The sequence below is a fragment of the Pyrus communis genome, chromosome 12 (genome assembly GCF_963583255.1).
Source record: "Pyrus communis chromosome 12, drPyrComm1.1, whole genome shotgun sequence".
NCBI lineage: Eukaryota > Viridiplantae > Streptophyta > Magnoliopsida > Rosales > Rosaceae > Pyrus > Pyrus communis.
The window spans coordinates 18859913-18932001 of NC_084814.1; the positions used below are offsets into that span (position 1 = coordinate 18859913).

Below are 72089 nucleotides of genomic sequence, written 5' to 3' on the forward strand. Positions count from 1 at the left end.
CATTAAATAACATTAACCAACATACAAATTATATAACATAAATAAAAAAAAAACATTTAACAACATGAAACGTAAACAATATTTTTAAAAACATTTAACAACATAAAACTTAAACGCATATGTCATGCTGACGTTACTTAGCCGTTGAATTTGAATTTAAGTTGTAATTTTTAAATAATAAATTATGTTTGGTCCTCGGTTGGAGACGGTTTTTTGTGATAGGGCTAAAACGAGCCCTCTGACCCTTTGACCCTCAGTTGGAGATGAAGACAAATATGGCAGTGTACTGTTCATTAAAATATTAATTTCTTGGAGGGCCAGAGGGCTAAAACGAGCCATCTGGCCAGCCTTTGGTTAGAGTTGGCCTAAGATTTGTGTCATTTTCTAGGCCACCTATTGGATGACACTATTTTGCGTAGGAATCCAATTTATGTGTGTATGAAAAAGTGCAGAGCACCTCTCCCTAATTTTGCTTCGTCAACGGTGGTGTATTTAGGCCGTGGGGTCAATATCATACCAACAGGATCCTCTTTGGATTTCTTTGGTGAGGATTCTGAAAATATGTTTATCGTATATTGTATGGTTAGTTTTTGTCAGGTATTGTTTATGTTTAATTTTAAATAAAAATATTTGAAATAATTTTTAACTGTATAATATATGATAAACAAATATAATTCACTGATCTCCGTAATCATCATAAAAAGAATGTGGCGAAGATCCGAATTCAATATCATATACCATATCATATCATTCGTCCTTCACGAAACAAGAGTTGACATTTTTTGAAATATTAGAAAAATACTTTCATTTCGAAAAGAAAAAAAAACTTCTCTTTGGCTTGTTAATTGACAAATGGAAGCATCATCCACGTTAGTAGTTACATCATTGTGGGGAAGCAAGAAATGATGGCCACAACGAAAAGAAAGGTCATGCAAAGAGTGAAGTAAGGAGTTGATTTTTTTTAACCTTTCAAAGACTAACCAAAATTCTATATCCGGATTGTTCTAATTGCAGCTGACTTTGCCTTACGATATATTGCCGTTGGGATAGGTGGGAATCGGAATGGTTATTTTTTAGATCAAAAGAAAAGTTACAATGAAAAATTCCTTGCGCAAGAAGAATGGTTATTTAACAATCTCATGTTTACTTCCATCTCTAAACTTTTATATTAATTTCTTCCCTTTTTTAACTTAATTTCTCATTGCGAGTGGTATTTTTGCCAAGTCTATTTTCTTTGCAAATTTAAGGATATAGTGGTCTTGTAATACAGAAAAAAAAAATCAAATTTATTTGAAAAGGAGAAGTGCTTGGCTCCTTAATGTTAAGGAGGAGTTCATCCTCAAAATACGTTGTGGCCCATTCGTAAAATTTCGTGTGTATAATCGAAACTTATCATATTATATTATATATCACTATGTAAAAATCATTTCTGCAAAAAATCAATCAAAACTAAAATTGTTTATCAATCTTTGAGGAGTTCCGATCAGAAGCACAGTTATTGTGAATGTCACGATGTATTTTAAGGAGTTTCTTCTCAATCTTTGAGCAGCCAAGTAATTATCCTTAGCAAATTCATTTTTTTTTTTTTTGGATGAAATTCTTATTTTATCCCTTAACTTAACAAAAAAGGTTAATAGAATTAACAAAAATGACTACTAGTGCAACATATGACATAATTTGAGGACAGGAGAAATATTAATAAAGTTCAAGAATTAAAACTAAACTCGTGGTATAAATCAGGAATCTTTGGTACAATTTAGCTTACATGTTATTATCTAAGGATATGGGTTTTCTTATCTTTGTGCATTTAGGTTAGTTTTTTCAGAACAATACAAGAAAAAGGTCATTGTTGATCGTGATTGGTGTAAAGCCAAAGTAGTAGCACGCCTGAGAAACCAATTATTAGTGCATGTCCTGAATAAGGACGGTCTCCCTTATCCTCTTTAATTTTGTTGTGGTAGTGATGGGGTTGACACCCTTGCACATGGTGCAGTGTCTCCAGCCTTTGTACCCCCATCACTGCTCTGTGTTTGCCTTCCCTGGTTGTTGCCTTCTTGTAGGCCTCCTTGTCCCTTTGGCTTCGGCCCTGGAATTGCCCTTTCTAGTTCTCCAAAAAAAAAAAAAAAAAAAGAAACCAATTATTGGTTTATGGTTTATTAAATTAATAGCTGAAGAAAGTGACATATGAACAAATGCATTGTCTATGATTACAAATTATTGGTGACAGGTATGGCATTGCCTGCACCTAAACCATGTGCATTTTCTATGATTACAATGTCCAAACTATAAAGAATGCGGCTTTTGGAATAGATACGGTGATAATTTTTCTTTACAATTAAGGTTATTGATAGAATATAATTAGTTTATACTGAAAATTTAACTTTAACCCCTCAAGTTCAATTTTTTTCATATAAAATCCGACATAATCTTTTTACTTAAAAAAAAAAAAACCCAGTGATTAGGATCAACCTAAGTGAATTCATTAATTACATATTACTTTACACATTTTACATTTTTTTAGATGCCTAAAATACCCATATTGCATATTTGATGTGCACAATTAATTATATACTGATTGTAAGGAGAGAGTTAATGATTTCGCAAAAAGAAAAATAAGACATTAATGTTAAAAAAATTATTGCATAATAATACCAAATATGAGAATTGTTGGCTTAATTCTATGTGTGACATCCCACATCGCCCAGGTGAGTGATCCTTAAATGTATATTCCCATCTCTACCGAGCACGAGGCCTTTTGGGAGCTCACTGGCTTCGGGTTCCCTAGGAACTCTGAAGTTAAGCGAGAAAGGGGCTAGAGCAATCCCATGATGGGTGACCCACTGGGAAGTTGCCCGTGAGTTCCCAAAAACAAAACCGTGAGGGAATGGTAAGCCCAAAGCGGACAATATCGTGCTACGGTGGTGGAGTGGGCCCGGGAAGTGATCCGCCCCGGGCGGGGATGTGACAATTTGGTATCAGAGCCTAACCCTGGTCGTGGTGTGCCGACGAGGACGTCGGGCCCCTAAGGGGGGTGGATTGTGACATCCCACATCACACAGGGGAGTGATCCTTAAATGTATATTCCCATCTCTACCGAGCACGAGGCCTTTTGGGAGCTCACTGGCTTCGGGTTCCCTAGGAACTCTGAAGTTAAGCGAGAAAGGGGCTAGAGCAATCCCATGATGGGTGACCCACTGGGAAGTTGCCCGTGAGTTCCCAAAAACAAAACCGTGAGGGAATGGTAAGCCCAAAGCGGACAATATCGTGCTACGGTGGTGGAGTGGGCCCGGAAAGTGATCCTGACACACCCCGTCCCGAAGGAGGGCATGCTGGCCGTCACGTGAGAGTGACGTAACCATTTGCACAGTTCGGAAGCTTTAAAATATACTACTTCTAAAATGAAACACCCGAAGGTGAGTCCTTATTTGGTCCATTCTGTCAGAACTCCGTTGAATTTCCTCGTAATCACCACACCTTTGCAATTCTTGAACCTGGAGGGGCGCAAAACAAAGTTGAGTGGGTCAGTAAAACAATTCTTTTCCAATTCCAAACACTTCTCAAAACTTTGTAACCCCTCTCCGTAAAACCTGTATACTTTCTCAGAAAATAAACATATATACGTATGTATAGATATGCCAGTCATGCTCAAGGGTATATCATTCATGCTCAAGAATATGCCATGTCGGAAACTCATAATGGAATGTAAGTGCTCAAGCATAATTCACATCAATAACATATAATCTGGCAGCCGGGAGTCACCTAACGTGACCTGTACGGCTGCAGATAGAGCTCCAATCTCAACTCAATATCTGAATCTGCACACGAGTCGGAACCACCTAACGTGGTCTGTACGACAGGACTGGGTGTAATATATACGCTCTAGTGCTACGATCACGTGAAGACTGTGCGAATAATCGCGGGTCACCTACGAGTCGGAACCACCTAATGTGGTCTGCACGACAAGGCTTGCACCTAACTTGGATCCAAGGCGAGCGTGTGGTGCGGGTGAACATCACGTGAAGGACTATGCCCTGGCCCTGGGCGGGAGCACTAACACCGGGGGTGCAGATTATGAGCTCTCTAAGCATCTCAAACTACTACTGAATACAAACATAAATACCACTTACCTGGCACTTACCTGTGCGTCCACAGCACCAAAAACACATATATAAATGTATGCCACTACCAATGCATGTGATGATAGTATTTCAATCGTATCCCAAACGTATTTCATACGTATATCAAATGTATTTGAAATGTAGCTTACCTGGGCCTCCTCAGCACCATGCAACAGTATGCATAATTATGGTAATGCATATATTAAAATATGATGCATATATGACAGGATATTTAATTCGTATTTCTTTTAAAATACGTCAAGCATACGTATATATATATACTGAAAAATAACTGCCCACTCACTGATCACATCGACGTCTCGTAGGTCCCTGAACCTCCCCTAGCTTGGTTACATTCTTCCTCTGTATAATTTTCACCTATACAAAAAGTAACCAAATTGACGTTATTTAACGCACATACACCAAACATTCGTCCATAACTTTCTCATACGTTGCTCAATTTGGGTGTATGAATATACCACGGTGATCTACACGACGTCACGAACGCGTGACAATTTTCAGAACTCAATTTGGAGCTCTCACGCGCCCCCACGCGCACTGTTCACGCGCTGCCCACGCGCGCGTCTTCTTCCTCGCGTCGCCGGACTGGTTTCGCCGGCGGTGGGTGTTTTGCCGGAATTTCTGGGTAAACTTCAAAGTGTCATAACTTCTTCATTTCTTAACCATTTTCGACGTACTATATATCAAAATGAAGGTATTGACGAGACGAACACATCCATACCTGCCTTGACCTCTAACTCGCCGTGGATTCGCCGGAAAAAGCCCCGAAAGCTCCGGCCAAACTTTGAACTTGTCGTTCTCCGTGTTCCTATGTCCATTTTTCACATAATTTATACCAAAATGAAGCCCTAATCATAATCTACCACGTTGGACTAGTTTTAGGGCCTAAAAACAACGGAATCAAACTTTTCCAAAAATACGAAAATTCGGCCGGACTTACAGTTCGTGATCCCGACGTCCAAATCCTTCAAACGAAGCACTCCGAGCTTCCTTAGGACCTCACCAAGCTTCCTACAAGCTTCAAAATCCCAAAAAACATCAATCTTTACATGTGCATGAACAGTGCACACGCACAGTGAAATTGAAATTCATGTTTTCCGAAGTGAAACTCACCTGAAATTGGTACCATCGTGTTCGTGTGGTCTTCAGGAGTACAATGGTGGTCTTAGATCCTTCGTTGGTATAGTTTTAGGGTGGTTTTGTGGGTGGTCCGTGTGAGTTCGAAGGAGAGAGAGAGAACGGAGAGTGAATGAGAGATTTGTGAGGGAGGAGAGAGAGAGAGACAAGATGCAGAAATGGGGGAGAGATTTGAGGGAGGTGGGATCCTACCCAATCCCCAAATCATCAAGTTACAACATATTTTACGCCTCTTAGTCCCGTTTAAGGGCATTTTCATAACTTCACGTCCTCGGAATTAAAATTCCGGGACGGGTTGTGACAACCTTCCCTCCTTATAGAATTTCGTCCCCGAAATTCCAACAACCAACTTAATCATCTAAACTCATACAATAGCTTCGGATAAATCTCTTTCATCCGATTCTCCCACGTAATTTCTTCCACTGACTGCTTTCTTCACAAATTCTTTACCAATTACACTGTCTTAATTCTCAATACATTCTTTTTCCAATCCAAAGTCGTCCTTGGTTCCTCAACCAGTCTAATCCAGATTAATTCTCAATAGTTGCACCGGAACTCTATGTGACGAATCTGCCACCTAGTGACAACGCATCGAAATATAATACATTATGCACCTTAGCCAATTCTGAAGACATCACCACTTGTATGCAACTTCATCGATTCCTTTAGTGGTCAAAAACGGTCTGATGTGTTTAAGACTTATTTTGTCTCCTTTCCAAATCTCACTATTTCTTTTCGTGATGAAATTTCTAAAAATGTTGAATCATGAAACACATCATGCTCTTACAATAACTCTGGAAGTAATTCAAGCAACTTCACTTACTCTTCGATGATCACATAAAGTCCGATGTACTTAGGACTTAATTTGCTTTCCTTTCCAAGCCGAATCATACTTTTCTAAAGTGAAAACTTCAAAATTATAAGATCATCTACGTTAAACACTCGATTAGTGACATGTTGAACTATTAATCTCTTTTGCCATTCCTGGCTACTCTCAGGTTAAACTTAATCACCTGAATAATTTGAGAAGACTTATCCATAGTTTCAAGCCTACCAAAACTCTTTCGTGATCGAATCTTCTCTATCCAGAAGCATTTCTTCCACAAATCAGCCAAAAATCGACACATTTCATGGTCCTTATGGCGTTACATCGGAAACTGTGCAACCAACATACTTAAGAAACTCAGCAGTTCCGTAACCCAAATCTCTTCTCCATAAAACATATAAGTACTGTTGCACTGTGGTTGTTACTCAACACTGGAGTAAATGTACTAACTTGGTACATTGATCAACTAACACTTCAAGTTCAATCATAACCATCCTATTCTCGAACTCAGCAATCTTTCTTTTTCCCTTCTTTCTTTGCCTTGGTTAATTCTTAATTTTCTTCGTTAACCATTTGAGTCTTGAGTACGACCTTACTAAAAAGACTTAACTTGAAAATTAGCAATTACAACTTCTTCTCAATCTTCCATTCTCAACTTTACTTCAGTTGATTTCCAATCCACAAGAAGACAATCTTGGCAAGCGTGCCAGACATTAACTCTTACCACAGTCTTTTCACCAAGTGCATCAGCTAGAACAATTTTACGATCACCCTGGTCGTACAATCATGTTCGTTAAACAATTCAATCCACCTTCGCTGCCTTATATCAAAATCCTTCCAAGTAATGGATATTGGAGACTTTTTGGATTCGTAAAAATCTTGCATTCTTACCACAATAATGTCTTCATAACTTCACAACAAGAATGGTAATCATGACTTCCAAATCACTAGTAGGGTAATTCATTTCATGAGGTTCCTTTTGTCGTGAAACGTATGTAATCACCCTAACATTTGCATTAACATGCATCTAATACCATTCAAGAAATATCACTAAAAATTTATGATTACCACTATCTTCTGGGAGTACTAAAATACGTGCATGAGTGAGGAATACTTCAACTGTTGAAACCTTTACTCATAATTATCATCCCACTCAAACTTAACCTCTTTTATCGTCAATGGCAAGGCAATGACTGAAAAATCTTTCACGAACCGTCCCTGATAGCTTGTTAAGCTAGGATAACTCTGAATCCCAATCACGATTCGTGGTTGTTCTAAATTCTCAATTTCTGCTACCTTTTATGAATTCACTTGAATGCCTGAAGCTGATATAACAAATCTTAGAATGCCACTTGATTCATTTAACTTTAGCATTTGCTAAACTTAGCATACAACCAACGTTCCCTCGATCTTTGCAATACCAATTTAAGATGTTTAGCATACTTTGCTCTAGTCTTATCAATCCTTTCAATAGCAACAATAACAAATCGGTCTAGATATCATTGGAATACTTCATTCATCAAATTCATAAAGTAGTAGATGCATTCGTCACTCCAAATGGCATCACCAAACTTGAAATGACCTTAACGAATCCTAAAAGTTATCATAAGGGCATCCTCACCAATAATCTTCAACTAATAATATCCAGACCTCAAGTCAATCTTAGAAAATATACAATCACCTCGAAGCTGATCAAACAACCATCAATGTGAGGTAACGGATGACGGTTTTCAATTGTTACTCGATTCAACTGCTTATAATCAAAGCACAGCCTTAACGTCCATTTTATTTCTCACCAATAAACTGGGGTTCCCCCAACGTAATGTACTAGGTTGAATAAAAACCTTTATCAACCAATTTCCAATTCTCTTAGTTCAAAAGGCAACATTCCATAATATAAGGTTTGTACCTGGAGACAAATCAATAGTGAACTCTACATCTTTGACTGACGGCAATCCAGGTAAATTCTCAGGGAAAACGTCAGGTAAATGTTTGACTACTCCCACTTCTTCCACACTACTAGAAGTGACATCATTTAGTACCACATGATATAAATATCCTTGGCAGCCTTTTAATAATAATCTCTTTGCTCTCACAGCATAAATAACGGCCTGCCTCACTCCACTTTGCATACTTACAAAAGTAATCTCTAGTCATCCAGACCGATGGAAAATAACTGGTTTCCCGGAAATAAAGTATATACTCATATACGTAATATATCTCAAAAATGCTAGACAATATGAATGTATGTCATGCCAAGTATCATAATAGAATGCTCTAGAATAACATCGAAATCCACAATCTAATGGAACAAAAGTAGCTAGCAACAATACATACTCTACTAATACTGAGCACTCTGAATAAGTACGATACTAACATAGGATAACCTATCGGTTTACTTGCTTAACGAATCCACGAATAAATTATTAATATTACGGTCTGCAGCCCGCAATACTGATAAATCATCGTTGTCTCGATAAGTAAGCAACAACTCTCGAGGGTGTAATATTACTATTTTGCCACTCATTGGGAATACATACACACGTCTCAACCGCGTTTAAATACTACTTTCTAGGCAATAACATTAATAACGTAAAATTTCTACATTATTAACAAATAGACTCTAGCTAAGTCATTAAGAATAATTATCGTACCCCTAATCAAATCCAAATAATTCTGAGTATCTTGCAGTGATGTGTAGTTAACACATCCCTGGCTTGTTGTTGTCTCCCACAACCTCTATTAGTGTAAATACTTCTTTCATGTACACCACGGCCTAACTGACCATAATTAATAGATCCAAGAACTTGCTGGATCGGCGCCAGTTGTGGCAAAGAAGACTGCTAGGGTTTCTGTTGGCTTTGGACATAATTTGCAGTTCTATATCCCATCTATCCACTTGTAAAGCGTCCAATGCTTTCTCGCCTACATTCTCAAAGGTGTCCATTATTGTACCTACAGCACAAAGGTACATTTCCTTTACCAAAATCACCTTGTCTCTGAGATCTGAGATTACCAATACATCTATCACTTCACCTCTGATCAATGGAATTAAAACCTTTGCCAAAAGAACTAGAATTAGCTTCACTTCTTTTGAAGTTCCGAATCTTTCTATATTCTTGATATGACGAATCATTAACTTTATCGTCATCTTTTGATTCCCATTCTTTTATCATTCTTCTTTACTCTCGCTGAACATGTTCTCAGAGTCCTCAAGGCTCAACAACATCTTGTATATTCCTGGTAAGAATTACAATGGATAGTGGTCACCCAAAATACCACTGCCTTATGCCACCCAGCCTAAAACAATATAACACTTCAATCAAAATAGCAGCAATATTCGAATGGGACGAGGCAAGTCTGAGAACTTTCTATAATACTCATTGATCATCAGCTTTCCTTGTCTCACATTTGCAAATTCTTGCTTTCTACCATCATAAGATGCCAAAGGAAATAATTCTTTTCTTTAAACAAGTCCTTAAACAATTCTCAATCGGCTGTTTCCTCCGGTGACAACGAATTATACTCCTGTTTCCACCATGATACAAGTTCATAACTCAAACCAGGTAATCGCCTCAACCCTTCTGTCAAAAGGAAGATTCCTTTGACTTGCATAATCTAAAACATCTTTTCCAATTGGTTAATCCATCACTTTGCTCCCTCAGGTTCATCATTTCATAAGGTGATTCAAATTCAACTCATAACCCATCTTAAAATGTCCCTTTTTGATAATATACTGAATCACCAAAATAATAGTTTCCCCTAATAGCTAAATCAGGGAGACTAAATTCCTCTAACTACGTGGTTTGCTACGAGGCGGTGTAGTTCTGACAGAATTCACTAGAACTTCTCAAGATGTCCAAGATTGAAACTAGGCTCTGATACCAACTGACACACCCCGTCCCGAAGGAGGGCATGCTGGCCGTCACGTGAGAGTGACGTAACCATTTGCACAGTTCGGAAGCTTTAAAATATACTACTTCTAAAATGAAACACCCGAAGGTGAGTCCTTATTTGGTCCATTCTGTCAGAACTCCGTTGAATTTCCTCGTAATCACCACACCTTTGCAATTCTTGAACCTGGAGGGGCGCAAAACAAAGTTGAGTGGGTCAGTAAAACAATTCTTTTCCAATTCCAAACACTTCTCAAAACTTTGTAACCCCTCTCCGTAAAACCTGTATACTTTCTCAGAAAATAAACATATATACGTATGTATAGATATGCCAGTCATGCTCAAGGGTATATCATTCATGCTCAAGAATATGCCATGTCGGAAACTCATAATGGAATGTAAGTGCTCAAGCATAATTCACATCAATAACATATAATCTGGCAGCCGGGAGTCACCTAACGTGACCTGTACGGCTGCAGATAGAGCTCCAATCTCAACTCAATATCTGAATCTGCACACGAGTCGGAACCACCTAACGTGGTCTGTACGACAGGACTGGGTGTAATATATACGCTCTAGTGCTACGATCACGTGAAGACTGTGCGAATAATCGCGGGTCACCTACGAGTCGGAACCACCTAATGTGGTCTGCACGACAAGGCTTGCACCTAACTTGGATCCAAGGCGAGCGTGTGGTGCGGGTGAACATCACGTGAAGGACTATGCCCTGGCCCTGGGCGGGAGCACTAACACCGGGGGTGCAGATTATGAGCTCTCTAAGCATCTCAAACTACTACTGAATACAAACATAAATACCACTTACCTGGCACTTACCTGTGCGTCCACAGCACCAAAAACACATATATAAATGTATGCCACTACCAATGCATGTGATGATAGTATTTCAATCGTATCCCAAACGTATTTCATACGTATATCAAATGTATTTGAAATGTAGCTTACCTGGGCCTCCTCAGCACCATGCAACAGTATGCATAATTATGGTAATGCATATATTAAAATATGATGCATATATGACAGGATATTTAATTCGTATTTCTTTTAAAATACGTCAAGCATACGTATATATATATACTGAAAAATAACTGCCCACTCACTGATCACATCGACGTCTCGTAGGTCCCTGAACCTCCCCTAGCTTGGTTACATTCTTCCTCTGTATAATTTTCACCTATACAAAAAGTAACCAAATTGACGTTATTTAACGCACATACACCAAACATTCGTCCATAACTTTCTCATACGTTGCTCAATTTGGGTGTATGAATATACCACGGTGATCTACACGACGTCACGAACGCGTGACAATTTTCAGAACTCAATTTGGAGCTCTCACGCGCCCCCACGCGCACTGTTCACGCGCTGCCCACGCGCGCGTCTTCTTCCTCGCGTCGCCGGACTGGTTTCGCCGGCGGTGGGTGTTTTGCCGGAATTTCTGGGTAAACTTCAAAGTGTCATAACTTCTTCATTTCTTAACCATTTTCGACGTACTATATATCAAAATGAAGGTATTGACGAGACGAACACATCCATACCTGCCTTGACCTCTAACTCGCCGTGGATTCGCCGGAAAAAGCCCCGAAAGCTCCGGCCAAACTTTGAACTTGTCGTTCTCCGTGTTCCTATGTCCATTTTTCACATAATTTATACCAAAATGAAGCCCTAATCATAATCTACCACGTTGGACTAGTTTTAGGGCCTAAAAACAACGGAATCAAACTTTTCCAAAAATACGAAAATTCGGCCGGACTTACAGTTCGTGATCCCGACGTCCAAATCCTTCAAACGAAGCACTCCGAGCTTCCTTAGGACCTCACCAAGCTTCCTACAAGCTTCAAAATCCCAAAAAACATCAATCTTTACATGTGCATGAACAGTGCACACGCACAGTGAAATTGAAATTCATGTTTTCCGAAGTGAAACTCACCTGAAATTGGTACCATCGTGTTCGTGTGGTCTTCAGGAGTACAATGGTGGTCTTAGATCCTTCGTTGGTATAGTTTTAGGGTGGTTTTGTGGGTGGTCCGTGTGAGTTCGAAGGAGAGAGAGAGAACGGAGAGTGAATGAGAGATTTGTGAGGGAGGAGAGAGAGAGAGACAAGATGCAGAAATGGGGGAGAGATTTGAGGGAGGTGGGATCCTACCCAATCCCCAAATCATCAAGTTACAACATATTTTACGCCTCTTAGTCCCGTTTAAGGGCATTTTCATAACTTCACGTCCTCGGAATTAAAATTCCGGGACGGGTTGTGACAGATCCGCCCCGGGTCGGGATGTGACACTATGTATCTGCCATTATGAGTTCATATATATTTTTACAAAAAAAAAAAAAAAAAAAAAAACCCTAATATATGTAATAATACATAAATAAAAAAAATAAAAAAAAGTGTGTGTGTGTGTTTATATAATTAGACCCATATTAATTTACCTGCCTACTATTTGAAATGTTCATTTCCAATGATGCAAAATATTGTATACCAACAACAAAATATTGCAAAAACTTAGGAATTCGATCATGCTTTTGATTTTATCTTTTTGCCTACAAACAATCATATACATATTACTTTATATATTTTTACCAAAAAAACGTCCCTAATTGGCTATATATATAATAATACATGAAAAATAATTTACCTACCATGTATACAAAAATGTTATTTGAATCAAAATATATAATCTAGGTTTTCTCAAAAAAAAAAAAAAAAAAAAAAAAAAAAAAAATATATATATATATATATATATATATATATAATCTAGGTGTAGTATATATATATATTTTATATAATTGGAACAAGTTAATTTACCTACCTATAAATTAATTTTCAATAATTTACCTACAAAAAAATTATACCCCATGTGTAATACAATATATTTTTTTTCACTAATACATGGAGAATAATTTACCCATAACAAGAAGAAATGTAATTTGATGTATTATATTGAAAAATATTATGTCATACCTACATTTATACAACAATAAAACGTGAATAATATATGTAACAATACATGAAAAATAATTTACCTACAAATTATAGAAGTGTTATTTGATTCAAAATATATAATATGGATTTAGTATAATTTTTTTTTAATAATTGGAACAAATTAATTTACTTCCCAATTAATACAAAATATATATATCACAAAAAGGTAAATTTTTGGTATGATATGGATACAATTAATGCAATACAACAATTTATACTTTTTATTTTACTTTTTCTACAACTTTTAATTTGGAATAAATTTAGGGATTTGGGAAAGTGGCATATGTGACAATCCGTTCATAATTTTACGATTTTATAAATTTCAAAAGAGTAATTTTATGAAAATGCCCTTAGAGCAAAGATGTTGATTTTCGTTGGCCGTCCTTTCATGCCGTGTACAAACTACTATCTTAGTGTATTTTCAAAGTACTCAATTTGAGTACAAGCGGAATTCAATTTACAGCCACGATACGACGAAGATTCTATGAACTTACGAAGTTCAACAAGGATATTTTGATAAATTCATTATCCTCCATAAACACCCTTTTATTATTTTATTAATTTTTCTGTGTAAGATTTCTCCATGATGGGATCCACCCACGTGGGTCTCATATCACCCTTGTCCCCGTATCCCTTCTCTCTTTCTGATTCTTTTTTATTTTTTAATTTTTTAATTTTTGGGACCACTCTCTTGCTGCCATGTGTTTTCGCTCTAGCACTCTGAGCTCTCTGCCCTTTCCCGACTTCTCTTTCTTTTCTCTCTGCAACTACCGGCGCTGAGGCCGTCCACCCACTCACCGTATTCTTTGGCGAGCCACACCACCATCACCACACTGTCACCACTCCGGCGAGATGGCCACCGTGACTGCTACGCTCGGAGACTCTCTAACTCTCCCGACGAGCTTTCTCTCTCTCTCAGACTCCTCCCTTGCTGCAACACCGGGACCACCACCTCCGGTCTTACTCGCCATTCCGGCGAGCATCGTCACCAACGATCACCACCTAAATTAAAAAAAACAAAAAAAAAAACCCTTCCTAGTCACGATTCCAAACCAGGCAGAGTCCCTTCTTCCCCCTTCTTTCTCTGCACAGTGGCACCGCCACTGTTCAAGAATCTCTCTGGCGATTTCTCGCAATTTCCGGCGAGGGTAAGTTTCGAAAACTCTTTAAACCTTCTTCGATCACGTTCTAGAATACGATTAGGTTAAATTTGTGATGTTTTGGTGACGTTTTGCTACAGAAATTGTGCGGGGGGAAGTTCCCCAGTCTCCGATGAGGAAACCGGGCCTTTTGCAGGCTTTTTCCGGCTAGATCAGGCCACGGCAAGGGACCACAATGGTATAATTCAAATCCCTACCCTCTTAACTTCATTTTGGTAATTAAATGGTAAATTATGGTTAAGTTTTGGAGCTCTATTTTGCTGTCCAGAATCTGGCGACCCGCCGGAGAAGAAGAAGAAGAAGGAAAAAAAAAAAGAAAAAAAAGAAAAAAAAAGAAGGGCTTCAGCCAAACTCGGCCCAAATCATAAACCCAACCCTTTGGGCCTTTGTCCCAGGCCGACCCGTTTCAGACTTGGGCTCAGGATATTTTCTGGAATATTCTTGGAATATTCTCTGAAATATTCTTGGAATATTAGGTTGACCTTTTCAGAAAATTTTCAGAAACCCTCCTAAGAAAATTTTGATGTTCCGAGTTCATTTTTGACATCCATTTAGTGAAATTTCAAAGTTTTAACTTGGTTGACCATCAGGGGGTATCAGTTGACTTTTTAGGGTTCGTCGTTGATTTTCTCATTAACTTTTTACAAAATCTGTTAAGGACTCTTCTTAGCGAATTTCTACGTCTTGACTTCAAATTTGCACTTTGCTTTCCCAAATTTAATTGTTTTAATGGAGTTTTACTAATGGGTCCTAATATTGTGCTTAAATGCGATTATTATCGGTGACTTCAGCTATTCTAGTTCGAACGGGTTTGATTCGACGATATAATCTGTGAGTGGGTCTTTTTTTTTTTATACTCTGTGTGTGTGTGTGTGTGTGTGTGTGATTGATAATTTCCATTTTTGCATTTGAAAAAGAATTTCCTACGTATGCCTGGATTAGACTAAAGTTTATAAGAATTAACGAAAAGACATAATTTGTGAAATATGCTACATCATACAGGATGCACAGGTGTGCTTATAATCTTTGATGCCATAATTATATCTACGGCTATGACTGTTAGTATGTTGATTAGAACTATTGAATCACTATGGCATGCGTATATTTATGTAGTTTGCTCATCATTACGGCACCTAGATGTTGGTGCTCTCCCAGGACCAGGGAATGCTCGCCCTTATGGAGCTACTCGTGTAATGCTTCTGGTTGAGAGCCATCATGGAGCATATTCAAAGCACTTGCTGACTTTCTTCTGTCGTTGATGTTCCTACAATGATTTAAAGAGAATACTGCCTATCGACCAGATAAAAAGGGATACATCAAATAAGACAACACCAATCATATTGTGCATAAATTCTTCTTTTCAAATCAGCAACAAGAGCATCAAAAAATTAAAGTCAAGCAAATCTATTCCCAAGACAACCTAGCCAACTTCTTTACAAAGTCACTGCCGAAGTATACTTTCCAGAAACTTGTTCAAAGAATTGCTATGTGTAAGTTGTCTGATTTGAATTGTTTGTAGTTCTCATTTGGAAGTTTTGTCAAACTTAAGAGGAGTTTCCAAAAGTGTACTCACTTGGTCTTAATGTACTATTTTCCTTACGATTAGGAGTATTTTTCCATTTAGGTTCTTGCTAGCTGATGAGGTTTTAACGAGGCACTCATTCGGGGCTGGTCATACCTCTGTGTGCATTCTACATGCGTCCTAAAGGCGTTTATTTTTAACTTCATGCATATTTTTTTTTTCTCTTTAGATGATGAGTTTTTATTCTACACTGGTTTCACCATAGTAAGGTTTTGTGAGTTCTACTACTTATACATTCTTATTTGTTTTGAGCTCGCATTCGCTCGTTATGCTGACAACTTTATCAATTGTTCTTACTTTCATCACTAAAGAGTTGGCAAGACATTTTGTTTGAGCATTTACACACTCAGGGGGAGTGGGTTGATCTCCTAATTTAATTAAAAATGTGATTGTGTAAATCCTTATGGAATTCTATAGTATCTTTTAGATAGTGTCCTAACTAAGATGTATTACATAAAAGGTAAGGAATCTCCATTTCTTACTACTGTAATTAAAGACACAATGAAATGAGATAATACACACCTCAAAATTCACTAATTCTCTCTTCTCTCTTCTCTCTCTTCCCACCACACCCTCTCTTTCTCCCTCTATATTCTTTAGTTAAATAGGCCTACAACACAACCTTAATGAACTATGTCCCTTTTAAGAGAAATTCATGGACACTCTTGTATTGATTACATTATTGTGCCTTGTTTGGCGAACTGGTTAAAACATGACAAATACTAATGACATGGAAACTTGATTCATTAAAATGGACAAGTGGCCAACTTACACGGGATGGGATTTAATTCCAATCTTGTCTTAACCTGCACACCAAATTGAGTGTTTGGTATAAAAGAATCATATTGGAACGGAAAATATGGTAAAGATGTTATTTTCATTGTATGTTGAAGAAAGAAATCAAAAAATTACGATTAACTTGGAAGGAGGAGGAGATGGATTAGTAAAGAAGAAACTTTTCCATTGCTATTACAGCGGGCTAATTCGACCTCGTGACATAACTCATCCAACTACTTTAATCTTGTTATCACCAAACAATTGATTAGATTAGTGTTGTTCTCTCCAATCTAATGCACTTCACTACAATCCAATCCTAGTCACCAAGCATACCCTCTAGCATATCTCCAAGCTTAAGCCAGCTTTGAAATGATTTACATCTTGACGATCAGATGATAATTGATAGTTGAAGTTTCATTTAGGCGCATCATAAGGTGGCCCGTTTAACTCAATTTGCTCACCTCAGGCTGGGCCATGAACAGATTGCAATCGTAAATCCCAGCCCAAAACGTATTTAACCGTTAAACTGCCACCCGCTAAAACCAGCAAGCAACTACTCTGCTCCCTACGACGTCGTTTGCTCTGCGTTGTAGCGATTGCGGTCGTCTCTTGGAAGATAGGAGTCCACTGGGTTTTATCCAAAACTTTGCCTCCCTTCCTGAGACTCTACTCAGTGAACTCAAACCTCTCCCATGGCGTCCTTCGTGTCTACCTACCACCACGTCCTCTCCCCTCTCTCTTCTCAGAAGACCAACGGCCGCGACAATGTGAAGACTCAACTCTCTTCCTCCCTCTGGGGTTCGCCGATAAGCATAAGCAGCATGTTCTCCTCCAACCCCACCACCTCCCTCCAATTCCAGACCCGGCGGCGCCTCAGCGTTACCGCCATGGCTCCGCCGAAAGCCAAGCCCGGCGGGAAAGCCAAAAAGGGTATTTCAAATTCCCTATTCGTTTCGTCTCCGACGAATTTGAGTTCGTTTCGTTGATGGGTTTTCGGTTTTGCAGTGATTGGAATGATAAAGCTGGCGTTGGAGGCCGGGAAGGCGACTCCGGCTCCGCCGGTTGGGCCGGCGCTGGGTTCGAAGGGTGTAAATATCATGGCTTTTTGTAAGGATTACAATGCCAGGACGGCGGACAAGCCCGGCTATGTCATTCCAGTTGAAATCACCGTCTATGATGTTAGTCTGTGTTACGAATTTGGTATAATTGTTCAAAATATTTGGTTACTTTTTGCAAGATTGCGACTTTGTTATCATATTTTTTGATGGCAGGATAAGAGTTTTACTTTCATTTTGAAGACCCCACCTGCTTCGGTTTTGCTTCTTAAGGCTGCAGGTATGGTTGTTTTCTGTTCTATCATTGTGCCCTCTATCTGTTTGATGTGTTGCTCATGCATTGGCATTTCGTTGTACCGGAAGATATGTTACCGTGTTTATTTTGTAATTGCTGCTGCTCAATCAGTGGATAAATGCAGATGTTCTTGTGATAAGCTTTGTTTGTATTTCGTGCTCTCAAGTTGTTTCGAGAATGTTATATCTTATCAATAAACAAAAACATGAAAAATGAGGGAAAGTAGTGGAATGAAAATTGGTGTTATGTTTTCATGGCTGGCTGGCCGTATTTATTGCCAAATAGGTACTCATGTATTTGTTTTGATGTGTTAAAAGTTGGAAGCATTTTGAATTACATGAAGAAAATGAAGAAAATTTGATCAATGTGAGGAATGTGGAGTTTGCCGTTATGATTTGGCCATTGAGTTTTCAGCTGCCAATTAGTTCGGAATAGTATCTCATTCGATTAAGCCATAAACTTGAGCAGCTACCATAATTTCCAGAGTGAAGATTAGATGAAGTTAACCTATTAATTGGTTTTGATTATATCTGTCTCAGCCACTGGTTTGAGAACTATCCCTATTCTCGACTGGTTGAAATAGTTCGGCTTGTTTATTATAGTACATAAGTTCTCTGTGTAGGACGCTCATTCTTTATTTAAGAACCCACAATATCAACATAGTATTAACAATGTCCCAATATCATTGTCACCTCATCGATGTTCATCGTAGGACCAGTCACATAACAATATTGCCCTCATTAAAAGCTCTTCCTTGCCTGAATTTGGTTACCATAATGATGCAATACTTGTTTATCAATGCTGTGGATGATATATAGGAGCGGAGAAAGGTTCAAAAGACCCGAAGATGGAGAAAGTGGGAAAGGTCACCATTGATCAGCTGCGAACAATTGCGCAAGAAAAGCTGCCGGACTTGAATTGCACGACAATAGAATCCGCAATGAGAATCATAGCAGGCACTGCAGCTAATATGGGGATCGATGTCGACCCTCCTGTTCTAGAACCCAAAAAGAAGGAAGCTCTGTTGTAATTCTGCTGCCAACATTTTGTATCCTCGATTAGGCTTTGTTTCTTAAATCACATATTGTAAGATTCTACAGGGCTGATGGAAGTCAGCATGTAAAAACTCTCACCTCCAGTTTTCGTTATTGGTTATAAAATTCTAATTCTTCATCCTTTTATTCCATATTGCTGTGGTTTCTTTTCTCTTGACCTCTTTTTACCGTATTTTTGGGTCCCTCCGGGTCCATTGTAGCGGTTGTTGGAAGATAAAGCGAAAACTGACTTCTACTTCAAGCAACCTGAGATCAACTGGGAATGAGGGAATTGATATCCTTTCCTGATCTCTGTTTCTGGAGTCCAAGGTCAGGAGATCCCGGCCGTTGAAGAGAGAGATCCGAACCTTTGATTTGTGTAAGGTGGGCCATGGGTTAATGAGGGTAGGACTTAAAATGAGTGATTCAGATCCTCTGGTCCTTGGGTTGAGTTTTTACAATTCAAGCACTCTGTAACCTAGTTGATGGTAATTATCTGGTTATCAAGAAATTGAACTTGAAATTTCTTTCAACATTGAGAAGAGAAGTGTCAGGAACCATCACAGAGTGACCCGGTGGTTGGAGATGAATTCCAGGTTCGTATTCCACATGGCAAGTCCTGAATTCAATTCTTGATGCTGGTGAATTGCACAATGGTGACAAGGCAAGGTCGAATTGTCTCTGTGAGTTTTTCCAGCCCCCATAATAGTGGCCGTGACGAAGTCACCGGCTGGTCCCCTTTTTAAGAGAAAAGAAATGTCGGTGGACCTTATAAATACAAACGATATTTTACACTAAAAAGAAAAAGAGACCAAACCAAAATGTACTAAGCAGACCTTAACGACCAATCGACCTTTTGGGTATTATTCGGCTTCATTATTTGGATTTGGAATCTGGATTTATAAATTGAATAAGACTCGGTGGAATACGGGTGTTGTCCACCAGTTTGTTTTCTGCCCTGCTTCATAATGGAGTAGGATTCTCTTAATTGAATGATCACGGTTAAATCACGTTAAAATTTTATATTAATTTTTTATAAAAAGAAAAAAACAAAATATAAAATATAAAAAGAAGGAAGTAAAGAGGATGAAAAGATTAGAGAAGAGAATCCTAATCCCTTTATAATTGTCCATGCCAGGTCTGATTTTCCCTTTTTTGTGTGTGCGTTGCGTTTAATAATTGTGCCATTGACCAAACAAGAAAATTGACATTTGAAAAAATGGACTATTCATCCGCATGCTGTGGAAGATAACATTGCTGATAACCAACTCAAAGTGCTATTTCTTCATAAATTCATTTACTTTTTTTTAGGATTATACTTTAGTGCTGATTTATACACTTTATCCACACTATACTTTTCGTTTTTTAAAGTACTAATTACAGTAGAACTTTGATAATTTAATAACTGATAAATTAATAATGCGAACTCAAAGTTAAGATGTTGAAGATGTTTTTGCATTTTTTTTAGAATTTTCTGAAGGGAATTATTATTAGCATTCTAAAAATCTCATTTTACGCTCTTAAAGTGTATTTTTCTTTCTAATTATAGAAAGATTGGAGTGCAAAATGAGATTTTTGAAGTGCCAATAACAATTCCCTTTCAGAAAAGCCTATTGTTTCATAACAAAGTCGCATAAGAAGGCGTTCTGTCAGAACTAAGTTGTGTAACAAGGATGAATAATCGATGAATTTATCAAATTTTTACTTAATATGACCAAAGCGCAATGGAAATGTTGCTCATTTTTTACTAAAAGGTCACAAGTCCAAGTCGTAGAAATAACATATTTGCAAAACAAGAATAAGCTGTATACGATAAACGTTTCTCTTTTCCTCTTCACATAATTCAAATGGTTGTATTCCCACTGGTCCTGCAAAAAAACGAAAATTGACAATATTGTTAGAAGATTCACAGAAAACCTCCACAATCATCTAGTTTGGGACCAAGTTACAATTATCTTCTCTCCTCTTCTATGTTTTGCGGTGGAAACGATATGTTGGGTATCATTCGATTGAATATCTGCACAAAAAAAAGATACCATACACACGCATGTATGTGTTTCAAAAATTAAGAGAGAAAAAAAAAATGCATATGTTGCATTATGCATTTTAGTTTGTATAAAACTTGTGGTACATTTACACAAGGGTAATCGGAATAAAAAAAAGAAACTAAATTTCGATTGGAGTACTCCAATATTTACTAAATATTGGGAATTAAAAATTTTAGTAGCATCCACACAAATTTTAGAATCCTACTCTAAAATTTGGAATAATTGGATTTTCTACAATTTGGAGGGAATTGAATTCCGGGTTGTTGGAGAAGCCGGAATAGATTTTTCCTCCCCGTTGTATTTCTTAAATTTCAAGATTGTCTTCTCATTAACCTAACACCAAATTTTGTTCAATCAATAAAACACAAGTAAAAAATAATTAAATTTAAAGTTTTCTCACGAAATTAAAATAAAAGTTTTACCAAAAAAATAAATCAAAATAAAAGAATTAGCATATAAAATAGATTACTAGAATAGAATCATTTTAGTAATCAAATTGATTCATTCCGATTGACATGAATTACTAAATAACTTTATATAGTTCAACATTATTTCTAAAAATTTAAATAAACAGTTTTAATAAAAATCTGATTCTAATTCCTCTTCGTATACGAATTCGTTAATGAGCCAGGTTCTTATTGTATTAGTATAAAACTAATCATTAAGGAGACAGCGACTATTAAAATGTTATTAGACTGTTGAAAGGACTATAAAAAAAAAAACAATCCAGTGATTGGCGGCCCAAAAGCCGAAAGCCTTTTAAAAGCAAAATAATAAAATCAGTCCTTTATTGTCATTGATTGAGAAGCAAACAAGGAATGCAAATCATCATCAAAAGGACAGACAATATTTACACAACCCGGGACTCTACACTCTAATTTTTACACCCATCTGAAACACAAAGTTGGGATTTTCAGCCCATTATCTTTGAATATATATATATATATATATATATATATATATATATATATATATCCATCAATATCAAGTTCCAAGCCTCAATAATATTCTGAGAATCTGAGGACCCCCGCCGTTCTTTTGTAGGTCAAATTGTATAAAACCAAAGATCCGCCTATATTATCTGCTTCCACTCCCCCTATTGAGCAGTACTGCATTCAGAGGTATCTCTCTCTATCTGAATTCATTATGTCATTGTTCAAGTTTCGATTTTTATGTGCTGAAATCCATAAATCCGATGTCTTTTCGATTACCCAGATCCTGAAATCGAGGGAGGGTTAGAGTTTTCAATGTTATCTCATTTGGGTTCTGTTGGATTGGATTGGATTGCATGTTTTGGATTTTCCTCTGTTTTTTTCTTCACTTTTTAGGTGAAGTTGCTTGATGGGTCTCGTGATTTTTGTTGGTTGTGTTAATGCACACGTTGCCCATGAGTATAAAGTTTTCTTGCTTGCAAGTTGGGTTTTTGAAAGATCAGTTTCCATAATTTATATGATTTTTATGTTCTTTGATTAAGGTACGCATTCTCTGTTTGTCTGCTTGCTTAAGATTGGTGTCCTTTGCTTTGCTTCCCACTGAAAGTTTAAGATTTTGTTCTAAGTTTTTTAGTTTAAGGACTTCGCTGACAGAGGATTGCTCAATCATACCCTCTCCTCTATATTATTTCATGTTTGCCTCGTGATGTTTTTTCAGTTTATTCTTATGTATAATGTATCTGAATCGAATTTTCGTGATGAGGCGGTAGCTGTACTGTGTTTTTCTTCAACTAAGTAGGTAGTGGTTATTGTATAAGCATTAATGTTGCAGTGATGTATATTGTTTATGCTTCAGACGAATCATACCATATGTTTGTTGTCGAAAGGGTCACGGTGCTTGACGTACATGAAGGAGCACTGCCTAAAATGCTTCTACACAGAAAAATACCAAATACAATTTTCAGTACTTTTCTCCCTTCAATTGTTTGTGGCTTGGTTTGATTCTTGTTGCAAATTTTTGGTTGTAAACTCCTTGCACTTTTGGCGTATGAGCTAATTTTCGGATTTGAAGTGCAGTATTTGTAGAAGCTGTTTATAATCTTATTGAACCTGTGATTATGATTTGTTTGGTAGACAAATGTACATTAAGTAGGTTGGATTTGGATATATGGAGGATGGTTGGGTAAATATCGGATTGAGCAGAGTGCATTACAACCTTTGTCTACAGTTGGAGTATTCTGTTAGGCGGCTGTTGTTCAAATAAACTAGTTAGGGAGGTTACATAAGAAAACACATATTTTCATTTGCTCCTATTGATTTTGAGGACAGCCAATGAGAAACTTGTTGAGGTGCTTGTTTTCTTTATATCGTTGTCGTTTGCTGTCTTGTATTCGTTGAGTTAGCTCTATGTTGTCTTTCTCCCGCTGTATTCTCAAGCTTCTTTTTATTAATTAGCATGTGATTTGTATGTTTATATCTAACAAAGATTTACAGCATTTGCCTTATAAAATTGACTAAGGCCCCGTCTCTTTACATTTCTTGTTGCCTTTCAGATGGAAGCTCAAAATTCTGGGAATTCGCATATGATTGAAGTATGTGGTGATGTGCAAGATATGGATATGAGCTTGGGTGGGAGAAAAATTTGTGGAGATGGACCGTGCGGATTTTCAGATGCTAAAACCAGTTCCAAAGATGCACAGGAACGGTCAGCGTCCATGCGGAAGCTTTTGATAGCGGTTATCCTGTGTGTCATTTTCATGAGTGTGGAGGTTGTTGGGGGTATCAAAGCCAACAGTCTTGCAATTCTCACTGATGCGGCTCATTTATTGTCAGATGTTGCTGCATTTGCAATTTCTTTGTTCTCACTTTGGGCATCAGGATGGGAGGCAACTCCTCGTCAGTCTTACGGTTTCTTCCGGATTGAAATACTTGGTGCTCTTGTTTCCATTCAGATGATTTGGCTGCTTGCTGGGATCCTTGTTTATGAAGCCATTGCAAGACTTATCCATGACACTGGTGAAGTTCAAGGCTTTCTCATGTTTGTTGTTTCTGCGTTTGGTTTAGTGGTGAATATTGCCATGGCACTCTTATTAGGTCATGATCATGGGCATGATCACGGACATGGGCATGGCCATGGTGGGCATGGTCATGGACATGGTGATCATAATCATAGTCATGAGGATCATGATGACACACATAACCATGGGATTACTGTGACCACACATCACTCTCATCATCATATTCATCATCATGAGGTGCACTCGAATCATGATGACAAACACCATCATACCGAGGTAGTTAACATCTCAGAACCTCTGCTCAGTCATAGCTCTGAAGGTGAAAAGAAACAAGTAGGCAAAAAGAAGCAACGAAACGTCAATCTGCAGGGGGCTTATCTTCATGTACTTGGCGATGCCATTCAGAGTATTGGAGTGATGATTGGTGGAGGGATTATCTGGTACAAGCCTGAGTGGAAGATTATTGATCTGATATGTACCCTTGTATTTTCAATAATCGTGCTGGCGACAACAATCCGGATGTTGAGGAACATTTTGGAGGTTCTGATGGAGAGTACTCCTAGAGAGATTGATGCCACAAAGATTGAGAAAGGTCTCTGCGAGATGGACGAGGTAGTTGCCATTCACGAGCTGCACATATGGGCAATAACTGTTGGGAAGGTGTTAATGGCTTGTCATGTTATCGTTAAGTCAGATGCTAATGCTGATGTGGTGCTGGAAAAGGTTATAGACTACATCAAGAGAGAATATAATATCAGTCATGTAACGATTCAGATAGAGCGACAGTAATGCTGGAGAGAGACGATTTGTCTATGCCCAACCGTTATAATTAGGTCAGTCGGGTGTTTTTAAGACTTCAATTTTTTCCCCACAGTTGACAGATCATAATCTGTTATCTCATTGGTTTGCTCATAAGTTCCTTGTTTTTAAATCTACTTATCTCGTGAATGCATGAAAGTTTAGTATAATGTCTTTGAAACACAAAAGATTACAATAACGAAACATCTCCAACCGGAAACTACATATTCTTAAAAAGCAGAACAAGCAACTCGAATGTCTGAAAATCCTGCTTCTTTTCCCAAACTTTTGTAATTCTCTCTGCTCTCCTTCCCCATTGCATTGGTATTCGTTAGGTACACATCAAACTGAAACAAACTTCTAGCAATTCTTCAGTATCATCAAGCATCGATCGTCATTTGCAGAAGTTGAAAGTTGTCGAAAGTGCAACCAGTCGAATGATATTGGGTTGCATCGATTTGAACACGAAACTAAAATGTAGGGGTAAGAGTAGTATAGAAAATTTTGACAAAAAGGATTATCTCATCCAAAGTAGATGTTTGCTTTTGAACATGCTCTATAAATAAGGAATTGAATAATTCTCAGAAACCTCACCTTCATGAAAATTGCATTGCCATTCGGAATCCTCACAAACATATCTCCTGCAGTGTGCTCTATACCTGAAGCAAAACTCTTCCGTAAGTTAGCAAAGCAAAGCGAACTACGAAGAGCTACACGAGATTGTCCGATGCTAAGCAAAAAATTTACCTCATACTGCATTGGCACCTTTCAAGCCATTAACACCTTCCCAACAGTTAACACGAGATTGTCCGATGCTAACCATTTGAAAGATGCATCTTTCAAATGGTACCTGCAGAAATGGTGACATGAATATGACCGCACTGATGATGCAAAAGAAAAGAACATGTTCAGCTCTTTACCTGCAAATCATAGTCTGATATGTATACCGAAGTAATTCGTTTAAAAACCAAAAAGGAAAAAGTTTTGCACGAGTGTCAGACTGCAATCCGGGTTGTGGAGAGATCGAAGCTGAGAAGCTATTTGGGAAGGCAAAAGCAGGGCTCCGGGGCAATCTCTGTGTATGATGTCGAGCACACCAAACAATATATGGCTGCTTTAAGCACCATGGGCAATACTGATCCGCTTACCAATTGCATTGCATATTGGGAGTGAGCTTCCTCTTCTCCATTAATGGTGGAGATTTTCAGCTGTTTTTTTCCTTCTTTTGGAGTTTCGATTTTTTGTTTGGAATACTGGTTTATATTGCTGTGAAAAATTATATAGACTTGAGAGGTGAAAAGGGTTTTCAACTTCATCAGATTCTGATATTCTTAGTTGCTAATTGAAGAATTTGTGACATGAGACTAATCTGTGTTACCTTCTGTCTTTCTGGGCTTGACTACACAATGTTTTTTTATTTCAAAGTCGGTTTTCTTCTAGAAAACAAAGAGATGTCGCGTATTTTCTTTTAATTAAGAGATCATGGATTAGTACTTATGTATAAAACGAGTTCGATACTAAATTATTGTGGATGACCTTTGTGTTTCTACCTCAAGTATTATACTTGGCCCAAGCTCTAGGATTCTCACTCCCCCATTCACAGATGTTCTCATCTTATTTTCTTCTATTCCTTTAATGAGTTAAATAACTATTTATTGAGTTTGAATACTTGGATATTAACCAGAAACATAACACATGGTAATTCGTGATTGAACGGAGTAAGGAGCTCTTCAAGTCATGGCCTTGAGCCATATTCTCAAATAAAACTAATAGTTGTAGCAAATTCGAATCGACATCAATAATATCAACATCATAGTCATATTTTATAGATTGTAATTTGAATTCGTATATATATTAATGAACCTAAGAAAAAGCAAGAGTCGAAATAATTTCAATAAATATTCCAGATAAATAGGACAATTTTTAATGTAATATTTGCACTTAAAAAAAAAGACAAAACATGTTCATGTGGGTTTGAACAAGTCTAAGCAACATTCACTTTCAAGTCCTCTATTCCAGAATTTTTTAAAGTATTCAGCATAAGTGAAGTTCCTGAACATGGCTTGATGGTCATGGTTGATGAGCTCCTTGGCAGGCCCAATCATTGCATCTGGTGCTGGACAGTAGAAAGTTGGGATCGATATCCTCTCCGAATTACAATTTACCACGGCCCTATGCAGCACACTCTTGTACTTACCGTTGCTAATTACCTAATACCAAATAAAATGGTAAAAAAAAATTTTTAAATTCAATTACAGTTTACTCATGTACATGTCACAAAAACTTTGTCCCTCTACTTGGACAAGTTTCCCTTGCTAGGGATAAATGAGTTTAACCATCCCGAGCGTAATGCAACCATCTATTATTTCTCTCCTCATGTCAATTGGCTAATGGAAAAAAATCAAGATTTCACGCGCTGTGACAGGGATCAATTAGCTAATGGAAAATATTTTGGGGGATTTTTTTAATATGCTCTTAGAAATTCTATACACTAGATCATAGATGGTCTTTTGGCCATTAGATCCTTCATCGTGAATCCAGTAACTGAAATTTAAAGGCCAAAATTCTCGCTTAATAGGATACATCAAAACATAGTAAAATTTTCGATATTTAGACGGATATAATGTTTACCTGCATCATATCACCAATATTGACAATGAAGGTGTTGGGAATGGGGTTGACAGCAACCCACTTGCCATTTCTAAGGACCTGCAACCCAGGCACCTCATCTTGGAGAAGGATGGTAATTAGGTTAGCGTCCGTATGTCCAGGCAATCCATAAGTCAGCTCTGGCTGTGGACATGGTGGATAGTAATTCAAAGCCATATGTTGTCCTTGCTTTCCCAATGCCTTAACAATATAGTTCTTTTCCAAGCCCAAGCTCTCTGATATGCCCTCAAGCAATCTCAGCACTAATCCTCTCACACTTGTGCAGTACTCACCCACTTGCTCCCTGTGAACAAACAAAGTGCCAGCTCATTCAATTGTATGACTTAATTCATTAATAAAATAACTCTAACCTAGCAATGTTCTCTTGTCAGACTGTGAATTTAGATCATTAATTGGTTTTTTGTCAAGATCTCTAGTTCATATTCAATTTTGACAAGATGAGCATTTGTTTCGCAACGTGAGCCGACAAAAGAGCGCTACTTGAGATGATTACAAAAAGGCACCCCTATTTAACTAAGTTAATGAATTCAATTTGGATAATATGCTCTTGTTAGACTATGTATATCTGTTTAGATTCTGACAAATATAAGTCTGGTAAGAGAATGTTAGTCAATTTGAATATTTGAGTACTAACAGAAGACGATGAGAAAGAGGCACCCCCTATTTACCTGAACAACGGGGGATTGTTAGGCCATTCTTGGACATAGTCTTGAAGTGGGAAGCAATGCAGTCTAAGGAAGTCCCTCCAGTTGGACAATTTTTCAGTCCTGACATTGAAACTGGTGGAGAGCCTGGTGGTCTTAGAAGGGTCATCTGAGTACATCTTCAACCTCTCACGTTCTGGTAATTTGAAAAACTCTCTTGCTATACTCAACATGTTTTTGATCATTGTCTCTGGAACTCCATGATTTTTCACCTGGTAATAAAAAGGTTTGTGCATAATTTAGTTATTTTATATAATAAGACTAATAGTACTCATATACGTACTCAGACTAAACAAGTAATTAAGTATAAAGTGGTGGGATACACACACACACACACACATACAAGGAAAAACAAAGGCACTAAGCAACAGGCATGCAAAAGAAGAAAAATAGTGTGTCGAAATCATTTCCCGAAGTATATACATATGTGTGTGTGTGTGTTAATTATTACCAGGAAGAAACCATCAGTTTGGCATGCTAGACCAATTTGTTTGATAATATCAGAGTGCTTGGGGCCATGGAGGTCCTTGAGATCAATGAGAGGAATGGAGGAGGCATCTGATGTCTGAACATCAGTAAGATTTGGACGGTCGGAGAAGGGTCTGATGTAGTTTGAAGGGACATGGTTCACACCAGACATGAGGTCTGTGAGCAGTAGCTTTGTTGTGGAAGCCATTTTGCTTACGACTGAAGAGAAAAGTTGCAAAACTAAGGAAACTTGCAGGTTTAGTGAACGGGGGCTTTGGATCCCTATCCCTTTTTATAGAATATGAAGAAAGCACTATTATATAGAAAATGTTTTTTTTCCCCAAAATTGTCACATTAGTTTAAGAACTATATATATATGCCTTGAAGGGTAATTGCTAGAGAGGTCAAATTTCTAAGTTAAATTTTGTAAATCAAACAACGTAAATATTGATGATTAAATTATTATTTAGGGTAAAGTACAAAAAACTACCTCAACTATTGGTCTCACGACACTTTCATACCTCATCTTACGAATTTCCCAGTTAAATGCTGACTTAGCTTGAATTAGGACCCACTTTCTATTCAAAAATTAACAAAATATTATTAAAAACTAAAAAAAATCATTTAATATTTTTTAAATATTAAAATAATAATAATAAAAAAAAAAAACCAAACAAAACTTCCCCTCTACGTGCCTTCTCTCTTCTCCCCCATTTTCATCTCCCTTCCTTTTCTTCCTACCTGCTGCAACCTAGAAAAAAGAAGGAAAAAAAAAAAAAAAAAAACAGAAAACAAAACTTTGTCCCTCCCCCCCTGGTCGTCCGGCGCCCTCTCTCTTCTCCCCCCATGTTCATCTCATTTCCCCTTCTTCCTACCTGCTACAACCTAGGAAAAAGAAAGAAAAAAAAAATTACACAAAACTTTGTCCCCCCCTGGGGGCGCCCTCTCTCTTCTCCACTATCTTCATCTTCTTTCCTCTTCTTCCCCCTATTTGCTGCAACCCAGAAAAAAAAAAAAAAAAAAAAAACCAATTGTCTTTCCCTGCACCCACCCTCCACACCTAACCTCGCACCCACCCTCTTCCCTCCTCTACACACCCCACTTCTTAAATCCACACCCATTCCCCCAATTTTCTCCGCGCCTAGGTTCTCCACTCGCGGAATCGGCCTGGCAAACAGGATCTGGGGTTTTTTTTTTTTTTCTTCTTCTTCTTCTTCTTCTTCCTCCTCCTTCTTCTTTCTGGGTTGCAGGGGGTTTGATTTTTTTTTTTTAGGGGGGGGGGGTGGGGGCGAACTGGGTTGGGATAGAGTGTGGATCAAGCCACGTCAGCATTTAACTAACAAATTAAAGGCAGGCTAACGGAATGTATAACATTGACACAAATTCGTAAGATGAGGTATGACATTGTCAATTTTAAAAGATGAGGTATGAAAATGTCGTGACACCAATAGTTGAGGTAGTTTTTTGTATTTTACCCTATTATTTAAGTCTTGATTAACATGCTTATTTTTTATTTGTAACACATCATTTGGTTTGTGAATTTAATTTTAAAATTTAATCTCCCTAATATTATCCGTGCTTTGATACATGAAAAGTTTAGGAAAAAAAAAAATTCAAATATACATAAAATTATAGAAGTCAACGTCAGATTATTACTTGTATAAGTATAAAGCTCCGCTGAGCAATTGTTTAGCTTGTGAAACATGATTTAGCTCATCAACTCTTTAATCTTTATCCTGCTGCAACAAAAAATTTCGCATCAATCTTGCCGTCTCATGTGAGCTCACTTTCTGCTGCTGTTATAGTACATGTGATAGTTTAAGAACATGCCTCTCACGTTCAACACTACAAAATGCCATACATAATTTATTGTGTGTTGTACATTTGAGTGTAATTTTTTCTTGTATCTCTCTTCACGTGTTTTACATAAATTAAATTGACGAAAACAAATTATTTTTTTATTTAGTTGAAGTATAGTTTATTTTCTCTCTTATTATGTAATATATCTTTATATCTAAGCTATCATAAACATATGCTCCTTCATCATAGAGTACATCTGTTTCTCATATCTATCTCATGACATAACGTAGTGTGTCTATCTCGTCTATACTAACCATTTGCCCTTTATCTATAAAGATATAGCAATGCAAAGAAATCATTAGTTAAAAAGATGTATGCTGTACGTGTCTCTCCGTTCCGTGAGTTGCGTTTAGATGTTCGGCCCCAAAAAATGAGTTGGGTTTAGTTGTTCTAGTTGATAGGTCGGCATGCACCAACCGTTGCTGACACATGTGATGTAGATCCACCAACTTCTCACTGGAGTACAGGCAGATTTATGTGATGCTATGTCATTCATTAATGCGATTTGTTTGCTTAAAGGAATATTCAATTTAAGACTTTTTAGTTAAAATAGTTCAAGAGATTTGCATAACACATAACTTTGATTCCTGAGATTTAAAATCAATAGAAGTGATCTCATTGTCCACCATCCATTATTTTGGTCATTCTGTTAAAAAACTCCGTTAAGTTAAGGGTATAACACATAACTTTGGTATCGGAGATTTGCATACCACATAATTTTGGTCATGAGATTTGCATAACACATAACTTTGGTCTCTGAGATTGTACACCATCCATCATTTTGGTCATTCCATGAAAAAGCTTAGGGACCACTTAACAGAGATTTTTAATGGAATGACCAAAATAATGGATGGTGGACAATCTTAGGAACCATTTCTATTGATTTTAAATCTCAGGGACCAAAGTTATGTTATGAAAATCTCAGAGACCATTTTGGCTAAAAAGTCTCAATTTAATAGAAAAGAAATGTGAAGGAGATTTTTTTATTAATTCTCTATACCTCATAGTTTAACGTCAATTATCGTGTTAATATTGTAAATATTCTGTCAGAAACATGAAGCAACAAAAAATTCATAAATAATCTTACTTTAAGAAAATCTTCTTAACATTTCTCGTAAATAAAATGCAGTAAGGGAAATAGAAGGATGAACTACTTTTTTAATTGAAATAGTACTAACCTTTTTAAATGAGGATTAGATGTGGGGTTCACACTACATTAAACTTTAACGATCTAAACCGTTTATTTTGTCAGTCTCGATTCATAGATTATCCTTGCAAAAAGTCAATTCAATCCAAACTCATTTGCCTGTAATTATTAAGATAAAATTTCATTGTTTCTTATATAACAAAGTATTCGTTAATTTCTTTGAACTCAATTAGATGTCTTAAACATTTTCGATTTGGCTAATATTTTGCAAGGATGATCTATGAGGTGCAACTTGAAAAATAAAGGGTTCAAATCATTAAAATTCGATGTGGTGTAAATCCTACAACTAATCCCTATTTTTATAAAAAAAAATAAAAATAGAAATCTCTTCCCTTAAAGATTTTCTATACACACACATATAAAACAACATAATTTCATTTCAATCAGATGTCATATTTGACAGTTTTGTTTTGATATGAGGAAACATACGGCTGAAAATATTAAATTCAATTTACATAGTTTTGTTTTTTTATTTTGAAAGCTTAAGAAAAAGTTGAATAAAAGTGCATGATTTTAGAGACATGTCTTTCTTTCCGTCTCAAATTTTTTTTCACACAAATTGTAGCATGCGTGGTAATATGTGGAACTGTAATCAGTTAACAATTTAATTACGTAGTTATTTTATTTTGCAGGTGAAGGAGTTTGAATTTAAAACGTCTTATATAATGAATCAATAATCAATCAATGAAAGTTTCCAAAAAAAGAAATCAATCAATTAATTAAACGAATGAATGTCCCAAAATCAATAATATTGGGCCGGCAGTAGAGAGTTGGCAGAAGAAATGGACAACAAAAATAGAAAAATGAGTTGGCAGAAGAAATGGACAACAAAAATAGTGACAGAAGAAACACGTATCAATGCGTTGGCACCGCCATCCCCATCGGTGACAGATGACAGTGAAGTGTTTGATGGGATTTGAATTCTATACGGATCTAAATTGTGAGGATCCCATCGGTGACAGATGACAGTGAAGTGTTTGATGGGATTTGAAATCTATCCAGATCTAAATTGTGAGGATTATAGGATCTTCAAATTCTAGCCATTCATCGTACATTATATAGTCAGAAATCATTTGAATTTTTTTATTTAAAATTAAACAAAAACAGTGCCTAACAAAAATTAAACGCGCGATGTACGATGAACGGGTAGAATGTGAGGGTTCATATGATCCTCACAAAGAGGATCATGAGAGGATCCTCATCCCTAGTGCATCACGAAGAAGAAACAAAATGGAAACAGAATGACGTGGAAATTGATAATTAAATATTAATTAACATATTTATATTTTTATAAGAAATACATCATTTAATTTAAAATTTTAGTATCCAAAACCTTACCAACAAGAAAATAATTAGGCTCTCCTATTCAAAAGAAAAAAAAAAGAAAATAATTGGGGTGGCCCACACTTAATCGTAGTCAGAATCTAATTACCATGACAAGCTAATCAGCTCTGTCAGCGGTAATGAATGAGGTAATCAAAGTGACATCACAATATCAAACGTCATTCCCAACCACTCCATGATGTAAACCAAAATAAAAGAAAAACAGAGACAGAGAAATGAGACCAAAAAAATAGAGGATGTGATCCTTTTGGTTTAAACCATTGTTCGAAGAGGAACGATATGGATAGCAAAATTCGATTTCACGTTTTGTCGATCTTATTGACATGTAGAGTAAAATTTACACATATTTTTATTTTATTAATGAATGATGTCATTGTAACGATATATGTGTCATGCATATTTTCTTGTTCAGTCGCTTATAAGCATCAAATTGTGAGGAATGAGGATCAATCAGCAAGGGCCAGAATCAAAGCAATTGCATATGCATGTACCGACACGACTGATCCTAGCACTGCCCTTGTTGTATATTGGTTCGTTGGGGTATTAGTACATTCAAAAGTTTTCGAGCCAACTTTAAAGCAAAAAATCATAGGTTTTCTTTTCAGCCACAAGATCAGAGTTTATTAGGTAAAAGAAAAAAGAAACGTTAGGTAACACCAAACCCAATGGATGCACAGAAGTTGGTAATCCGTTACTTATGCATTAGTTGTATAGTTTTAGCATATCGATCAACAGAACTTCCAACCGAGCAGATAGATCTAAATCAATATGGAAAGAGGACGTGCGACGGAGGAAGAGAGTCTCAATAGCTAAAATTCAAGTACAAAAATCCGCAAGTAATGTGAATCGAACATCTGTTCCAATGAAAATATTATCTTCGAGATACAATACAAATCGAAAGCAATTTTCTCTGGAAACATCGACCTGCGTCAAGAAAGCAATTTACACCCCGTAATCTCATTGGGATGCACTAAAGAGAGCTTTACTGATGATGCCAGTGGCCTCAATGTAGCGATCCATACATCTAGAGATGCAGCTACTCTCACTCCCACCTATGCTTGTTCCCGGTTTTGTGATGCACTTATCAAAGCATTTTGACCTCAGAGTCTGAAAAATGGAAAACGGTTTGGGAGAAGAAAAGACAGCGAAAGAAAAGAGGTACTAGCATATAGAAAAACACTAAGAACACGAAGAAGTTTATTTGGTATTCAATACCGTGACAAATAACACCGCCTGTAAATTTGGTACAGAAAACATATGATGGCGTGACAATGTTTTAAGACCTTGAAAGGTCCTCATCTCTAAGCATATGCATACACATGGAGATATACGAAACACTCACCGACCATCACATTCATCTAAGCTATCTATGTAGGAACACATTCACATGCAGTTTGGTGGGGGATTTGCCCACAACTGAGATTGCAAGTAAATACATAGTTCACATCCAACATTAGGGAACTTTTCCTACGGTAACTTCCCAAGAATATGCAACTCATATGTAATCATATGACGCCTCAGGAACATATGCATACGTGTACGCTGCATATGTGTGTGTCTTAATCAGCTCATAGCCTAGGCTTGGAAAACACAAGGAAAATCAGAGGGGAAAAGAAATATAGGCACGATGAGCAGCATTTGCTATTGAACAATACTTGGATACTTAAAGGAGGAGTAGGAGTTCCTAATCAAAATTGTTTGTTGCCGATTCATGAACTTTGTGTCTATGATTGGAACCATTCATATTATAAATCACTCTATATAGATCACCAACGAAAAAAATCAATTAAAAATAAGATCGTTTAATCATTGAATTGTATAAAAACAGATGAACATAATTGGCAAAAGCATTACAAACCGTCTATGTATTTGCTACAATACATTGACTAAACAACCTTAGTTTTAATTCATTTTTTTTGCAGAGATATCTTTACAAAGTGATTCATAATGTGAACATTTCCAATCACAAGCACAAAGCTCTATAATTCGAACACGAAGAGTTTTTGAGTAGGAGTTCCGACTCAATCTTGAGTAGCCAAACAATAACCAACCTATATTTGGATAAGGGGATTTCAAAATACCAAGGAACTTTAGAATCAATTGTTAAAAAGCACTACAAGAGGACTACCGATGAACTAATCAAGCACTATCAAGCACTACAATGTTACTACTAAAACACTACAAAGAAACTAAACAAAAGACTTTCAATGGAACTTTGAAAGTTCTACAGTGTATTGCATAGTCATTAACAATTTTTTTTAATGCATTCCTAACAAATTTAGATTAAGTTTCGAGGAACTTTATAGTCCCTCGTTCAAACATAGGGTGTCCCTATACCACGCATCAAACAAATAGCCAGACAACCTCACCCCGAACAACTAGCATCAAAAGAACAACAATTTATACCTTAATGCCTCTACATTTGCAGTTTTAAACTGATATTACGAATTCCGTACCCCAATCAATTACACATCAAACAAAAGAAGGTAAGCATTCTAAAACAATCACAAAACAAGTGAACAACATAATCAATTAATTTGTACCTCAACTCAAAGATTAAATCTTTACAAATAAACCCAATACAAAACATAATGATTTAAATTTAAAACCCCCAAAAATTGAAGAAATAGAGAGAGAAGTACCTCAAGGAACTCCTCGGCATAAGCCTGAGCAAGCTGGTTCTTAAGCTGGTCCTTGAAGGCGTCAGGGTTGAATTGGCCTGAAGAGCCGCCTGACGGTGATGAAAACGAGTCCATATCTGACTGACTGTTCTCCTCTCGCCTCCACAACCCACAGAGACAGGCAACCCTGTATAAATCCTCTCTTCTAAAACCCTACACAACCCAACCCCCCCATTCGGTGCTATTTCTATTTGCCCCTGTTTCGACAGATTTTGGAGTTTGGGCCCAAAATATGCTTTTCGGAAATCTGATTGCTTCTGGTTCAAGGCCTAATCTTTCTACCTTCGGCCCTATTGGGTTTGAATGTCTCTAAGGTCCATTGTTAAGTTTTCAATTAGTGGGTCGAAACCCGAAAGTCTTTATTGATAGGAGGAAGAAAGTTTGAATTTGGAACATAGTAGGTTGAACTGTTGATAGAGAATGAGGATTTTCTCCGGATCCTCTTTGTGAGGATCCCAGAAATCCATTAATAGTGTCCATTCGTCGTACATCGTGCAGTAAAAAATCATTTTAAAATTTTTATTTACAATTGAACATAAATAATATCTAACGAAAACTGACAGCATAATTTACGATGAACAAATACAATTAAATGATACTTTAAATCCTCACAAAGAGGATCCATAGAGGATCCTCATTCGGTTGAAGAGACATACTTTAACCACTGAAGCAATCATCAAAAGTCTATTTCGTTGTTGGGACAACTTAAAAAGCAAGATGATATAATGTTGTATTATTATCAATTCATGTCACCGGTGAGGATCCAAGTGGCATCCAAGAGAAGCATTCTTGAATAATTAATCGTAGGATTCTCCCTTCTATTGACAAATGATTTTTATGATGAATGCTCACATTTTGATACGTCTTATTTTTATTGGCTTTTAATCATTAGAAATCTGTAAACTACAAAATATGGTTGGAATAGTTTTGCAAGGAGTTCCAAATGTCATTTTAGCGGAAAATTAACATAAACTAGAGCATGATTGAAATGCTTTTATAAGATCCGGGGAAGCATCAATTCTTACCTTTTTAGCTTATGTGGGGTGTATTCAATTGAGATCTTTAAAGATTTTAATGATTTATAAATTCATGAATTTTGATGGAGTTTAATAAATTTATGTACTATTTTATTTGAATTTTTTCAAAATTTCAAGGAAAGAGGTAAGATTTGAGAATGCATAAAATACACTATGAAATCTCTCAAATTCCCTTGAATTCTCCATCTTTAAAATCCTTTAAAATCAAATTTTAATTGAATACACTTGGAATGTTATACTCTCTTTTAAAATCCTAATTGAATATACCTAAAGTTTTAGATAATCACTAAAAATTTTGACTAAATACACCTAGATTTGTAAAAAGAAAATTTCTTAAAATTCTAGTTGAATACACCTCAGTTTTTTTTAGATTTTTTTAATTACAGACACAATTGGGTCATTAGTACTACAGTCAACTGGCCTTCACTTGTAACTGAGAGGGTAGTAGGCATTAGACTATTAGGTATTACTTGTCTCTTGTAAGCGGGACATCCATCTTCAGCTTGACTCTCCTAATAGATACACCCCAATGAGCTTTGGCAATGTTGTTGATCAATTCCATAATAAGTAATGTTTTACCCACTCTAGCTTTAGAAAGATTGAAGGATTGAAGCTAAAGATGAAAATTTTCAAGTGTTTTACTCTATCAGCTTATTGTATGACTTAACTTAACTCTTCACTTCCCATTATGCTTGTATCAAAATAATTTATAGACACAAGTGGAAGTTTGAGACAAAAGAAAACTTGGGCTTTAGGCTTGTAATTCAATCCCAATTGTCAGCCCGCTATAATGGGTTTGATATTTTGTTTCGACACATCCCAAACTGTCCTCTTCGTAAACCCTGACACTATACACCGAGACGTCAAAACCTAAACACGATCTCATCCATTATTTAAGCCCCCAAATTAAGCATTCAGAAAAGTATTTGCAGCTAAATTAGTGCTTGATTACAACTTCTGCTTATATGTTGGTTAACAAATCACTTCAAATCTATTTTGGCCCACAAAAAAGAAAAAGAAAAAAAGAAGATCCCGTATCTGCAATGTAAATTAGGATTGCTGCTCGATCAACCTTTCGGTCTTTCTGTTTGTTTAATCATTTCCAGCTGTATTTAGATGCAAAAAAATTTCCTTTAAGATGAAGATGCAGATGAATCATGCATGTAAGACATGTAAGAGAGAGAGAGAGAGAGAGAGAGGAGGAAGATGCATCATGTAAGGCATGATAGCTGCTAACGGGAGGGTAGAGTGAGATTGGCCTACTTAACTGGGTGGTCCAATATTCAAGTTTCTGAGAGGCATTGTCCTATAAATCTATCACTCTACAACAACATGCATCAAATACTACTAGCTCATGATAATTACACAGTTGCTATATAATTGCATTTTCTTTTCATCAGTCCATGCATGCATACAGTTAGTACAAATATATATACTGAATGAGAATAAAGGGTATTAAATTGGCTGGTGAGGATAGGATAAGACGAGAGAGATGCGAGGATGTAAGGTAAAAAAGTCTCACACTGATGAAATGAGAAATTTTTCAAAAACTTATAAGAAGTTGGGCTACTCTTCATATTGCTAATTGGTTTAATAGTGGAACCTCAACTTTCTTTATGTTGTCGTAACAGATTGGTCCACGTGTGAAGCCTAACGGTTGCACGTGCTCCATGTCACTCAACTCATGTTGTCCACGTGTTTGACTTGAAAGTTCTCTAGAAGTGAGAAGACGTGTAAGGATATGAAGGTAAAAAGTCTCACATTGATGAAAGAAGAAACCTTGGAAAGACTTATGTCCTAGAAAGGAGAAACCTTGCAAAAGCATCGAAGAGATTGGATTACTCTTTATGTTATCGATTGGTTTTATAATGTAACGTCAACTTTTTCAAAGAGAGAGGGAGTGTGTGTGCGTTTGTATTGTACGTGTAGTCCAGCTAAAAAGCTTCATATGGACGCATATGATACATATAGTCACGTCACTGTTTGAACATGAAGGGTAATTAAGGTCGTGCCAAGAATTATATTTTGTGTCATCAATGTGAAGGAACCACATCTTAGAAATTGGGAAAGTGACGAAGGGAAACGAATTAACTATATTTTGGTCTAATTTATGATTTTTGGGTATTTGATTACATATTTCAAAGGCAAACTAACACTTTTTTTTTTAATTTTAATTATATATATATTAATAAACATGTTTAAAAGTTAAGAAGTGAAACAATTTATGTATTCTATTTAAGTCAACAAAAAGGAACTCAAGAATCAATACAAAAAAAAAAAAAAACACACACACACACACTTTTCAGAGGAAAGGATTCCGCCGAGCCGAATAAAGTTTCGTTGGGCAAATAATAATTTTTGGCAGTGAATCAAAATAATTTCAATTCACATTCCTTGTAGGTAACATGTAATTTGATTTTTTTTTTTTTCTGTATGCTCTTAACAAAAATCATGAACCGATGGATCAGAAGATAACAGTAGTACTGACCCAACCTAATATGATCCCAAGTCCCGCAACCCTATAAACCCTAACCCTAGGTCTAGAGTGGGGTGAAGAGAAAGGGAAAAGGAGAGGAGAAGAGAGGGAAAATTTTGATAAAGGTATAAATAAGTACAGGTAAGGCTTAACGAGAGGCATGAGATCAAACCCTATAAAAGCTTAGGTATTGATCTTTGTCAATGGGTGCTTAGGGTTAGGGGCTCTACTAGTAACTCCAACGAGTGAGACATCATAGTCTAGTCCCCCATCCCTCTGCACAATATTGGTTCATTTACATTGATATGCATGCAAGCTAGCTAGCTGGTGCTCTGGGGAAAACACAAATTCATTTTATGGCTGGGACTATGTGCAATGCCTAGCTATATATAAACATTTTATTACCTACATTTTATTTACTTATTTTGTTTCCTTTTCGATTCATTTCTAAGATGTTGAAAATAACCTACTTTAAGGGTTGGGGTGTGGCCTTTCTTTCTTTTTCAGATTTTAGCTAACCAGACCGATCATATGTTGCAATTTTATAAATATTCCAAACAGTATGATTATGGTATGTTTTCGAACTATCCCTTTAGATTGACAAGAATTTTTGGTGTGTGACGACAACATCACATGACGTGTTATGGGATTGATAGCCAACAGATTTATCATTTGGGGTATATTTTAAATAAGGATAAATTGCACAAACGACACTTAAACTTTTCCAACTTTGACTACCACATAACCTAATTTTTATTTTAAATTAATTAACTACCCAAACTTTATATTGTGTTGCAATCCGCTGCCCAGCTCTTTTCAAGGGTGTTGCAATTGCACAAAACTAAATAATTCTAGAACCTTTTGTACATATTTCCCTATTAATAAATATGCATGTATTAGAAATTTAGAAAATTACGAATTTGTAAGTCTACAATTAGTGGCGAATGCAGAAAAATGTTATTTTGGACGCGGGCGCCCGCGAGAGTGGGGAGGGATTCATTAAGAATAGCGCACGCAGAGTTGAGTATGCAAATTGGCATTTCATCTAGCCTTAGTAAGTCTGATGTCATTTGCAAAGTCATATTGTACGCCCATCGATAGATGCCAACAATTTTCGAGTGAGCATGTCGACTAATGTTAACAGCTTCTGAGAGAGTATGCTGACAGATGCCAACATATGTTGAGTGAGTCTATCGACAAATGCTCATAGAAATGCATACAAAGACATGAGGCTAGCAGCTACCATGAACAGTGCCCATAAAGGCAATTCGTCGATCAGTTGGAGGACAACTTTTAATGCCATCTTAGATTTTTTAAAGAGCTACACCCAACTCTTCCACAGAGGATTTTTAAGCTTGGGAGGATCATGTAACCCACCTTACGCCAAGGTGAATTTACCCCTGACTAGTCTAATACCATAACATAACATATGTATCTATAATAAGATATTTACCCTAAATGTATAGACCAATGTATACATATATGTCCCACCTATTCTTGGAAAGCCTTGCCCTCGAAGGACTCATATGCGTAAACCCTACCTAGTTTTAGCATCTTAATTATTTTGAAAATGAGAAATGCTAAGGATATTTTTTTAAAGTGGAACTCTTTATGGACTCTCTATCATCTTATAGTTTAATGTTAATTCTCGTGTGAACATTATAATACATTGTGCAAAAAACATGAGGTTGAAGAAAGTCCTTGGAGAGTTCCATTTTTAAAAAAGTCTTCCTTAGCATTTCTCTTTCAAAATATAGGAAAGGTATAAGGAAGAACTATCCTTTCCTGACCTGCAGGTAGCAATTAAAAACGAAAGATATGTAGGTAGGTATTAGAAACACAAATTAACTTTCCAGTCATATATATACAATTAATAGCAGCTTAAATAATCGGCCTATGATAATTATTCCTTACGCCTAATTAAGTTCCAATTATTCCTTAGCCCATAGTTTGATTTGACACTAATACGTCGTGCTACAGCTAGGTCACCAGCCAATTTGGCTACATATCAAACTAGCCACTTGTTTATGAAAACTGTTAACAGATGATCAAGTGCCTAAACCCAATTAACTAGCTACAAATAGTAGAGAACCAGACCATTGCAAATTGGCAATATTTTAAAAGGAATTCCAAATCAAGCAATTGAGCATCGGTATACAGTTAATGAAGTTTTTTTTTAAGTATAATCACTAATTAAGTTTTATCAAGACGAAAAAAAAAAAAAAAAAAGCCCAAGGATGACAAATAACCACACAGCTGTCACCAGATATTCCTGGTGATTTTCCCCTATCTACGCCATTTTTTTTTAACTCTCTAATGCATTAGATTTTTTTTCTCATACAAAATTAAAATATTCGAACGAAAAAGATCGAACACACAATCTCAAGTGTATAATGAGCGACCAATACTTGTAATCACCTAAAACGTTTTCCATCCTACGCGGCCATCTTCAATTATCCTTACCTAGCTCTAGTGTGATGTCTCGTCTTCACTCTTCCGCATATGCATTCAGTATTAGATGCTTTCAACAAAAACCGTATATATGCAAGTAGTGATTCATCGCTTAATTTAGAGACTTAACCATGTGTTATAATGCACCATACACATCTACATATACATATTAAGGTTTTTTTTTTTTTTTTACTTGAAAAATGGGATCAATTGGTGACAAAGTTATGGCAGTCCACTCAGTGATGAAGCCAGGAATTGTTGGGTGGAGGGGCAAAATTTAAAAGCATAAAAGGTTAAAAAAGTACTGTAGACAACCAAATCCTTTAAAATAGTATACAATATTAATATTGTTCATAATCTATCAATACAAATAAGTTCCAGTTATTATCGGCGAAGTTTCATGTTATCAAAAAGAGGTATAGTACCTACGTAAAAAATTTGAGGTCACCATAAATCCGAGGTCTTGAAGATCAAACATGGTATAGTACCCATGTGAATATCACAATGATTAGTCTTTAATTATGTATCTTTAGGCATGACACCACAACCATCTTGTAATGCATCGTTAGCTTCCACTGAATTTCTTCATCAAAAACATTTCACCAGAATTTCACTTTCAATTGACACTCTAACCCCTAATATAGAAAACATATTTTGAATGATTCATAGCACAAAAGTTAATATTTATACAATGTATATGGTTAATGTACAAGTAAGAATCTCATCCTATATAGGTACAATCATATCGAGTAACAATATTAATTCTCATCCTTTGGAGTTACAGTTGATTTTGACAAGATTCCTTCTCCAACCCCTAAGTCTTCCACCCATATTTTATAGGACAGTCAATTTTCATCGAAAACCTCTGCCACTTAGCATATAAAATTTAAAAAAGAAACATAAAATTTCATATTTTCTCCTGGTTTAAATAAAAATGATGGCTTGTAAAATTCTATTTGATTTTATGTTAAATTTTTTTATATTTATTTTCTTATAGTTTTCTTTTTAGGTGAGGTCAGAAGAAAAAATTGATCATCCTCGTTCAAAACACAAATCATCTTTGTGGGAATCCTAGGGAAACTCACATCATCATGGCCGTTCATCGTACATTGTGCGGTCAGTTTTCATTAGATATTATTTGTGTTTAATTTTAAATAAATAAATTCAAAATTATTTTTGACCGCACAATGTATGATAAATGGCTAGATGTGAGGATCCCTAGGATCCCCACAACTTGAATCCAAATAGGATCCAAATCCACACTCTCCCACAAACTGTACCGTTTTGTTTATTTTTTATTTTTTAACAAATCCCATGTCCAATCGACGTCGTTTGACCTGGGTATTTTAAGAAAAAAATTAAAATGCATATTTCGTAAAACCATAACCAAACTAGCAGCAGAGCCGCAGTGCACGACCAGAACCAAAACCATCCCAGATTCCGGCAGGTTCAAAAGATCAGAGGGGTGGTATCATCACTCTCAATGGCGATTTCTTACAAGTGGAGGGGCGGGTGTCCCTCCTTACCCTTCTGTAGCTTCGCCACTGAGTCAACCCTTTTAGGATCGTAAGACTCATAGAGACATTTCAGCATTCCTCTACCCATTATCATGTCAATATATATAAACGTTTAAAATTAGATTAGTTTTTCAAATTCTCAATGATGATTTTTGAAAAGTAGCAAAAATATAATATCCAACAAAGATTTCACTAGAGACAATATGTACTTGTCAAAGAAAACAATGTTATCATGTGTAACTCTGATAAGCGAGAACGTTCCGTACGTACATATATTTAGGGCGCTCATGCTTTTCTATACTATATACTCTTTTTTTCTTTTTCCTATATGTATAAGAGGAGCAAAATATCGATAAGAGCAATCTGTTTATTATAAGAAAAACTAATAAAAATGGTTTGAAGAGAAAACTAATGAAAACGGCTTGAAAACTTTGAGTTTTAACGATAAGGACAAAATAAAGGGTAAGATGAATAGTACCATGATTCATTTTTTAGTGCAAAAATGTAATTTTTTTTTGTTAAAATAAATAGTACTGTAAGCTTTTCGTTAAAGTTTCCTTTATTATATTGGCTAAGAGAAGCGTGACGAAGGGATTACCACAAAATATTTCACAATGAGAAAATGAAAAACAAATACATCAAATCCAGATATTGTCATAGTTTTTTATTATCTTCAAATAGAAGCTAGGGAAGGCATCACATGAAAAGCATATAATAGAATTGCATAGAATTCTTGTATTTTTTTTTTAATTTTTTTTATCTCTTACTAGTTGTCTAGCATAAGAAATAAAGAAAATAAAAACTATAAGCTAATTCAAAAAGAAATACGGTCACCAAATTAACTTGAGGCTGTGAAGAAAAATGTTGCGTCAGAAAATTAAGGGTTCTTTGTTAGGGCTTCTAAGCAATTACACAACCTTTTACATTGCCAAATGATTTTAGGGTAAAATTTTAGCTTTCTTTAAGCAAATTAATTTACACGTGAAGCTCAACGACCACACCTTCATGACACCCAATTAAATCGTCACACGTGAGGAGGTAAGGATGTGAAAACACTGTCCCACATCAGAAGTTAAGAAACCTCACAACTGCTTATAAAGATTTTAGACACTCTAGTCATTGTCAATTAATTTTAGAGTGGAACCTCAACACTTCCTTCAATTAATTGATTCTTAGTTGCTAGCTAGCCTTGAAGTTAATGGCACATGAGGGAAACCGATATGATCGATGCATCGAGATATATGACAAGGAAAATCAAATAAAATCCCAATGCTAGAATCCACTTTCAAGCCCAAGAGTCCACTAGAAAGATAGAGAGAACACTCATGCTTGTATTGAATAATAGTTGAAAGATCACAATTCCAACACATATGAAGTGTATTTGTACGTCCAAAACATAAAACCAAACCCTAGAAAGAGTTAAAGTTCAAATAGCAAATAAAATAAACGGTTAACAAAGTATTAAAAGTATCATAAAATTTTAAATGCTATTTGGGATTGTTAACGAAGTAATCTGGTCAAAATTGTCTCTATGCATCGCTGGTGAGTATTGTTCCTTGCGTCAATATTCTCTTTGAAACGACGTATTATACGTCTAATTTTGAAGCTGACATCTAAACATGTAGCCCTCCGACCTTTTTACCAGTTTCGCGCTTCCAAGTTGTCCTTCAATCTTCTCAGCCATTTGCTCTACATCACAATCACTTTATTTAAACTCTAGATTAATAAGCCAGCTAGAAGTTGCTTCCTTTGCAATATTCTTAATTATAACTGGTGTCACAATTTTTAGCAAGTAAATTAAATAATCAAGCTTAGTTTAAGGGGGAACAATATGACAAGAACCCGGGTTGGGCGTCTAAAACAAGTGGGTGTGGGGTTGCATTTTGGGGATGCCAAAATTGCAAGTTGGATGCAAAATGGGGAGGGAGAGAACTTGTCCTCAAACAACTTAAGTCAAATGAATCATATTATCATAGACATATTTAATTGCTATAAATTAAGGTAGAGTTCCTTTCGATAAATACAAACGTCACTGTTCAGGAGGGGGATTACGATAGCCGCATCTTAAACATCAACTTATAAGATAAATCATGCATGCTCATCGAAACCATGATCAGGAGTAATAATTTAATTACATTAATCTATAGTTAATATAAGCCACGATACATAGATGTCCTCTCGATCATGGAATTATTAGAGAATGCATGGTTACTCATATTTAAGAGAGATTTTTCAGTGTGCAAGGAATACGGCATAATACATCAAGTGTAATTATAAAATTAGTTGAAAACTTGAAAAAGAAAAAGATGTCAAATGTAAAACATCAAAATGATTTTTTATAGCTCATGTGGTAATTTTACATTTTGGACAATTTTTTGCTCCACCTAATGTGTTAAATAAATATGTCATTCTATAATTTTTACATCGCTTTGTTGGGTCTAATTATTAAGACAACCAAACAAATACTTGGAACACACAACACTTAATATGAAGAGTAATGTTATTCACATAATCCTTTTTACCTTTCACACACCCTTATTAATTTTTGTTCATTGGTCTTCTTCAATTCATTCGACTTGATGGCTAGAAATTGAGTGGAATGTGTGAAACATAAAAACAGGTATGTTGATAGCACCACCCTGTTATGCATTGCAACACACCTAATAAAAAATCATTGAATCAATTTGTCAACAGCTGTCAAATTTGACGCCAGAAGGTTTTGCCTTCAATTGACTCAGTTCTATGTAAGAAACTAAAGATTCGGTTGGAGAGAATTTATTGCTATTTTTAACTTTAATATGTTTATGTGGTAGTTTTAACATCTTCTCTTGAAATGCTCTTAGATATGATATTATTAAGAGAGCGTCTATTAATGTGTTAATCTAAACTTATTCAAGAGTGGATGACCATAAGATATTAATCACCCCTGACTAAAAAAACGAAGAAAAATATTCAAATTACATTTTGCATCCTATAACTATTCATTTATTATAGTTCTAGTGTGGTCCCTTTTTTTTGCTCCAAGTGGCCGGGAGATTAACCAATCCACATGACAGACATGTAAATGTTGAGTAAATATTCAATATAGATGCACAATTTAATATAGCATGATCTCAATGTTTCAAATATTGAGCCAAATTTCCGTTTAGATTTCGTAAAACTGTTATTGGTGAGTGAGCTCCATTAACTAAAGATGCTATATGGTCGATTGATGTGTTTAATATTGCACGTGTTAATTACCCAAGACACGTAATTCGATCTATACATTTCTTATTTGTTTATGTTTTTGGTTTCACATTTTAAGTGTAGAGTTTGCATGCCAGCTTAGAGCTAGGGATCCTTTGATGAGGTCGAGAGTCAGAAATGAAGAACAAAATATCGGAATTTAGGGCATGCAAAATGAAGAAAAAGATGGAGGCCGATGTAGACATGAAAGGACACAGGGCCTCACATTTTAATTATGTATGAAGTAAAATATCAACGTCCAGGCAGTTTTTGAGTAGGTGATGTTCATCAAGCCCCTTTGAGGAATTGGCTATTCAACAACCCTTCGTCTTTTCGACAGATAGGAAAAAAAAAAAAAAAAACCCTCTAACTCTTAAAATTTAGCACAATCATTGGATGGTAGGGATCAACATATCATGATCGACTATAATTCTTTAATATTTGAAGTACACCATCTCCAAATGAGATGTCAAAAATGCCATATAGACATATAACGCTAACAAATTAATGACGTACCATTTACTTTAATCGAGATGTTAAAGATGACATGGAAAAGAAGGCTAAGCTAACATGACAAAGATATGTAAAATTTGAAGCTGCCTTCAAATTTAATTTTTGCTATTTTCAAAGGTATTCTACTTGCCTTACGTTAAATGCTAGCTTATTTAAGTATTATTTTATTATTTTTATTTAAAAAATACATAAATGAAGCAATAAATTTTGGCATACCGGGTGGAAGAAAAATACTGATAATATGTCAAATTGTCAAGTTAGCCATCAAATTTAAAATTGATGTTTTGAATTTGACGTTTCCTTTGAAGATGCTCTAAAGAGAATAAAATTGGCCATTTCTGAATCTAATATGTTTTAATTCCTTTCACTCAAATTTTCAGAAAAACAAATATATATTATGATTAGAGAATTGCAATATATACACCCGAGTTCCTGATTTCGAACTCTCCTCCTTTAATATCGCTTGGATGAAAAAGAAGTCAATAATCGTGTTATATTATTGGTTTCATCTTTTAGATTGGAGCACACAGGGCAGTGAAATGAGGATACTTGAGGGAGAATGGAATAGATAGAGACTATTACAAAATAATAATTGGCATCACATGACTGATTGCTTATGCATGGGGCAGTTAGACATTGCTGCACCTAATGCCTCCACTGTGTTGTTTGCACTAAGAAATGGTCCATACAAAATAAATGAAACCAATTTTAACTATTCTAATTCTTGTGGACCGGCAAATGACATAATTAACTCATAATATTTAGTTATTTACCGCAGTTTAGTTATTTACCATTGTTGTTCGAGTTAGATTTGCTCTTGCGGGCTTGTGTCTTTTGACACTGTCTTATGGTGAAGTTAGAAGGGTGTGTAGTTCGATGCAACTGATAATTTTGTTGGTGGTTTTGTGCACAATCTTTATTAGCATTAACTACTTGCATCTTTTGTATTTCCTATTCAAAATGTTTGGTATCACTAGTTTTGTGACAAATTATAAAGTGATTAGGTTGTTTTGGCTTTGGACTAGTGTTGGTTGCATTTCCTTGTTGCTTCTTGTGCTTATCACACATTATGTATCAATATGATAGGCTATTTTTTTTATTTTTTAAAGATCAGCTGGTGGCTTCACCACGACATACAACATTTATTAGATTGACTAAGTTGGCCTTAATATTTTTCTCTTTAGTCTTTTTAATTTGAGAACTTTTTTATTTAATTCAGGGTTCTCTCTTTAAAATTTATACTTTTTCTTAATACTCTAACAATATTGTCATGGTTCATCTAAAAAATCATCCTCAACTCTTCCTTCTCATTTATAACAACCATGTAACACAATGTCAGACCGTATAACTATTGACCAATATTGACTAAAGGGTAGTATTGTCTAAAGATTAGTTGTGTTGATATGGCAAAACAGTTAGTAAGGTTGTTAGCTAGCTGATGTGGTAGTTAGTTAGAATTGTTCCAGCTATTAGTTAGAATTGTTGCAGCTATTAGTTAGAGTTGTTGATGCTAATAGCTTAGAGCGCAGGGCAACTATTGAGCTATATAAGTCTGTAAACTATCATTGTAATTCACTTGGTGAAATATAATGAAATTCATAGCCTTCTTTCTCTCTCTACAACTGCATTCCTTTCTTTCATTTTTCTGCAATTCATGAGTTCTTACAGTATTGTTATCATGGTATCACTCACATGTCGATCCTTAGTGCCTATTTTGCTGTGCAATTTCTCTTAATCAATCGAAGTTCTTTGCTGATTAAAGGTTTTTTGGGTTATTTCTATTCAAGGTTCAAGATTGCAGTGTATATCAGGTTCTTCATTTCTGATTTTACTCTGCACACCAATTGTTTGTTTTTATGCTTCAGTGAGAAAATGACTTTTGTTCAAGATTGAAAGGCCGATAGCCATTTTATGAAAATTGCAAGGCCAATAGCCAACTTGTTAAAGTTTTGAAGATTGTTACTTTTCACTCAGGTCAATAGCCAAATAGTGGTTTATTGAGAAATTTGTGATTTTGTCCCTGATATTCGAGAACAAAGTTTTCTGTGAAGAAAGAAGAATTGTTTGATCAAGATTCTTGTAATTGTGTTCAAATTGCCTAATTTACTATAAAGATTGAAGGGTTACTTGGTATGCTCACAGTAAAGTTACAAGATGACAATTTTGTCAAGTGGACTTTTCAGTTTCAAGCAGTTCTTAGAGGCTACGATCTTTTTGATTACTTCACTGGAGAAGTTCCATGCCCTCTAAGATTCGTGATCAATACAAAGACGAGTTACAAAAGAGGTCACTTCAGCTTACAAAGATTGGGTAAAGAAAGATTTGGCTTTGCTTAGTTTACTTATAGCTACATTGTCTAATGGTGCTATGTAGCATATTATTGGTTACAAGACTTCACATAAGGCTTAGACCTGTCTACAAGAAAGATTTGCATTTGTTTCCATGGTGAAAATCAATCAATTGAAGAGTCAATTTCACACAATTCAGAAAGGTGGGGAATCAATGGATAAATTTCTTCTAAAAATCAAGGCTGTTAAAGATTAACTTGTGTCTGCTGGAGAAATTTTTTTATTGAGAATGACTTTCTTATAGTTGTTTTGTCTGGATTACCATGACTTTCTTATAGTTGTTTTGTCTGGATTACCACCTGAGTTTGAGATGATCAAAACTGTAATACTTGTTAGGGATTCAACTATATTATATAAAAGATCTGAGGGCTCAACTTCTTGGAGCAGAAGCAAGTATTGAGTAAAGATTCATGTCAAACTACGTGTTCCTCTTGTATTAACGGGAAAATGTGTGGGCAAGTATTTCCTGTTAAACATGATAGGGCTAGTTTTCTGTTTAAGAAAGTCAACTCTAATGTATATGGACCATCTCCAACACAATCTGTAAAAGGGTATAAATACTACATAACATTTGTAGATGAGTTTTCAAGATTCGTGTGGATATTTCCTATGATAAATAAATCAAATGATTTTCCAATCTTTGTGAAGCTCATTGCAATTTGTGAAGTTCACTGCATTTGTGCCTAATAGCCTTTAAGAACTGACTAAAACTGAAAACTCCACTTAACAAAATTGTCTTGTTGTAGCTTTACTGTAAGCATACCAAGTAACCCTTCAATATTTATAATAGATTCTGCCACTTGAACACAATTACAAGTAATGTTGATCAAACAATTCTTCTTTCTTCTCAAAAAACTTTGTTCTTGAATATCACAAATTTCTCAATAAACCACTCTTTGGCTATCGGCCTTTTTCGAGTGAAAAGTAACAATCTTCAAAATTTTAACAAGTTGGTTGTTGGCCTTGCAATCTTTCATAAAATGGCTATCGGCCTTTCAATCTTGAACAAAAGTACAAACATTTTCTTATTGAAGCATAAAAACAAACAATTGGTATGCACAGTAAAATAAAAAATGAAGAGCCTGATATACACTGCAATCTTGAACCTCGAACAGAAATAACCCCAAAAACCTTTAATCGGAAAAGAACTTCGATTGATAAAGAGAAATTGCACAGTGGATCGACGAGAAAATCATTATCTCAACATAGGATCTAGCATACACTATTGAAACTATGAATCCTTACAATGCTCTATCTCAACATAGTCAATCTGAGACCATACACTGTGAATAAACTTCAAGCTAGATCTTCAAAATGTGTTTTCCTTGGACATGCTTTGGGGCATAAAGGAGCCATATGTTATGATTTGCAGAGTAAAAGATTGGTTCTATCAAGACATGTAATTCACAATGAAGATGAATTTCCATATAGAAATGCACTAGTTCAAGATTCTAATGTCTCTATACAGTCACAGAATGCAAGAATTAATACTGTTGTGATTCAAATGGCAGTTCCTGCAATTCATGATCAAGTACCAACATCAAAGTGTGTTTCAATTCAGGAATTACAAACAAAATCCTTGTTAGGGAATTCTTCTCAGCAGCAATCTTCAAATATGCAACAAGGGTTTGATATTGGGGATCTGTCACTTTCTAGTTCACCTCTCAGTGCTTCAAATATGCAGCAATTATCTTCATAGTCAACGTCTCATCACCATCACTGTACTCCTACAACAAACAAATCACCTTTAATGCATGTCCATCACAATTCTCAACTAGAGGTAATTCTTCCCTTCTCATCTCAGTTGAATGTAAATTCTGAAAATCATGTATCAATAATAGATTCACTTCCTCATCATTCCATGGTTACAAGATTGAAAAATGGAACTATTGAGAGGCAAAATTATGTTGCATATCTAGCAACTTTTCCAGAATTGAAATGCTTACAAATCACTGAAAATGAACCATTCTCTGGTGGTTATTCATTGTCACTGAGATTACTGATAACGTAGAATCATCTAATTTTCGAAAAGCTGCAAGTATATCACATTGGTAGAATGCTATGCAAGAAAAATATAACTCTCTCAGGGTACTTGGATATTGGTTCCACCTCCAACTAACAGGTCAATTGTTGGTAGTAAATGGGTGTACAAGGTGAAAAAGAATCTCGATGGCAGTGTTTCCAGATACAAAGCTAGGTTGGTTGCTCAAGGGTTTTCTCAAGAGTATGGAATTTATTACTCTGATACTTTTAGTCTTGTTGTTAGACATACAGTGATGATTGTTCTTGCAGTGGCTATAATGAACCATTGGGAATTGAAACAGTTAGACATTAAAAATGTGTTTTTACATGGAGATTTGCATGATGAGGTTTATATGAACAACCTCAGGGTTTTATTGATTCCACATGTCATGATCATGTTTGTAAACTCATCAAATCCCTATATGGTCTTAAACAGGCACCAAAAGCCTAGAACTCTACTTTTACAAGTTATTTGTGTGCTATGGGATTTTGTGCTTCCATGTCTGATATAAGCTTGTTTATGAAGAAAGATGGGGTTGATATCATCATACTCCTTCTCCATGTTGATGATATCATTTTGACAGGTTCTAATTCTATAAAAGTACCGTTTATGAATTATTTGAAGTGTTTGACTTAAAGGATCTAGGTAAACTTACCTATTTTTTGGGTCTTCAAATTACATATCAGCCAAGTGGTGATATCTTTGTCAACCAGTCAAAGTATATTAAAGACTTAATCCATAAAGCTGGTAGGGATTCTTGTGAGCCAACCTCGACTTCAACACCATGTAAACAACACAACTCATTGTTAGTGACAAAAGGAATTCCTCTCAGTGATCCTACATTTTATAGGAGTATAGTTGGATCCTTGCAATATTTGACCTTCACTAGGCCAGATATTGCATTTGCAATAAATTTAGTAAGTCAATTTATGAAAACACCAATTGATATTCATCTTAGGGTTGTGAAATGAATACTGAGATATCTTCAAGGAACATTGAAGTATGGTACTGTGTATTCATCAGATGCAGAACCAACTCTTAATGCTTTCTCAGACTCAGATTAGGCAGTAGACTTGAATACTCAAAGATCTGTGACTGGATAAATAGTTTTCCTTGGCAACAATCATATATCTTGGCAATCAAAGAAACAACGTTCGATTTCTAGGAGTTCTACTGAAGCAGAATATAAAGTGTTAGCTCACACTACTGCTGATATAGCCAGGATTAGGTATATTTTGAAGGATTTGGAATTATTTTTGCCTACACCTCCAGTCATTCATTGTGACTATATGTCTATGATTGCATTGAGTGCAAATTCGGTGTTTCATTCTTGGATAAAACACTTGGACACCGATTACCATTTTGTTTGAGAGAGAGTGCAGCAAGGTGACTTGGAAGTTACCTGCATTCCTACTGAAGATCAATCTGCTGACATACTAACCAAGGGTTTACATGGTCCTTCATTTGTGAAGCATTATTACAATCTTAAACTTGGCAACCCAATTTAAGATTGAGGGGGAATATTGACCAGTATTGACTAAAGGGTAGTATTGTCTAAAGATTAGTTATGCTGATATGGCAAAACAGTTAGTAAGATTATTAGCTAGCTATTGTGGCAGTTAGTTAGAATTGTTGCAGCTATTAGTTAGAGTTGTTGGTGCTAATAGCTTAGAGCGCAAGGCACCTATTGAGCTATATAAGTGTGTAAACTGTCATTGTAATTCCCTTGGTGAAGTATACTGAAATTCATAACTTTCTTTCTCTCTCTACAATTGCATTCCTTTCTTTCATTTTTCTACAATTCATAAGTTCTTACAGTACTGTTAACAATAACTAACCCTTATGAACTTTACTAGTTTAAGCATATCCATAAATCAACTGAAAAATACTCTCTTCCAATGCCACCTATATTCATGAATCAATTTCTTATAAAGAACACATGTTAACAATTAAAATAATGAATTTACACTTAATATCTTGCACTATAAAATTACTTGAATCAAGCTGAGGTACCCACAGTTCGTTACTACCACTTGATCAATAGTTTTCACAGGGTAAAAGCTCATCAAACACGTGTGAACTCGAAACAAGCTCAAGAACAAAAGTTAGGAATACGAAAGTTAAAAATTTAACTTCGAAAATATATTCACGGGGCCAAATGACAAATGATGACATAAATAATTTGCATGTCTTCATGAATAAGATTTTACCAAAATAAAAAGTTCGCACAAAAAATTGGATTTGTTGATTTCTTAAGTACAACTTTCTCTTTGAATGCATCTCGGATCGTCGAAGTTTTTCTTAAAAACAAAAGAACAAAAAGGCTAAATGATTTTTTTTCTTTTGAATAGACTAAATGATTTAGCAAAGGGCAGCTGGGCGGGTAACTTAAAATAAACAATTATATTGCCTAACATAGAGGATGGTCCTGTTAGAAAAAAAAAAAAAAAAAAAAAAAAAAAGAATCAAGCAAGTAAAGTTAATTAACCCCAAAAACTCACTTACCGTAAATTAAAATTCACCATTTCTTTCTTTCTTTTCACCAGCTTTGCTTAGTTGCTAGCAGCAGATGCTTAAAATAGGTACCATAGAAGCAAAATTCCAAAAATAAAGCCAAAAAAGAATAAAAATGGTCCACCGATCCTAGTTGCTGTATTGAATTTACAAGTTCGTGCTCTCCAAAACAGCTGGCCCTTTGGGCCTTATCGCGGATAAGATTGAAAAAAATTAAAACTTTGAAATAAAAATGAAAATACCACCCAGGATGATGACAGGGACAAGCTCACATGAGCCCAACAAAGATAATACATGAGGTCCCTACTTATATATAATTTCCCACAATTTTATTCATCAGAAACCAATCAAAATTATAACATGGAAAAAATATTTAAAAAAATCATGCCTAACTGGAGAAGGTCCCAGGCATGGCATATAATAGCCAGCCTTCTCTTCAAATAGAGAATTTTTTTTTTTTCAAAACAAGTATATTATTTTACACGTTATAATATAAATAAACAATATAATTATATGTCACACATTTAAAATTTAATAATAAAAAATAATTAATATATTTTAAGTTGAATAAAATATAACATCATGTAATAGTGTTTTCAAAAACTAAAAAATTACTCCTACAAATATCTCTTTCTTTTTCTTCTTTAACTTCTTTTCTTCTCTCTCCCTCCCTTGCACTCTCTACCTCCCTTACACACACACTCTCTCTCAAAGCCCAAGGTCAACAAGAAGAGGAACTTCTTTGCACTCTTTGAAACGTTCATGGGGTATCTGAGTCTTGTTGGTCAAAGAAGAATGCACCGACCGTCATTGTATTGAGAGCTACCCTTCTAGCTTCTGCTTCTCTTCAGCCTGCAGCTTCCTCCTACTTTCCTCTTCTTCATCACTAGAATTTTCCATCAGCAATCTCAACCCTAGAAAAAAAAAACCACAAAAAGTAGAGAAAAAACCCCACAATAATAATAACATAAAAGATAGAGGAAAGTGCGAAAAGAAAAGTCTTAGCTATAGAGTTTAGCCCCCAACAAACCTGCTTTTTTTCTTCTTCCCTCAGATCTTCAAGATCTAGGAATTTGAGGTAGTCAAAAACAAGAAGTGGGGGTTTTTTTCCCCTGATTTTCCATTTTTATTTTATTTTTTATTTATCATGAATTTCGAAGCAGCAGCCGCAAGAGCTAGAGATGCTGGATTTTCTACTGAGGATGACCAAAATATGGTGAGAGGTAAGCTTCCTTTCTCATATTCTTCCTCTCCCTCTTCATCTTCGTCTTCTCCTCACTACAACAAAACCACCGGCGTAGCCACTCTGGTCCCTTCTTCCGCTGTCAGCAGAAGCCGCAGCTGGCACGACGGCAGAGGCAGCCCCGACACGAAGCTCGAGCTTATGGACTCGGCCCCCCGTGAAAACAACGAAGATGGTGGTGCTCAAAGAGAAGAAAACCCAATCCCCATCGAGAGGGAGCACATGTTCGACAAAGTCGTGACGCCGAGCGACGTAGGGAAGCTCAACCGCCTCGTCATCCCGAAACAGCACGCCGAGAAGTACTTCCCGTTGGATTCTTCCAGCAACGAGAAGGGGCTTCTGCTGAATTTCGAGGACCGGAACGGGAAGCCATGGCGGTTTAGGTACTCCTACTGGAACAGCAGCCAGAGCTACGTGATGACCAAAGGGTGGAGCAGGTTTGTGAAGGAGAAAAAGCTCGACGCCGGCGACATAGTCTCGTTCCAGCGAGGACTTGGTGAGGTGGGGAAAGACCGTCTTTTTATTGATTGGCGGCGCCGCCCGGATGCGCCTTATCCAAACCATCACCACCACCAACACCCACTTCATCCACATTATCAGCCCAATTTTGCAATTCCTCATCAGCATCAATACTCCTGGAACCCTCACCGGCCGGTTCCATGGAGCCCGTTGCTGATGAGACCTCCCGGGGCAGTAGTGACTCCGGACCACTTGTCGCAGCAGCAGATTAATTACGGCGTCAATATGCATCACCCATATCGAAATACTGGGACGAGTGGTGGTGGTTCGGGTTCTTATGGTTACGGAAATGTGGTTAACTCTACTGGGCCGATTTATTATTTGAGATCAGCTTCATCCGCTGCCCCGCCACAGTTTCATGAGCAAGGGGACAGCGGACTAATAGAATTTCAACAACACCAACAAGTACAGCTGGGTCGGGTTCATGAGTCGAATATGGTTCTGGAGTCGGTGCCAGTGGTCCATGGGAAGGCGGCAGCCAAGAAGCTGAGGCTATTTGGAGTAAACATGGAGTGTCCCATATCGGAGTCGGATAATGAATGTGACATATTGTCTTCAACCACATTATCATCATCCCAGTATCATCATCATCATGCTCATCACCAACTTTCGCCGCCATCGCAACCCCCACCGCTCCAATTAAGGCTCTACGACGGCATGCCTCTCCACCACCAAACCATGCCCTCCACCACCACTACTAGTACCACCACCGACTTTCTCAACATGAGGGGCAAGGCCTCCCCATCTTCCATGTCCTTGGACTTTGATGTCTAGTTGACTACTCCATCACAGTGCCAATAAACATCCAAGGTTGTCAAAATTAAGAAGAGAAACGAGGAATGCAGAAGGAGAAAATGTGATGATGTGGCAAATTGGCAATTGAATAAGAAGTTGGGAGAGAACTGATTTTTCAGATCAATGGATAGTCATCTGTACAGAAAAGGTACAAGGTTTTGGGTTTTTATTTTATAAGAGAATGAAATGATGATGATCTAATGAATTGATAGCTTTATTAATAGTTTTTGTAACTTAATTTTCATGTGTATAAATATTTTTTATTGTATAATAACAATCTATATAGATAGATATAGATCATATTCAGCGCAGTGGTATATTCTATCAAGACATAGATCCATCATTTCCCCAAGATTTCATGCTCTCATTTTGTATCACCGATGATATGAAATATGAATTTTTACAATTTATATGAAATATGAATTTGTTACAATTTATATACTTATTTACTTGTATATTAATCTCTTTGGTCTCTCTCTCTCTCTCTCTCTCTCTCTCTCTCTCTCTCTCTCCCCCCCTCCCTCCTTCCAATGTTGTTGTTGTTTTCATTTAAGTAAGTAAATGGAAGAAACAACCTTTCCTGCTGACTGCTCAGGAAACAGATGATGATCAGAACAAAAGTGCTGCTAGTGCTAGAGCGACCTGATGTAATTGCAGTTTTGTATTTTACCTTTGGTAGGTTTGTTGTTCTTGTCGCTGCTTCGTTGGGCACACCAGTGCTCGCAGGTTTTCTCAGATAGACTTGCAGAGATTAAAAGCAATAAGGTAGCCAGCTCTGTTATATAACTGAAAATATTTCTCTCTTCATACATCTTTAACTATTTTCCCTCATTAATTCTTGCTACCTTCTTTTTCTGCACTAAAGTAATTTAATTTATTGATTTTCTTGTTGCCACCTTAATTTTTTCTTTTCATTTCACTGCAAAATTAAAATGAAATTCTCCTACAAATCAATATAGCTAATGTATTATGGTGCACCTCTAGTACTACTATTATTGTTCTTATGTCTATGTTGCATTTGGCTTTTACTTTGTATTTGCATTTGATCAAGAAAATGTATATTTGGTAGTACTAAACTTAATTAATGTAAGGACCTTTTTCATGGTTTGAACTTTTAATATGGACCACATTTTTAACTTGCAACAACAACAACAGCATGACAATAAGAGTAGTAGAGATGTAGCTAGAGTGCTAACTGCATGCTCTATTGTAATGTGAATTTTATGAAATCATAGTGTTGTAAAGACGAAAACAATATACTAGGGCGTTGTCTCTATAATTTTTAATGTTTTTGATCAATCATGGTTGATATTTCGGGATGATATATTGTATAATGAGTTTAAAGATATGGATGATAGATACATGTAAATATACATATATATATATATATGTATATATATCAACTTACCAGATTCATGATCAGGTTCTTTTGCCACCTAAAAAATCATGTTTTTCATCATTTACCATTGTGATGTGTATGAAAACTTTACAATAGAAAGCTGATCTATTCTTGTTCTATAGTTCAAATAATCTGTCACAAAATTAAGGATCAGTGAGTTGAATGCATTAGTTGGCATATGTGTGTATTATTTGAATGCATTAGTTGCATGCATGAAGTAAAATGAGGAACAAAATTAACGAGCAGTGAGCCTAACTTTAACTTATTGCTAAGGCCTGACATTATACAAAATTTTCATCCATCTTAGGATTTCACTGCGTGCGAATTGAAATCATGAGCATTATACATTCTCATCATAGCCTAGGGTTACATTTGCTTTGAACTTTTTCTTTTTTTTTACCCTTATTTTTATTTATTTTAATTATTTTTATCAGAGGAAAAAGAATTAGCTCTTTCGAAGGGTTCATGCTTGAGACATGCATAAAAAGGTAATTCATACAGAATTTTAACGAAATGAACATGGTAATATACACAAAATACTCTAATGGTAATATATAAAAACTTTAACATTATTAGGAAACATCACACATCAGCCACTCAGGTGATTTAGCATATACGAATTGTGCACGAGAGACAATTGGCAAAATCCTTCACCAGTTTTTTGTTTTTTGTTTTTCTTTTTTTTAAAGAAAAGCACAAATATACAAGGATTAGGAATATTTGGTTTATAGTTAGTAATTAATTGCTCATATACTAATGTTGTTCATTCTCCTGATCATTACTCCTAAATTCTTTCACTAGTGTCACTACTAATTAATGTGACATTGTAAGATATTAGGAATTTTTAAATCCTTATAGTACTTACTAAAACTCATTTGATTATGATATTAGTGCTGTTTGCTTCTTTTCTTTTTTTTTTTTTTTTTTTTGTTGTTATTGTTGTTGATATCGTTCAGTGGTTTCTAGATAATTTTTGGTACAAATTGAATTGTGTATGTATAATAACTTTAAGCAATACGGATGTATAGAGAGATCATAATACTATACACCTACATACCTTAATATATACAAATCCTACATCTGACATAACTGATATTTATGAGTAATCATTTTCCTACCCTAAATCTCTATATAAGAAGTTTATGAGTGTATACATTTATAGAAATTAAAATTTTCTTTGACATGCAAGTACAAAATCCGGAAACTAATTAACTTGTAAAACATATATTTGCAACAGTTAGATGTAAATGTATGGTCTGTACAGTTAAATATTAGTTTCCAATTTAAGTTAATTTTATTTGTTTGTCTATTTTAACTAATGAAGCATTTCTAGTAAAAGTTATAACCCGCAACAGGAATTGTATTTTACATTAATGAAGTAACACCATTTTGATGCATTTGCAGTCTGGAACATGATGAGTATCAGATATAATAACAGTCAGTTTCGGTTTTTGATTTTCTAGTAGGTATGTGCATATCCAGAAGCTGATATATTCCTTTCATTAGGGTAATGAATTCTGTCAAGTGATAATATATGGCTGGCTTTTATTGTTTTGACAACCCCCCTCCTCTCTCTCCCTAGCTGGAAACTCCCACTAGAAATTTGAGCTTGTATTTTGTTGACAAGTATTTACTCTAAATTAATCTAAAATACGAAAAGAGATATTTGAATTTTGCATGCAGAATAAAATTCACAAAGTATTGGAAGTAATTTATTTTTATACACCTTTGTTAGGTAAATTTTGCCTAGGTACTATTTGGCCCTAAACGTACTCCAATATTTTAAGCAAGCTCCCCATTTTTTCGACATCTTCTAGTTGTTGATATAGCTAGAGTTGATTGGCCTCATGGCATTCTAACGTAGTTTATCTTCCTTTCAGACTTTATGCGATAATGTCAACCGAAAAAAAAAAAATTATTAGGAGGGACTGCTTGAATCAAGTTCACACAAAAAAAAAATCCATCATTAATGTTAATGTACATAGAATTTTTAAAGAGATTTCCGTACTTACACATGTATACATTGACTCTTTAATAAAATCAAGTTCAGAGGAACAGACTTCTACATTTCACACATATGTATAGGATCTTTATTTCTATAGACAAATGGAATGAAGCATGAAGAAGGTTGAGGTAATTGGTAATATAGGGAGTAGTCCAACATCTTATAAGCCCTTGTAAGGTTTTTCTTTTTCCAATGTGAGACTCTTTTACCTTTACATCCTCACACACCCCCTCATGTGCGCCGAATTTTCAAGCTAACGCGAATTGGGTGACGTGGAGCACGTGTGACCGTTGGGCTTCACACGTAAGCCTACTTACTCTGATGTCATGAAGAAAATTGAGGTTCCATCATAAAATCAATTGGCAATATGAGAAGAATCCCAACCTCTTATAAGCCCTTACAAGTGTTTTTTTTTTTTTTTTCCACCGATGTGAGACTCTTTTATCTTCACATCCTCACAATTAATTGCCAGTATACTGCACATAATTGTTGTTGCTCACTTGTAAGATAGTCTTAAAAAATTCGTGACAAATAAAGTGAGGTTTAGGTTTAGGTTAAACTATTACGTACATGCATCCTCAGAGAATTTGAACTTCATGTTCTCTTTTGATGGGCTGCTGAATTGTTGACCAGCATTAAAAAATTAACTAGACTGTGATTGTTCACTATTTGAATCCAAAAAGAGGCTCTATATTTATATGCACTCAAAAAGATAAGTTACTATTTTGCTCTCATATTTTTTTCATACAAAACTTTATGATAAATTCCAAAACAATTAAAAAGAACTCATCGTCAAATCTGGCCATAGGGATCAAGGGATAGAGCTACATGGCGAGGAACAGGGAGATAGATGAGTTTCTTCTTAGTATTTGTTAGTTATATTTTTCAAAGATGTGATTACTAATTGGTTTAAAGTTTGATGAATCTTTGGTATTCCACTAACTTGCCCATAATTATATAAAACAAGGAACATTGTTTAATAGACTAGGATATGAGTAGGGTTCATTGTACTTTTGGAAAATCTTTTAAAAGAAAAGAAAGAAATGCGAAGATGAGAAGATATGAAGAAATGTCTCACATCAGATGTTTATAAAATTGTGTATGAGGTATAATCTATTAATTTTATGATGAAACCTCAACTCTTTCAAGAAATCAATCCCCTTTTAAGTGTGAAATATATTTGCTACTCTGCACATAATCCACATCCTGTCGTAACTTTCAAATGTTTGGTTCATAGATATGTCCATCACAAAAGGAAGCTTAAAGACGCCATATATATGACATGACAAGTATCCAGTGGAAATTAACGACTAATTAAAGAATCAAGAGAACAATGTAGATTTTCCTACCTAAGAAAAATCAAAGTAGAATAAAACTTTATATGTTCTTTATATAACTTTATATCCCCAAAATTGATTAAACAAATTTATATGTTCTTTGTATATGATCAGTAAAATAAAACAGAAAGCAGAAAAATATTGTACAATGTAAGATATGACTGTGCCCTTTTTAGGGTTACTGAAGCAGTAGTGAGCATAACTACTGTTGTGTTCGGGGGTTGTCACCCTTTACCAGGACATAACCACTGATAAGTTTCTAATTAATTTAACCTCACTTTTTTTTCGTTTCAATTATATCATGGATCATATATATATACATATATATATATATATATATATATGTATATATATAGCCCTTGGTACTCTGCAACTGGGGGCCGTCTAGAGTATACATGTGGATCATGTAGGCAGGCAGGGCAGCATGTAGGCTCAGATGATCAAGAAGCAAGATAATTAATTAAATGATCGGTAGTGTTCAGTGATAGCAGCAGCATTGCTGCAGCTAGCAGACCGGACAAGCATAACGAAAAGTGTTGGACAAGTCCCGATTGCATTTACAATATATGGACTACTGCTCCCCTCTCCCCTTTCTCATCTCTCTCTTAAAAAACACACCAAACACAAGTTTTGTCCACTTGACAATGATCGGGCACATCGGGTTGGTTTTTATTCCGATAGCTAACTTCCTTTGTCCTATTGTTATTAGGATTGAGAAGTACCCCTTTCGTTATTAGGATTGAGAAGTACCCCTTTCGAAGCGCTAGCTTCGACACTAGCTAAACCCTAATCCAAAATGTAATTGGTTCAATTGGTCCAAAACTAAACCTAAATCAAATTATGGAGAAATAATTATGTGTCGTCGGGTGTAGGACGAGGGGTAAGAGTAGGTTAAGATAAAAGTGTACAACTATATGAGAGTTTTACGGTTTGAATTGTTGAGTTGTATTCTTCTTTCAAAGACGAAATATATATACAAATACAATGATTTCTAGTATAGTGAACCCTATTCCAGATACATTAAATTCTTATTGTGCATTGACTCACACGAATAGTTTATGTCTGAATTTGAACCAGTAACATAGAATAATTATATCTTTTTTTATTTTCTTGTAATTACAAACATATGGTAGCCAAAACTAACTTTGCTTCTTCCAACATGCATAAGAAACAAAAATAAGCTGATTGAATATCAACCTAACCAAATTGATATATATATGTGTGTGTGTGTGTGTGTGTGTGTGGCTTGGAGTATTGTAAGCACGTGACATCGATAACTAATAAAGAAGGCAGGACATTACGGATGATGAAAAAGGAGGTGGTGAGAGGCAAACAAGACTCCAAGATTTCCTATGCGCTGCTCAAAGCCTTATCTCTCAAAGCATGAAGCAGAAAGAAGAGTACAGTGCAGTCCCCACTCTGTGGAAAGAGAGGGCAATAGGATACTAGCTAGAGTAGGTTTTAGGGTTGATAGGCGTAATCAATGACGTCCACAAAAGAAAAGAAAAGTAGTCGCAGTAGAACTAGGAATTGTATTCTTCGTTTTCAGTCTCTCGTTCTTTCTTGACTTTGGCCAAACTTTCATAGCACAACAGTTACGTTTTGTATCAGTCACACAATTACATAAAAATTTAGACATAATATTATATAATTAATACAAACTACTATAATATTGATCTATCAATATCATGTAAGTCGTTCTCGAATAAACAACGCATGCAATTTACTCCCTACAAGACTTCTTCTGCATGGCCCATGTTGATGTTTCTTTCTCTAGTTTTGAGGAACTAGACCCTCTCCTGAGCTCAGGATGGGGATTCTCATGAGCAGTCCATCCAGACCGTTCAAACTTGATTTAACAGTTGCAATTATTATAATTTTTAGAGAAGCCTCTTGTTTGGAGCCGTTTGATCAAATTTGAACAGCCCGGATTAGCTGCTCAGGAGAGGATCCAGTTCCTAGTTTTAATGCACCACATTCCCGTGATATATGAACGTGAAGACTCAAAAACACGTATACACTGTCCAAGTCGAACAATTAGTTTGGCTCTACTGCCAGTGGTAGATTTCATTCATGGTAATGGAAACCAAACAATTCCCCATCAAGATAAAATATAAATTAAAGAACTTCCAAGAAACATAGGGTGACATGGCATGCCATGGCATATGGAAAATGGGGAAAATGACAATATGGGGATCGAGATGCCATGCTGACTTTTTCCTTCCTTCCTTATTTCTCCCACTCGACATTCCATACCCATCTGGTTCTGCTCACTTCAGAGTTTTATCAAAGATGCTAAACGATCAACGGCTGTGATCAACTAGGGTTTTCACTTCTGGTCAATTCCGTTATGATCTGACCGCTATCTTTACTGTCATGCAGAAAGCAGGAGAAGGATGGATAATAAAAACAAAAGTAACAAAAGAACAAGGGAAAAAAAAATCTAAAAAAAAAAGGAGAGAAGAAGAAGAAACAAAAAAGCTGGTGGGGGTTGTTTGTGCAGTGTTATGGACAGCTCTTCTTTCTTCTGCCAAATTGGTGGTGGCAGAGCAGCAGCGGCAGCAGCAGCATTAACAACGACAGTGCAAAGAGAGGGCAGCCGATCCCAAAAAAACAATTGCAATTATTTAGGGTTTGATAATAGCGGGTCATGGGGTGCGCACTGCACACCTCTATACAAGCTCCAAAGCAGCCGTAAAGATGTGCATAAAAAACTTACCATATTTATAAAAGGGAATTAGAGAAAAAAAGCTACTGGCCACAAATATAAAAAAATAAAATGTATTTTGGTTAATTTTTCTGATAAATTCTGACCCACCTGGATGGGATCGGGGTTGGGATTATTTGTGCTTGTGATCAAGAGCTCTCCCTCTTTTAATGCTGAGTAGCCAGTTTCATGCTAAGGTATCAAAACTGCACCCATGCATGATGCCAGAGTCCCAGTTGGCCAAACCCTATCTTCCACCCTAATCCTTACCTTTTTGTCTATTCCTTCCCTCTTTTTTTAATCTTCTTTTACACACTCTGCTAGCTACTCGTTACCAGTAACCAAGTTCTTTTGCTTTCTATTTTTTAATTTTCCTATTTATTTATTTTTATACATTAATGAGCTGGTAATATCTCAACAAAGCAGACTGAGTTGATATTTTTTCTGGTTAGTTTATTTGCTTCCCACGCTCATGGTGGATGGGGTTTCTCCCTAGCTACTAGGGCAAGGGTTTGGAGACAAACAACGGTGTACAAATAAGTTTAGCTTTCAAAACCCTATCACTTTAATGCTTTACTTAGTTATACACCATTAATCAACGAAAAGTAAAGAGAAATAACATTTAGTTGTCAGATTCCTTTACACATGTAATAATTTGCAACAGTGTGAGTGGGTTTTCTTCTGTTTTGGTAATGGGTTGTGGGATTTTTCTGGTTAGCCAAAGGGAAATTGGGTTTGGATTTGTTTTTATTCATGGAAAATGTGATTAATTATCAAGTAGACACCAGCTGCCTACTTTTGTCTCCTTTTACAGTGAATTAATTTGTTATCAACATATATTCATTTATTTTCGTTGCGGTCTCAATATATGTTGTGTGACATCAAAATTTTGATGTTATGTGTGGACCATATATAGGACCATGTACAACTATATGGGGCAAAGAGAGAGAGAGAAAGATCTTGAAATTAATTTTGTCTGATGGGTTGGTTTGGTATTGCTGTGCTTTGAAAAAAAATTGCTTTTGCTGTGCTGTGAGAATAAGCTCATTTTTGCTGCGAGAATAATCTCATTTTTGCTGCTTCACTTTTTCAACTTTTTCACCAAAAACTGTAAAAATGAGCTGTTTTTAAGTGTTTACCAAACACCTTTTTGAGCTCAGCTTTTTTGTATGCCTACTTTTTTTTTAAATCACTTCAATACCAAACCAGTACTTACATCCACACAAATGACAAAAGAGTCCACTATAAATTGGCCTTCTGAAGTTGGTGGTCGTTCAACGTTAGTCCTCAATTGTTTTTGGTTTCAAGTTGTGTCCTCAACTTTTAGAAATGTGTTAAATGAGAACTATAATAACGTCTTTATAGAAGTTGGCTAGTTTGGTATTGTTGTGTTTTAAAAAATAATTGTTTTTACTGTGTTGTGAGAATAAATACCTGTAAAATAAAATTGTTGAGTGTTTGGTAAATTTGCTTTTGTAAAAGTCTTTTGCCAAAACAAAATAGTGTCTGAGTATTTGGTAAACTTTTATATAAATGACTATGAATATGTTAAATGACTAAAAATGATATGTTTTTTTAATATGATGTAATAATTGTTAAAGAGAATAATGTAGGAGAGATTTTTCAATGTGATCGTCACACGAGATGGTACACCACGTGTCCCTATATAAATGGTGGGTTATGTGTCTTAAAAGGTTAATAACTTAAAAATTAAAATTTTCCACCACTTGCATAAAAACACGTGGTGTACCATCCGTATTCACGTCACAACTAAAAATTTCTCATAATATAGGAGCAATGATTATGGGTTTGTAAAATATGTGGGGGTATACTTGCCATTTGAAAATTTCCATAAATGTGCACTGATTACTATGCTTTGGAAAAAAGAAAATTTAGAAGCACGGTAGATTCTACTTCTGTTTTTCTTTACTTTTCTACTGTCATTGACAACAATTTTTTTTTTTAAAGACACTTTTTTTTTTTTTTTTATCTTACCAAACACATTTGATGTTTCAGATTTTTTTTAATAAGCTGCTTGGTGAAATAAACACCAATTCGTCACAGCTTATGCACGAAATTTCTTTTTTCTTTTCTTTTGGTAAGGGGATAGATCACCCCAAAACGCCAATTCAATTTGGTTGGTTTTTGTCTATGTTTCAACATAAGTACATAATCCTAGACATAAGTTGTCACATGCCAATAGAGAGATTTTTGGTTAAGGTTATCAAAATGCCTTTCAAAATCTCATGTTAGCTGTCCTGTCAAACTTTTGTTATGAGAATTACTTTGTCCTCACAAAACGCTTTCAAAAGTTTATGGACCAATGTAAAATGAAAAAAAGAAAACATATTTACCTAAACCAACTATAATGGTAGATGGATGTCTAGGTTCAAAACGATGATGATGATTTTATTACTCGAGGGGTTATGATTAATACTGGATACGAAATAGAAGGGTTGGGTTTTGTGGGAGGTCCGCAGTCCCCACTGCCATGACCTGTCACTTTTGGCTTTGGTGGGTGAATGGCCTAGTACATTGGCCTGCCTCTTTCCACTTCCCACTGGGCTAAGCCTGCAGTAATGTTTCATAATGTTTTCTGTGGTATCACATGACCCAACAATGATTCTATAATTAAATGCTTAAATGAGGTCAATTCCTACACCTTAGATTTGGCCATCGTGTCGTTTTTATGACATACCTCATATCTTAACGGATCATGTTGTTTCAAATTCTTTAAAATGAACAAGTAATGTGATCCAACCCAAACTCCACCCGTTAAAATTAGAGGTAGCTAATCAACAATTGGGTTGTTAATGGGTACCCATTAAGACCCATTTAGTTTTGTTTCATCTTACATCCTCATCACCATTGTCTCACTTCTATATTATAGTGATATCAAATTAAACATGTCTTAACGGGTATCCTTAACAACCCAATAGGTTAATTTGTCACCTCTAGTTAAAACTAATGGATAATGTGACCTGACCCGTTACTCATTAAATAAAATAATTTTGCTTCGATAAATAATGAAAAATGTCATACTAGCTCCAAAATCAATTATCCATGTATTATTCGTAACAGGAATGGAAATATTTAGTGCCTTACCATCAGTACTACCTGTTGCAGCAATCATGGCAGAGGCCTTGTCCGCTATTTGTTCTGAATCATTCTTGGTTTCTCCAATGGATGCTCGGGATTTGTTGCAGCGAAGATCACGGGTCTTATACCAATTCTCGGGATATCCAATCAACTTAAAGTAGCGACTCTTGGAGTGTTCTGTCATGCCATAGTGTGGACACTTATCTTGGGGACGATCCCGGCTTGTCTGGCTAGGGCGAGTTTGTCTTAGCCGATTTTGTGACTCGGCTTGGTCCGACCAAGAGGAAGATCCACGAGTCTTTGCTGCCATGGCAGCAGGTTCATTCTTGTCAACTTTCGTCTTCATTGCTTCCTTTCAATCGGCTTTATGACAAACATAGGCATAAGAGGCCTGAAGCCCAAGCGGGGGATCCTTCCGCAACACTTATCCATGAACCTAATCAAACACATCATCAAGGCCACCAAGAAACGCATAGACTCATTGTCTCTGTGAAACTTTTGAATATCATTCTCACACTCCATAGACACCTTATTAAAGTGATCTAATTCCTGAAAAATCTCAGTTAGTTCCCCGAAATACATAACTAAAGGTCAGTCATTCTGACAAAGACGTGATGCCTTCTGACTCAACGAATAAATTCAAGCCTCGTCATTCTCATCAAAGTAAGTTGCCTTAAGAGTGTCCCAAATCTCATTCGAAATAGATAACCGAATGATGTACTGTTTCATAATCTCCGGCTTCATTGAAGACAATAACCAACTCTTAATTCTTTGATCTTCAAATAACCAATCATCGTAAGGATCGTCATCATTAGGTGTCTTGATAGACCCACAAAGATACCCCATCTTCTTCCTTCCAGCAATATGGATTTGAATGAGAAGAGCCCATAAATCATATTTCTTCTCATCCAATATTATACCAATGTTGAAACTATAATTATCCGATTGCACCATAATTGGAGAAGCAACATGAACAATCGCAGAACCAGTCGCCTTTTCTTTAGTCATCTATCTTACTGTCAGTACAACTTAGAACCTGCATCGTTGTGATGGGAATCTGGAACAAGAGAACGGACTGACAGAAAAACTGGGCATCAACGACTTTAAGTCGCTCACTGCAATTGAGATGGGCAACAACTCGAATAGCAATGATGTTAAGTCGCTCGCTTGTTTACGTCGAAACAGAGGCACAACGAAAATGTGCTGAGCATGGCAATACCAACCCAATTAAGGCTCAATTTTTTTTTTCTACCTAGGCTCTGGTGCCAAGAAGAAAGAATGTTTTCCAATATGTTTCGTATTCTTCTCATTCAGAGGTATATATACAATCATATACAATCCTATCATACTAAGGAAAGAATAAATACAATTGATTACAAGAAACACATCCCAAACTAGGAAACCCAAGATAATAGGAATCCCTCAATAGTAGGAATCCCAATACAAGTCAACACCTAAGTGACAGAGGTTCCTGGTGCAAAATGGGTCTTTATTTGCAGTACAGACCGGTCAAAGTTTAGAGTACATTCTTCTCAAAATTTCCAAGCTTTCGTCGTCATTCAAGTCAATGTCAACTTGATAGATTAGGAACCATGAAGTCGTAGGTACCCGTGAGGAAGAGATATATTGAGAAGAAAGCAGATATAAAGGGGTGGTTGGAGGTGTTACTTTTTAACTTATGTTTCTAATTTTTGGTGGTATGAAAGGTCTGTTAAGGTTGGGGGAGAGGAATGAGGATCGTCTCCAAATCCTTTTTGTAAGGATCCCGGAGATCCTCCAATCATGTCAGTTTATTGTACATCGTGCGGCCAGTTTTCGTATGATACTGTTTATATTCAATTTTAAATAAAAAAAATTATATTGATTTCTGACCGCACAATGTACGACGAACGGATGTGATTGAAGGATTCCCCGAATCCTCAGAAAGAGAATCCGAAGAGGATTCTCATTCGGGGGAGAGGTCGCGATAGGATGGGTGGGACTAGGATTACCTTAAGATCCCAGTCTGCGAAGCCAACTGATCAGAAGATTTCAGCCTTCCAATTTCATCCTGCCTTGTTTTGTGTGAAAATTTTTCAATATTTAAATTGATTCCTGGTCACAGAATCATATATGGAAGAATGAGATCTTTTGATCAGTTGGCTCCACATGTTGGAATCCGGAGGTGATCCCAGTCCAGATGGGTGGTGATGGGAATCTGTTGCTTTTTCAATTATTTTTTATTAACCACAAGGGTAAAGTTGAATCTTCACGTTAAACTTTTGGAGAATGGGTGGCTTGAGTTTGAACTTTGAGGGCCTTTTAGTATTTTTAAGATAGAAACATTAACGGAATTGGATGGAGGTCGTGCATTAGTACCAAATGTGAAGTCTAGGTCGTAAATTCTCAAAATAAATTCTTCAGGTGGCAAATGCACACCTCCATCAAACTTAAGGTGGCACTTATGCAAACTTGTCAAACAATTACTGTCGGGTGGTGGCTGCAAACACCCTAAAATGATTTGGCTCCAAAACCTAATCCATTCATTTTTTTATTTTTATTTTAAAATGCTAAGAATTGTTCCCTAAATTTTAGTTGGGTATTTTGATAACTTAATGCAATGGTCATTAAAAAAAAAAGGAAAAATTTGTGGGTGTGTAGAGAAAAAAAAAATGGGTGTGCAAAGAAATTTTTTAGTAAATTTAAAAATAGTAATAAACTCATCATTTATGGTTCGAACTTAAGATATCTCACTCATCAGAGAAATACTACCAAACCAAACTATTGTACAAAGTAGCCAGTTAAGGGGTTAAATAACTTAAATCAACTAAACTAAGCTATTATCGATGTAAAACTTTGTACTAAATAAAACTGAACAACGCAAGCATGCCTGTTTTTAAATTAGAGTTGAAATACAAATCACACATTGTAAGTAGAGTGAATTACATAGAACAAATACAGTATTGTTGTAGTGTCCCGGTCCTTGCAATTTGCTCCAAGGTGTACGCTTTTCACATATTTTTTTTAATTATTTTTACGTCACACATACCTTATCTCAGAAACATTTCCCATCAGTAGGGACTGAGTTTCAATTGCAAAATCAGAATGTCAGGATAATTTGACCATGTTGAATGTCAGGATTTCTGAGCATTATCAACCAATTAAAATTCGAAATTGATAATCTCAATATTCATAGAGCAAAACCTGTATTAAAATTCAAAGTTTACACGACCCACGTAGAATCTCTCCATTCTCCAATAGCAAACATAAAACATAGACCCCTTAATTCTCCGGTGGATGCACTTGCGCTATCTCTCATCACGTGACGTGGTCACATGAACACCGATGCATATTCAATGCCTCTTTAAGGTCACTCTCCCTGATTGATTTCAAAAATCATTGCCATATACTAATTACACGAATCTTGTCTCTTTCGTCGCGAAATCGCCCATAGGAAAATACATCCCTACGATCCTGAAGAAACGGATTTTCCAGGCAATGCTTCAACCATTATGTACCAGCAAGAGTTGTTTCCACTCATTCAAATACTCAGAATATTCAACCGTACGTTTTAAAGGCGCGAACGTGAAATCTAAGTCACTCTATAACAAGTAGTACTATGATATACTGCATCTCGAGTACGATTTGTACATACATGTAGGTGAAGAGTCTTTAGCTTCCAACACCAGCAGCTCCTTCCGGTAGCATCAGGATAAAACATATAGAGCTAGTGTATGTCTCTTGCTAATAGCTTGCCTGACACCTGAAACAGCAGAAAATAACAAAGTTAAACCAAAAACGGAAAGACAGGATGGAAAGGAAGAAGTTCACCTTATATTTGTCTAATTTGCGGCCGCCCATTTCCACTTGCGTGTATAAGACACAAGTTTCATACTTCAGGGAACGTAATTCTGCTTCAGCCTCGAGCCATAATTTTTTATATACTAGAGCTTCTGGATCTAACTCTTCACTGTTCAGATGATTGCCTCTCAACGTGTTGCCCATAACCTGCATCTTAGCATACAAGTGTGAACTTTCAGTTTCCAAGTAGAGAAACAACATTTATGCACTGATATGATAATTTATAGCATCAGATCACAAATTATACCTGAATGATGTCATTGCTCTTCTCAGTGTCAATGCCACTACGTGAAGGACAGGAATCCAACGTTCTCTCAGTAAAAACATGAGAATTAACCTTGCGCCCCTTGTAGCACTTCTGGTAATCAAGCTCATGCAGAGCAGCCAAAGCATTTGTCCTTGTTAATTGAAACCCCGTGTTTGAGCACTGAAATACATCATTTAGGCTCTCAGATCAACATAACATACACACTTGCATGCTGTGTCGATGCACAGACACAGAAAGCACAATAGCCATTAGCAACCAAAAACCTTTAGTTATAATACAATATGATGATGAAAATATTTCTGTCAACCAGCTCCAGGGCAGACACAGATCAAACTATAACGATTATTATTACTGTAAGAACATTGTTAATATTAGTATTATTATTAATCTCATCATAAGCATGATAAATCAACTAAACATGATAATTAAAGGCATGTAAAGGAAGTTTAATACTTTCAAAGATTGAAGATTGAAAATCAACAAAAAAAAGAGTACGAATTCAAATGTAAGAACATAAAATTTAAAAAAGGAAAACAAAGTTCAGTAACCAGATTCACAACATTTAAGGACGCGCGCACATACTGCTACCTGTTGAAGCTCTGTTGATTTATTAGGACAGTACGGAGTGCTCATAAGAGTTATATCAGAGATTGGAGTCTTTCCTCCGGCCCTCGGTTGGATCATGGAAAGATTATTGATTATATGCTGGATCACATCAGGCGTATATTCGTTCAGTGAATCTAAATCATTTGCACAATTTTGTACAAGCATTTCTGACATTTCATGCATGACATTAAGTATTGTTGGGACATCTATTTTTGGACGAGTAGACAGCAACTTGGATGGTCCCACAGGTGCATTAAGCACAGAGCCACATTCTGAGTTAGGCAGGGCATAAGCGCTTTCCACTTGATGGTTGTCATTGGAAGGCTGATCAGCAATTCCATAAACCGATATGGAAGACTTTGATCCTGATTCATCAACTGGTTCATGCCCTTTGGAGAATGAAACAACAGCTGAAGATTCACTCTTTTGGAAAGATGAGAAATCATCTTCTACGCACTCACTTACATGATAATTTACTACTGTTTTAGCATGACGAGGAAAAAAATGCGGTGCCAGTGGATTCAAACTATTACGCGTT

General features: G+C 36.0%; 6 protein-coding genes and 1 long non-coding RNA gene across 11 annotated transcripts in view; 4 read left to right on the forward strand and 3 right to left on the reverse strand.

Annotated features, from left to right (window-relative positions):
* The first annotated feature begins 13706 nt into the window (after positions 1-13706).
* Positions 13707-15818, forward strand: LOC137711728 (uncharacterized). Its single transcript, XR_011065095.1, has 3 exons — positions 13707-14144; positions 14237-14334; positions 14425-15818. It is a non-coding gene; the product is annotated as an uncharacterized lncRNA (long non-coding RNA).
* Positions 15819-17063: 1245 nt separating this feature from the next.
* Positions 17064-19038, forward strand: LOC137710655 (large ribosomal subunit protein uL11c-like). The gene is made up of 4 exons (XM_068449739.1): positions 17064-17445; positions 17521-17693; positions 17787-17850; positions 18684-19038. The coding sequence occupies exons 1-4, from the start codon at positions 17208-17210 to the stop codon at positions 18893-18895; spliced, it is 687 nt and encodes a 228-aa protein (XP_068305840.1). The 5' UTR covers positions 17064-17207; the 3' UTR covers positions 18896-19038.
* A 2875-nt stretch (positions 19039-21913) lies between these two features.
* On the forward strand, positions 21914-25355 carry LOC137710602 (metal tolerance protein 1-like). Its single transcript, XM_068449671.1, has 2 exons — positions 21914-22068; positions 23433-25355. The coding sequence occupies exon 2, from the start codon at positions 23433-23435 to the stop codon at positions 24684-24686; it is 1254 nt and encodes a 417-aa protein (XP_068305772.1). The 5' UTR covers positions 21914-22068; the 3' UTR covers positions 24687-25355.
* Positions 25356-26494: 1139 nt separating this feature from the next.
* On the reverse strand, positions 26495-28849 carry LOC137710604 (protein DMR6-LIKE OXYGENASE 2-like). The gene is made up of 4 exons (XM_068449672.1): positions 28521-28849; positions 28034-28281; positions 27327-27648; positions 26495-26905 (listed from the first exon to the last, which is right to left on the reverse strand). The coding sequence occupies exons 1-4, from the start codon at positions 28743-28745 to the stop codon at positions 26660-26662; spliced, it is 1041 nt and encodes a 346-aa protein (XP_068305773.1). The 5' UTR covers positions 28746-28849; the 3' UTR covers positions 26495-26659.
* A 4884-nt stretch (positions 28850-33733) lies between these two features.
* On the reverse strand, positions 33734-35791 carry LOC137710950 (mitochondrial import inner membrane translocase subunit Tim13-like). The gene is made up of 2 exons (XM_068450119.1): positions 35591-35791; positions 33734-34055 (listed from the first exon to the last, which is right to left on the reverse strand). Exons 1-2 carry the CDS (start codon positions 35702-35704, stop codon positions 33906-33908), a joined length of 264 nt encoding a protein of 87 aa, XP_068306220.1. The 5' UTR covers positions 35705-35791; the 3' UTR covers positions 33734-33905.
* An 18622-nt stretch (positions 35792-54413) lies between these two features.
* On the forward strand, positions 54414-56780 carry LOC137711551 (B3 domain-containing protein Os03g0120900-like). Its single transcript, XM_068450801.1, has one exon. It carries the CDS (start codon positions 54881-54883, stop codon positions 56267-56269), a length of 1389 nt encoding a protein of 462 aa, XP_068306902.1. The 5' UTR covers positions 54414-54880; the 3' UTR covers positions 56270-56780.
* Positions 56781-69948: 13168 nt separating this feature from the next.
* LOC137710744 (uncharacterized) overlaps positions 69949-72089 on the reverse strand; it is a 4477-nt gene continuing 2336 nt past the window's right edge. For 4 of the 5 annotated variants that reach the window (XM_068449859.1, XM_068449861.1, XM_068449857.1 and 1 more), the window contains 4 exons: positions 71534-72089; positions 70925-71104; positions 70648-70830; positions 69949-70579 (listed from right to left, as the gene is read on the reverse strand). The exon at positions 71534-72089 is cut by the window's right edge and continues 490 nt beyond it. In XM_068449859.1, the coding sequence (XP_068305960.1) occupies positions 70544-70579; positions 70648-70830; positions 70925-71104; positions 71534-72089 (955 nt within the window). In that variant the 3' untranslated portion in view covers positions 69949-70543. The remainder of the gene's footprint in view (positions 70580-70647; positions 70831-70924; positions 71105-71533) is intronic. The other variant, XM_068449860.1, reaches the window with a different exon arrangement.

What these genes read in the sequence shown, in the direction of transcription:
- LOC137710655 (XM_068449739.1), top strand. Translation starts at nt 17,208, where the DNA reads ATGGCGTCCTTCGTGTCTACCTACCACCACGTCCTCTCCCCTCTCTCT. An exon ending in CGGCGGGAAAGCCAAAAAGG is followed by an intron (nt 17,446 to 17,520) that starts GTATTTCAAATT and finishes TCGGTTTTGCAG; the next exon opens with TGATTGGAATGATAAAGCTG. An exon ending in TTGAAATCACCGTCTATGAT is followed by an intron (nt 17,694 to 17,786) that starts GTTAGTCTGTGT and finishes TTTTGATGGCAG; the next exon opens with GATAAGAGTTTTACTTTCAT.
- LOC137710602 (XM_068449671.1), top strand. Translation starts at nt 23,433, where the DNA reads ATGGAAGCTCAAAATTCTGGGAATTCGCATATGATTGAAGTATGTGGT.
- LOC137710604 (XM_068449672.1), bottom strand. Translation starts at nt 28,745, where the DNA reads ATGGCTTCCACAACAAAGCTACTGCTCACAGACCTCATGTCTGGTGTG. An exon ending in AACAATCCCCCGTTGTTCAG is followed by an intron (nt 27,649 to 28,033) that starts GTAAATAGGGGG and finishes GTTTGTTCACAG; the next exon opens with GGAGCAAGTGGGTGAGTACT. An exon ending in ATATTGGTGATATGATGCAG is followed by an intron (nt 26,906 to 27,326) that starts GTAAACATTATA and finishes ATTTGGTATTAG; the next exon opens with GTAATTAGCAACGGTAAGTA.
- LOC137710950 (XM_068450119.1), bottom strand. Translation starts at nt 35,704, where the DNA reads ATGGACTCGTTTTCATCACCGTCAGGCGGCTCTTCAGGCCAATTCAAC. An exon ending in ATGCCGAGGAGTTCCTTGAG is followed by an intron (nt 34,056 to 35,590) that starts GTACTTCTCTCT and finishes TCCATTTTTCAG; the next exon opens with ACTCTGAGGTCAAAATGCTT.
- LOC137711551 (XM_068450801.1), top strand. Translation starts at nt 54,881, where the DNA reads ATGAATTTCGAAGCAGCAGCCGCAAGAGCTAGAGATGCTGGATTTTCT.